The sequence below is a fragment of the Trachemys scripta genome, chromosome 8, assembly GCF_013100865.1.
Source record: "Trachemys scripta elegans isolate TJP31775 chromosome 8, CAS_Tse_1.0, whole genome shotgun sequence".
Taxonomy (NCBI): domain Eukaryota; kingdom Metazoa; phylum Chordata; order Testudines; family Emydidae; genus Trachemys; species Trachemys scripta.
The window spans coordinates 44,769,130-44,841,218 of NC_048305.1; the positions used below are offsets into that span (position 1 = coordinate 44,769,130).

At 45.9% G+C, this 72,089-nt stretch overlaps 1 protein-coding gene across 1 annotated transcript; it reads left to right on the top strand.

Annotated features, from left to right (window-relative positions):
- Positions 1-4,764: 4,764 nt before the first annotated feature.
- Positions 4,765-14,861, top strand: TNFSF4 (TNF superfamily member 4). The gene is made up of 3 exons (XM_034778985.1): positions 4,765-4,932; positions 13,162-13,198; positions 14,500-14,861. Exons 1-3 carry the CDS (start codon positions 4,765-4,767, stop codon positions 14,859-14,861), a joined length of 567 nt encoding a protein of 188 aa, XP_034634876.1.
- The last annotated feature ends 57,228 nt before the right edge of the window (positions 14,862-72,089 follow it).

Sequence of the window (72,089 nt, forward strand, 5' to 3'; positions counted from 1 at the left end):
CAAGACAAGGTGTGAGTCCCACCCCTCCACCCCCACCCCGCCATGCACTGCCTTCGTGACCCTGACCCTGCTGCCTGTAGCCACAAAGCCACTGGGAAAAGGGTTCCAACTGCTCCCCAGTAACAGCTCCCAGTTGCTGCCAGCTGTTGTTCTCCTCCTTGACTGCCAGGGCGGCTGCTGCTGAGTCAGTGTGCTGAGAGAGGCAGCTGTGGTCTGATCACAGACCTATGTGTCTGCAGTGTGAGGGATGGCTTCCCACCAGCTCAGGCATCGCAAACCATCTTCCGCACAGCAAGACACAGCTCTGGCACGGCCCTCTTGGGGAAGAAGGACTGACTGGGTCCTGTCCATCTCGGAGCCGCAGCAGTGGGAGCAGCAAATGCCCTGAAGTCCTCACCCACCACAGCATCTCCGCAGCCAGCACCTTCACACAGGCTGTGGTCAGCAACATGGCTGCATGTGGACAAATTTCTGTCTCTTCAAAATGCTCTTGCTAGTGTAACACACACACCTTATGGGTGTGGTGTTCTGTCCCGTCTAGTGGCACCGAGGCCACTTAAAGAGAGAGATAAAATGAATCTGCTGTACAACCTTAGGTAACAGCTATATGGCTTTTAGCTCATAGATTCATAGATTCTAGGACTGGAAGGGACCTCGAGAGGTCATCGAGTCCAGTCCCCTGCCCGCATGGCAGGACCAAATATTGTCTAGACCATCCCTGATAAACATTTATCTAACCTGCTCTTAAATATCTCCAGAGATGGAGATTCCACAACCTCCCTAGGCAATTTATTCCAGTGTTTAACCACTCTGACAGTTAGGAACTTTTTCCTAATGTCCAAGCTAGACCTCCCTTGCTGCAGTTTAAGCCCATTGCTTCTTGTTCTCTCCTTAGAGGCTGTGAACAAGTTTTCTCCCTCCTCCTTATGACACCCTTTTAGATACCTGAAAACTGCTATCATGTCCCCTCTCAGTCTTCTCTTTTCCAAACTAAACAAACCCTTTAAAGGTCTCAAGACCTTTAATCATTCTTGTTGCTCTTCTCTGGACCCTCTCCAATTTCTCCACATCTTTCTTGAAATGTGGTGCCCAGAACTGGACACAATACTCCAGCTGAGGCCTAACCAGCGCAGAGTAGAGAGGAAGAATGACTTCTCGTATCTTGCTCACAACACACCTGTTAATGCATCCCAGAATCATGTTTGCTTTTTTTGCAACAGCATCACACTGTTGACTCATATTTAGCTTGTGGTCCACTATAACCCCTAGATCCCTTTCTGCCATACTCCTTCCTAGACAGTCTCTTCCCATTCTGTATGTGTGAAACTGATTTTTTCCTCCTAAGTGGAGCACTTTGCATTTGTCTTTGTTAAACTTCATCCTGTTTACCTCAGACCATTTCTCCAATTTGTCCAGATCATTTTGAATTATGACCCTGTCCTCCAAAGCAGTTGCAATCCCTCCCAGTTTGGTATCATCCGCAAACTTAATAAGCGTACTTTCTATGCCAATATCTAAGTCGTTAATGAAGATATTGAACAGAGCCGGTCCCAAAACAGACCCCCGCGGAACCCCACTTGTTATGCCTTTCCAGCAGGATTGGGAACCATTAATAACAACTCTCTGAATACAAAAAGAACAGGAGTACTTGTGGCACCTTAGAGACTAACAAATTTATCCAGCCAGTTATGCACCCACCTTATAGTAGCCCCATCTAAATTGTATTTGCCTAGTTTATCAATAAGAAAATCATGTGAGACTGTATCAAATGCCTAACTAAGGTCTAGGTATACCACATCCACAGCTTCTCCCTTATCCACAGCTTCTCCCTTATCATGCAGTACAGGCACTGTGGGCACCCTGCCTGTGTCACAGACCTGGCTGAGTCCCCCTGGTGGACAGTCACCAGGTTGCTGTAATTGGGCCCAACTCTTAGACCCCATGAGCTTCCAACCCAGCTGGGTCTGGCATGAGTTCAGTCACGGCTTCTAGCACGACAGCACTATGGCACTCACCCAGGTCAGCGCTCTTGTCTGGTGCCCTTCCTGGGACGAGGGACTCTGCAGTCTAGCTGCCCTGGCCCCTGAAGCTGAAACCTCCTATATTTCCCCAGTCAGTTATGCACGTTCTCCAAAGATCAACCTTGCTCTGGAGGCTCTGGTCACAGGCACCAGCTTCTTCCTTTGACTAGGGGTGCTCAACCCCTGCTCAGCCTCAGACTCCACCCCCACTCCACCACTTCGCCCAAGGCCCCACCCCACTGCTTCCCGCCCTATCTTCACTCCTCCCCCTTTCTCCCCAGTGCTTCCTGCATGCCACAGAACAGCTTAGCACCCACTAATTTTTCTTCAGCATCGCAGACATAGCCTGCCTACTCAGGGGCCCGGTCTTGGTATACAACAGATGCTCTAATCCACGCTGAGGGTTACGATCATAACTTCTATGCACAAAACAAAACGGAATTTATAAATGGACACAGAGATCGTCCCCAAACTGTCCCACCATTTACCCAAAATACCTTCATAGCCAGGAGACTGTTTCTGTTTGCTTCCTGGGCTTGTTACCTGGACTCTGAACGAAAGACACTGCCAACCGTTTGCTTGGGCACCAGCATGCCCAGGGGAAGCATCACAGAATAAAGCAAAACATGAGAGACTGAAGCTTCACAGAACACAGCAAGCGAAAAGAACTAACTGCTGAAAACTGAAAATGTTCCACACTAGTGACATGGGTTCATATCATTTTTTTTTGTTTGTTTCTGAAAAACAGCTGTTTTGTTGTAGACTATTTTGCAGGAACAAAGTCTAACCACTTCCAGGAAAAGGATCACCATGTGAGTTTGCTTGACTGGTGGTCAAGTTGCCTCCCACCTGTGGTTATGCTTACGAGGAAGTGTCTTTGGCGAACTGGGAAAACACATGAATAGCTGCCTGATGTCTCTTTCTCCGCCTTTTTTGCAGCACACGTGCTCCTGGGCACATGGGGTTAGACAAAGGTGAACAGAGGCCATTCTGGGGGGAGCCCCTTGGCTGCTCATCCCTGAAACAGGCTCGTACAACAGTGTTAGGTCTGAATCCTGGGTTGTTGCAAATAGCCATGGGTTCCAGTGGAGTTACACTGATTTGATGGCTGAGAACCTGCCTGAAAATGCAGTGCCTCAAATGAAAACGAATATTGATGAGTTCGTTTGGAGGATCCCCCAAAAGGTGCTAAAATAGAATCATAGAATCATAGAATATCAGAGTTGGAAGGGACCTCAATAGGTCATCTAGTCCAACCCCCTGCTCAAAGCAGGACCAATTCCCAGCTAAATCATCCCAGCCAGGGCTTTGTCAAGCCGGGCCTTAAAAACCTCCAAGGAAGGAGACTCCACCACCTCCCTAGGTAACGCATTCCAGTGTTTCACCACCCTCCTAGTGAAATAGTTTTTCCTGATATCCAACCTGGACCTCCCCCACCGCAACTTGAGACCATTGCTCCTTGTTCTGTCATCTGCCACCACTGAGAACAGCCGAGCTCCATCCTCTTTGGAACCCCCCTTCAGGTAGTTGAAGGCTGCTATAAGCAAAAGAGACTGTCCCTGCCTCAGAAAGTTGGCGATCTAAACTGGAAGAGGGGAGATTAAACACACTCATTTGGGCACAGATACATAGGAACTGCATCAGACGTGGTCCAGCTAATGCAGCACCCTGGCTCCAGGCGTGGCCAGCTCCAGCTGCTGCAGAGGAGGGGTGAGAACCTTGCAGTAGGCAGTTATGGGATTGCCTGCACCCAAAGGAAACATCTTCACAACTCCCATTAGTTAGGATATGGCTACACTTAAAATATTTACAGCTGTGCTGCTGTAGTGGTTCAGCGATGGGAGGGATTCTTCTAGCGCTGTAGTTAATCCATCTCCCCGAGAGGCGGTAGCTTGGGCAACAGAAGAATGGCTACACTGGGGGTTAGGTCGACACAGCATAGCTATGCTGATGTAAGTTTTCAGTGTAGAGCAGCCCATAGTGGGTGATTTAGGCCTGAAGGAGGAGGCATCTATGCTGCTCCCAAGACTCTTGGTTATTTTTGTTACCTACTCTAACTCTGGATGTTCATATTATCCATAACATCCATTTATAATTCCACTAAGCTCCTGGGCTCTGTGGTATCTTGTGGCAGTGAGTTCCACAGGCTAATTGTGCAGTGTGTGTACAGAAAATATTTGCTTTGACCTGTCTCATGTTCCCTTTTATTCCTCTCCTCTCTGCAGCAGATGGGCTACACCAATGTTATATGTATTGCTAAGCAACAGGGATGCAAATCCTGCAAAACTACCATTGGCCCGAACGGGAGTTTTATCCGAAGAAGGCTGCAGGGGCTAGCTGAAGTTTGATGATCATTTGAATCATCACCTAGCAAAAGACATTGTAGATGTAGTGATTAAGGACATAAACACATGCGTTTTCACAGGTCCTTACTCAAAACTGAACTGGGATGCCACAAAATCAGCCCCCACATTCACCCAAAAAAAAAAAAGAAAGAAAAGAAAGAAAGAAAGAAAAGGGGAAATTCAGATTAGTCACAAAGAAGTCCCCCGCCTGCTGCTGCTGCTGTGTGTGTATAAAACCCTGAGCCACTCCTGAAGCCACTTTGTTCATTTCCTTTTGGGACAACACACCTACTGCTTCTGCTTCATTCCCTTCAAGAGATTTGCCCTTCGTGCAGAAGCAGGGGAGAGCTTTTTCTTTCATCCAGTTCTGCTGGCAGGTTGGTGGCAGGGAGGCTGGGATGGAAGGGATGCTGGAGATGGAGGCCCAAAGGCTGGAAGAGCAGCTGGAGCTGGAGAGGAGACAGGTCAGAAGGAACAGGCTGCAGCTGGTGTCTGCAGTGGCCCAGTGGATAGTATTGCTTTCCTGCTTGGTCTACTTTGGTCTTGGTTTCCTGCATCCCCCTACGGTAAGACCATATGATAAACCTCATTGCCTTCTTCCGCACTGTAAAGCTCTGTGTATAAAGAAAGCATTTAGGGCCATCACCTTGCAAAGTGGCAAGCAGAAAACCCAATTCTTAACCCTTTCCTAATGATGAGCCCTTTTTTCTGTGCCACCCACCGCAAAGTATGTTCTTACAGACTGCTGGGTTGGTGCTGTGTTATCAGGCAGTGGAACTGCGCATGCAAAATTGCTGGCCCAGTGACAGAGTCAATAAACTGGCCTCAGTGGGAGTTCTGCCTGAGTAATGACCGAACGACTTGGTCCCCCAGGTGAATTTTGGTCACATGAAAAAAATATATTGAATTATTACCTTGCTGATTGTTATGGGTCCAATTGTGCTAGCCTTACTCATGTTGAGTAAGTACACATGGGACTAGTTATAGTCGACTCCATTGTACTACTTGGGTGAGTAACTGCTGCTTAACAGGTGTAGCAGTGGGATAATCAGGTTCTGTATTATTTGTAAACGTCTCATGTACTGCTTTAATCTACTCTATATAGCTATATAAGAAAGAGAGAATGTTTGTTGCAACTTTTGCAAAAGCTGTAGAACACAATTCTGTGTTCCCAGGAGTCATCTAGCTAGTTCTTTATCTTAAGCCTTGGATGTAATTATAGATATAAATGAAAATGTGTGTTTAGAGAGTTTCATTTATTTTGAACTAAACTCCAGACTCAAAACAATAAGAACTAGCCTGCTGCTGGGACTGCTTTTGGGAGAGTTGTACCAAATATTTTCTTTGTTTCTCATTGCTAACAGTCTCTGGGTCCTCAGCACTCTTTTGTTGTTATTTCAGTGCAGATCATGCAGTAGCTGCTTCTCCTCCCACACGTTCCCCAGGTGCTTGTGTTCACTATGTTATGCTTCACCTTACAGTGTTCGTTCTTTCCTCCCACTTAACTTGGTAGGTAAAATGAACCAGATCTATAAACCACACTCTGGTTAAAATGGCTTTAATGCTCGATATCTCTTGCTGCTGAAGTGAAATCCATCTTTTCTATGTCAGGTGCATGTCAAAAACAGTTCCACTGAATTTATGAGTCATGTAACAGAGACCAGAGACTGTCAAAAATCTCTCCCAGCCCATTTCATCCTTTGCACACAGCAGATGCTATGTGTGAACTGAATCTTTGATTTCTCTCTCCTCTCGTCTCTATTCTCTCCCTCTCTCTTGAAGAGAGTCTTCCCACTTTTGGGCAATTGGGAAAGGCAATTTATTTTGTTCAGCTAATGAAACAGCATCACATTATACATTACAATACACGTCATTCTGGCAATGCCTCTTAGCGCCACTTAGTTCTGTAATATTTTAATTCAAAGCCTCTTCGCACTGAGAAAGTTGGTGCTGGTGGCACATGTGAGCTTTATGAAAACAAGAGAGCAGTGAATGTGCAGGAGACATAGTGCATGCCTGGACTTGCCATTCATCACCAGAACCTAGACTTGAATGGGTTGTTAAGGAGGCAGTTCCTTGGCAAAGTTGCTGGACGACCCTTTGAGTTTTAAATGCACACTTGCTAAGCACAATTTAAAAAAAAACACGTCCCATTATTTTAAATAATCATGGTCTCCTGTATAGACAGCACCATGCATTACCCAGGAACCCAGCAGGGCTTTTGAATTCTGTACAGGGGTCACTGCACTGAGCTGGAAGGCAACAGCTAGTTAAGAACACCCAGAAACACAACCCAGATGTCTAGAACAAGAGCCAACAGAGCTGCATTGATTTAATCTGCTGGGGAAAATTAGGAAGAAGATTATAATAGATTCTCACCCTGATAGGTGCACTAAGAACTGTGCTGTAGCCTAGCCAGGAAGCTGGGCCTTTTCTCAGGAAGAATGCATAATGTTTGCCAGTGCAGAGAGCCCAGATGTAACCTAATTGCAGGAAAGAGATCATGTGTTTCCGATAACCATAGTTTTGATTGCTATTTTATAGTTATTGTACAGTCACATACCCTTATATGAGATGAACCTGTTGTAGCCAATGTCCAAACAACTGCAAAATAACCTTACATGGATTAATGTGACACAGTCATGGAATATATTATGTCATCCACACAAACATTTTGACGGTGTTCACCAAAAGCTCTAGACGGCTTGCTTGTAAGAGCATACTGCTTTGTTTAAAGGAAATACGCACACCCTGTCCCTCCACCCCAGCCAAATGGTCCATGACCTATAGGATGGTTTGCTACTAAGAATGTTCCGTAACCCAAGAATACATCTATATTATGGGTCTGATCCAACACCTATTGAAATCAAAGGGAGTGTTCCCATTGACAATAGATCAAGCCCTACAGAAGGATGAAATATTGATTGTCCGGATTATCCTTGCAGTAGTTTAGTGCACACTCATTCACACGGTCCCCCTTTCAGCTGCGGTTGTACCAGTGCAGACGGGAATGCCCAAAGCACCTATCTCATAGTGCACTGCTCTGGTGCTTGAAGCACAAGCTTTGGGCGTAATTTCCAAATGATAAGCATGCTGCAGTCAAGCCGAATCTCTGTACCTGCAATGCTTGTGACTTCCCATCCTTGCTGGGGTTAGCCCCTGGAGACGGCACCAATTTGGCTAGACCTAATCCAAAGACCTGATCACAGGCATTGTGATCCATGCATCCAGCCAATGCTTGTGATGCTCGCAGGGTGGTTGATTTGGGCAGACAAATAGCCTTCACGGTGTTGCACATTAAAAGCCTGCTCATGAAGGTTTGTTGCAGCACTCTTGTGCTAATGTATATCAATACTGAGGGAGGTGTAAGTACCGTAAGTAGAGGCATTCCCCATGGGCTCAGCATAGCCAGGAACAGGACAAAGTTACAGAATAGCCATGATTCTGAGATGAAATGATGTGATCCAGTTCTAATTAGCTCTCACTCTAGCTCGACCACGTTATCGGGCTGTGTGCAGGAATCAGTGGGGGGACGGATGGTTCTATGGCTTGTTTTATGTAGGACGGCAGATTAGATTATCATAATGGTTCCTGCTTATTTTAAAATCAATGTGTTTATGATTTTGCTCACTGGGATTGCCTTGGCTGATACACACACCATTCCTAGGGGGACACCTGCCATGCAGTGCTACTCCATGAATACAATAAACAATACAAACATGACAACAATAAAAGGTCCATTGGAATCTGCTTACATAGCGTCTCATAGAAAGAGATATTTAGGGGACTCTAAACAGGCTTAAATTATTGTGTGAATACTGCATGGAATTCTTTAACTGCGGTGCATTGGTAACACAGCAACCTCTCAAGGTTCCTTCAGTGACCCTACTGGGTGCCAATAGTTATGGAGTGCTGCCTCCTTAAATCCTTTTCTGTACACAGTCATATGGGCAAAACAGAAAAAGAATGGGTCAGGAATTGCTAGCTTCTGCTTATTTATTTATTGCATCCCTACAGATTCTATAAATGGGCTCATGGATCCCCACTCCCCAACCTCTCAGAATTTAATGTTGGGTAATTAATGTTTGTAATGTGCTTTGAGAGCCTGAGATGAATGTGGCTATGCAGGTGTAAAATATTAATGTCACACCTAGTTTGTAAAACATAAAATAAGGTAGAATTAAAATAATATAGCGCCCAAGCTGAAAGCATCCCATCACATTTCAGTTTACATCAGCAACTGAGTGAAACCCTTTAAAATAATATGTTTGGGGCCCAATCCTTAAGTGTGTAACTGCTCATGTGAGTAGTCCCATTGAAGTTAATAAGGTGACTCATGCAAGTAAAACTATGCATGTACTTAAGTGTTTGTGGGATCGGGCCCTTAAATTTGAAACAATGAGAGACTGGTATTAAGTAACACTAGAGGGTGCCAGTGTTGCACCTGAACTCCCAAGGTTGGCTCAACAGACGTCTTCATATCTCCGAGAGTTGTGCTGCAGCATACAAGCTGACTGTACACACAGCTATAGGAAGCAATCTCTCCCACGCATTGATCCCTTTGGTTTTGTCACAGGCATGGAGTTCAAATTGAAATTTTAGTTGTGTATTTTCTTGTGTATTAAATTCTTTGGACAACTGTCCAAGTGCCTGGAGTGAGCAGAATGATTTGTTCCTATAACAAATCAATCAGATGCATACAAATCAATGAGTTCTCATGGTGCATCCTCCGTCTGGTCAGCCCATTCCTGTCATAGAAAACCCAAGGAAAGGGTAAAGTGGAAAAAAAAAATACAACCCTGAGCCTGCATTTTTTAACCAGGCAAAACTCCCAGGACTTGTAGCTGTGAGGAGACTGGGGGAGAACGAACGGGGCTGGGCTGGGCTGGGCTGCCATGATGCCTCCGCCCTGGGGCCGCTGCAGGATAGCACCAGCTGGGCAGCAGTCCAGACGCGACTGGCCAGGGGCTGGGCGCACGCAGCGTGTGCGCTGCTGGGTCCCTGCAACAGGCCCAGGCTCGGAGGGCTCGGGGGCGCCAGAACCGCAGCCGCCAAGCTTGGCCATCGGCCGCTTCCTCCCCCCGCGGCAGTGGGAGCTGCAGCAGCGGCTGCTCCCGAGTCCCGCTGCCCGGGGGGGAGAACAGCCACCGCCTGGCCCCGCGGGCCGCCCCCCTACTCTCCCTAGCGCCTGACTGAGTCCTGCCTGCACTCGGGGCCAGGCCGGACTCTCACTCACCCTGGCCCCACGCTTCCCCTGCGTCTCCCAGGCCTCCCTCCACAAGCGCCCGAGGGAGGAGGAATGGCGAGCCCGGGGAAGAGGCGGGGATTTGGGGAGGGAGCCAATGGGGGAAGGAGGGGACGGAGTCAGTGCGGGGAGGGGGGGGCGAGCACTTCCAGGCTCCGGAGTATTTGCTTGTTTGTCCAGTGTCCCGACCTAACATTGGTCGGGATGCGAGACAAACAAGGAAATATCGGGACAGTCCCGATAAAATCGGGATGTCTGGTCACCCTACCAGTTGCAGTGTAAAGTGGCTCCTCCTGGTGATAAAACACAAGGGAGGATGGCAACAATGTAGTGAGATAGTGCACGAGCCTTGTTCTGCCCTGAGCATGGAGTGAATTCCCCCTCATACGAACATACGCATGGCAATAAAGCTCTTTGATGCTCATGATTTGTTATTTACTATTCACCACCTGTATTTGTTATGCTCCCTTCTACAAAAGTTTCAGTGATCCAGGCAGGGAGCAGAACCATCGTGTGACTGAGGTGATGACTCGCATGCCACAAATAACAAATAGCAAATGAGTAATAGTTTGCAAGCCCCTCAGAGATTAAAAATTGTTAGGCTAAGCCATTTGGCAAATGCAGGGTCACAAATACATCTACTGAGTGAATAGGAGAAAGTGCTAAATTCATCACATAATTTCTTTACAATGCATAGTCTGACCAGCTCCAATAATGAGGAATGTTTCAAAGGATTTAAAAAATTATTATTTAAAATTCTGATGAAAACAGCTTTTTGTTTGGATTTATTTGGATTTAAACAGTCACCTACAATGTCTGAAATTTGCAACATTTCATCAGTGTGTGGAAAACCTCCCCAACTGAAATATCCTACAGAATTTAATAGGATGAAAGAAATGGGGATAGATAGGAATGGAACTGACATCTATAGAAAGAGCTCTAAAAACCTCAGTGAGTGTAAAGTGATGTAGTGCCATTGAAGATAATGGAGCTACACCAATTTACACTAGCTGGGGATCTGGCCCATATAATTTAATAGAAACTATCTGATAGTTGCCAACTCATGATTTTAGCATGAGTTCCATGATACTTGGTAATTTTCTTAAAGCCCTAGCTGCTGGAGTCAGGTGATCATGTGAGTAGTTCAGCTTTCTTTCTTTTTTTCAAATAAATTTCTAGCTCTCAGGATTGTGGAGAAAAGCTTAAAAATATGAACCCTAAAAGCTGAAAAACAGAAGGAAAATAAAAATTAATTCTTTTTAAAAATCTAATAATTTTCAGCCAATCTCATGATTTTTGGATGTTGGGGTTGGCATGCTGCTTCTTTTTTAACCATCTTATGGAATGTCATACCAGAAATAATAATTCACTATTCTATAGGCTAATTAAAAAAACTCCTATCACAAGGTTATCATTTTAAATTACAGTCTATAGAACCCGCCCATCAGAGCTGAAAGTAAAATTGGCTAGGAATCAACATGAAACTGTCTTGACTGAAAGACTTATCAAAAGCAAACAAATAGCACGAAAGGCTAACAATAAATTCAACCTTTAAACATGTTTTCCACTGTAGTAATCCATAGCTGCAGTAGTATGACAAGGACAGAATTTTTTTTTTTTACATTATTATTTTTAACCCACAGTGTCCTTTTAAAAGATTAACTAAATGATTTTTAAATTACAATAGTTGAAAGGTCCCAAACCATGGCTCATTGTCTTCAGTGAGGTTTGGATCAGAATAAAATGTGTAGTCTTAAAAATTACAATTCAAGGAGGAGATCCTGCGGTCTTTACTCCGGCACTGAAGAGATTTGCATGAGTGATAGCTAGAGGAATGGGGGCCACATTTTAAAAGCAAAAGCTCCTAAGAGCTGACATCAAATCTGTGTGTTCCCTGCCCTCACAAACAGCAGCGTCCAGTACTCCAGCTCTCTGCAGGCAGCCCAGCATGCCCTGGGATACAGCTGTTCAGGCAAGGGCTGCCCCACAACGGGAAAGAGGGCGAACAAGAGCGAGGAGGCGGTGGCTGGGAGGAGAGAGGCACAGGGAGCGAAGGACCAGGAAATGAAAATGAAAGTGAAAGACACTCACACTCACACCCACTGCTCCGGATGATGAAACCAGCAAGCACCAGTTGTATTTGCATGTGTCAGGGCACTGCTGCTTTCTAGATCGCAGCTGCAGACTCCGGTGGGTGCAGCATCACCAGAGCAGCAGGAAAACAAGGCTCCCTCACGCTGGCCCTGATTACAGGATAGCGCTGGGGGCCTGGCTGGAGCCTGGGCCACAATTAGGGTGACCAGATGCCCTGATTTTATAGGGACAGTCCCGATTTTTGGGTCTTTTTCTTATATAGGCTCCTATTACCCTCTCACCCCTGTCCTGATTTTTCACACTTGCTGTCTGGTCACCCTAGCAACAATGGGGAAATGGAGCTACCCAAGGGATAATCAGGCCTGTTAGCAAGAATGGAGCTGCTCCCTCCATAGCTGGAGACAAGGGCCTGCGGGCCCCAGCTACACCAGAAACAAGACCTGGCACTGCCAGTGGTTTTCAAACACAGCTCCTGGCTGGCCCCCTCCACAGCTGAACTCCACTGGGGTGAAATGGCCTGTTTAGTCCCGGCTGAGCTGTGAGGCCTGCTCGCCTCATGCTGTGCTGAGGTTTGTGTCTGTGGAAGGGGAGCTGAACGAACAAAGTTTTCAGGCACTGCATCAAACCCAGGTGCTCTTGGCAGGAAGAGCTTGTTGTTTCCCCAGTACCCCAGCCTCTGTGCTCCGGTGGGGCTGTGGGTGGAAATACTGGGGCCTGGGGAAGGAGAGAGTGTGCTAAATTTTTTGCAAATACTCCCAGTGTAGGGGGCAGTGTGGCCTAGTGGACAGAGCACTGGCCTGGGTTCTATTTCTGGCTCTGCCACTGGCTTGCTGGGTGACCTTGGCCCAAGTCACTTCCCTGCTCTGTGCCTCGGTTTCCCCATCTGTAAAATTGGGATAATGATGCTGACCTCCTTTGTAAAGCATTTTAAAATCCACTGATGAAGGAGTGGTCAATGAGGGTAGGCGTTATTAACGTAATTAAATCTGGTTCTATCCAGAAAACTCCCCAGCAGATCCAGCTATGAGCCAGAAGCCAAGGAGAGGCACAATGCCTGAGACTGCAATGCCCAGAGCTGCTTACATCTGCTGCAGAAAGGGTCAGCATGCACTCCGTCCCATTGCCTGATAGCAGGAGCATCAAAGGGGGCTGGGCTGGGGTCCTCCCAGCCTGACTGATCAGGCTTCCTTGGCTGCTGGTGGGAATGTCCCCTGCATCCTGGAGAGCTAGAAACTTAATCTTTTTTATAAAAAAACACAAAAGCTAAGGTTCTCATGTAATCACAGGATTCCAGGAGCTGGGGTTTAAGAGAAACATCAAATATCGTGAGACTTGCCATAAACAACAATGTGAAAAGCTCTTTCTCCCCTCACCGCACATCTGCAAGGAGAGATGGAAAGTTCTCCTTGAATTTGTAGAGATTATTAATCTGTTTTTTTGTTTTGTTGCTTTTTAGACTCCAAAATCCCAGTGGATCGAAGTTGCAGCCACAGGTGTGTATTTGTTCATTATAACTGATTTTTTTTTCAAGTTTCTATTTCATTTTTTCATTGAAACATCCCTCGCCCTGGAAAGAAATAAAATGGTGGGAAATTTCATCAAAAATAAATTGAAGAAAATGTGTGTGGGAAATAAATGATATTTTTCGCCGGCTCTGCCTCATGTTACCACATAAGTGGTAAGTGCCCAGAGACTCAGTCTCCTTGCTTTCTGTCACCCATCTGGCTCAGGTAAGACACAGCTTTAGATGGTAGGATGCTCAATGCTGAGTGCAGCATGTAAGTGTCCTGAACTGCTACCCTGGGTTTTCCTCTCCAGGGCAGTGCAGGGCCTGATCTAAAGCCCACTGATGTCAACGGGAGTCTTTCCATTGACCGTGGTGGAATGATGGTCCAGGGGCAGGTCTTTAATGGTGAACTCCGGGACTAGAATCCCAAAAGCCAGCAATGCCAATCCTCGGTCATGGAAGAGAGAAACAGGAGACAATAAAGCTGTGTGCTTTTATTGTCCTTTTAAATATTTATGCAAATGAATATGCAAATGAAGTAGTTTTCTTGGCTGTGGGGTTTGCACTCCTCTGTTTTACATTCCCTGGTCCTTCAAATATGTTGCATCCATCCCCACCCTTTCCAGCTCTCCCCCTCGCTCTTCTGCTCTTTCTAGCTCTCCCTGTCGCTTTTGCTCTCTCTAGACCAGGGATTTTTGAACATCAGGACAAGGCTTGTACAGGGCCCTACACACTGGGGCCCCAATCCCGACATGGCCCTCTGGATGTTACTGTAATATCCATATTCACTGCTGCTACTACATTTTCATAGTGTGAACCCCTCCTTCACAGAGAGGGGCTAAGATTCTCATTCACACTGAGGCCATTTTACACCCCTCTGGAAGGCTCCTTTACACTGCCAGAGCAAGAAAAGGGCCATCATGTTATTGAGAATCAAACCCAGAGCATCTTGTGGTCCTCTCCCATTACTTCCCTCCCATTCTAAGGCGCTTCATTTCATCTCTCCCCTTCATCAGATCTGTTCCTCTAACGTGGAAACAAGAAGAGCCAGTGCCAAGCCAGCTGTCTGTGTGCCACAGAGCAAAGCTGCGGAGCCTTTGCCCTAGATCTTCCTCCCTCTCTGCATCCCTCTTCATTCCATCCCATTTCTAGTTCTCCCTATTTCCTTTGAGATTTCTCTACTCTCTTTGTTTCTTCCAATGCCCAAGCCACATAAAATCATCCTCTTCCAAGAGGGTTTGAGGGACTCACATCTCCATGGGTTTCTGTTTGCTTCTTCCACTCCAGATTATGTCCCCAAGGAGAAACGCATCAATATCTCTTGGAATCGGGGAACCATGAACGTCAGAAACCTCTCCATCCCGATCTACTGTGATGGCTTCTACCTGGTCTCCCTGAAGGGAACTATCAGGGCAACGTCCCAGAGGAATGCCTCACTGAGCCTTAAGGTTTACAAGCGGTCCGATGCGTCCATCTTGTGTGTGAAGGTCACAGAGGAGGTAGTAGATTCGGTGACAGTGTCCGAGATGCGGTTTAAGGATGAAGTCTACTTGGAGGCCAACAGAGATGCCAACTACAAAGATTTGACACTGGGCCTCTTCTTACTGACTCCTCGCTCACACTGCTTACCAGACGCATATAAAATGTAAAGTAATGCCCCTGCGATCAAATAAAACTGGGAATTGGAACCCAGCACCTAAACTCATGGGAGGGTTATGTCCAATAGGCTGTACATGTTCAAAAAACCTACCCTGGCCTGGCCTCTCAGGGGCTTGTGGTATGTCTGAGTGAGAGAGTTCTCATGGCTAGTGCAAACAAGCCAATGTGCAAATGGTCTTTATACAGCACATGTCCTGTTCCTCTCTTTGGGGCTTACCACAGCTATTTTGTTAGCTGAAATGGGAGAAATGTACAGTGCCCTCAAGAAGAATGAAGAGGACGCCACTGAAAATTACCAATGCTTGTCTCAGAGTCAGAGGAATCCTGGATTCTCTATTTATTTGATAATATTTGTATATAATTGAAATGCTATGTACATTTGCTGAAAACAGTCACTTCAATCAAGAAGGGACCTGGTTTGTCTTGAAGCCACCTGGGCAAGTTGGAGACTCCAGGGACCCACCACACAACCTTTGCCTCATTGTGAAGGAAAAGATGAAGAGATGGCAGGCAAGGTGTCCCCTGCGGTGATCCAGATAAATGTGCTCTGAAAGACTCAGGAAATGAAAAAATAAAAGTGTTTGGAAGTGAGAGAAGAAGGCTGGAATGGACCCGTGAGAGACTGTTAGGAATGGCTTTTAAAAAAGAAAGAGACAAATTAAAATGCTGGCAGTGTCTAATAATCTGCAAACTCAGTGGCACCATATGTCATATGCACGCGTGTGCGTACGTGCGCAGACACACACACACACACATACACACCCCTGAAGCTCTTGGGTCAGGTGAGCCCATCTCTAATATGCACATTTACTCACAAATACACACAAAGATTTGGATATATGCCCTCAGTGACTCCGTCATTTATTCAGACACTCATGCAGAGCCTGATCCCATACCCACTGAAGGCAAGAAGCAGACTGCTGTTGACTTTAATAGGCCCACGGTCCCTAATCTCTTTAGAGGTAGTGAATTTGGAAGACAAGGACAATCTTTCCAGGGCTAAGTGTAGTATGTCAATTGGACACATACAGAAACCTGGCACAGAAATATAAAACAATTCCTTTATGGTGGGTTTGAAGTAACAATTTGTCTGCAGAGCAACTGACACAAAAGTGTGAAAAAAAAATACATATTCCAGGCTTGATTCACAGGCAGTGGGAAGGGGAAGAGGTAATCTGTACCTCCCAGGGACTGCTGTGCCAGAGGGGTGGAGCACAGTAATTTTAGATCTATTCAATGAGCACAGCATTATTTTAGACATGGAGTGGGATAGACTTTCAGAGGTGCAAGTGGAAGTTAGGTGCCTACTTGCTTCCAGTAGCTGCCATTTGTGCCTTTGAAAGTGTAAGTTTAAAGTGTAAGTTTAAAGAGCCTGTGTGTTTATACCCGAGGTATGAAACTGAGCTTTCTGCATTATGGTTCCAGCCCAGCAATCTCTGTATGTGCTCGGCATTAGGCATGCGAGTGGTCCAGTTGACATCAATGGGATACTCATGTTTGAGGTTAGGCATGTGCATAAGTGCTTTGCTTGTCAGGGTTTGTACAAGCTCTTGCTCCTGTGTGCCCAGAGGTTAGGAATGGCTGCTGCAAACCTGATAGGTGTGCACGAGGAAGCCCTCCTGGGATGCACCTTGGTGACTGTGCAAATCCTAGCATTCTTTGCTCACACGTCCTGTGTGCAAGAAGAGGTTTCCCTCCTGCAGATTTCCTAAGGTGTCGAGCAGGGCAGGGCATTCTCATGGTGTCTAGCCAAATATTTCCAGCTGTGGAATGAACACATGCTATTGCCTTAATTGCATGCCAGGAGAACTTTGAAGTCCTGTCAAGTGGAGCGCCTTCTCCCCCACCTTTCATCTTAATTAAAAAACAAACAAACAAACCCTAGGAAATTCCATTTAAGCAAGAACTGTTAAGAGAATGTTAAGACTGTATGGCAAATCACTGATATACAGTATCAGGGAATGCCACAGTTAATGTTACATGCACAACCTGAACCCAGCTCTCTTGCATGTATACCTATAACAATAAAGTCTTTAAACATCTGATCTCATACTATTTCTCAAATAATACTGCATATCATACACTTTTTCTACAACTTTAAATACATATTTGCAACATCTTCTAGTGCTTTGTGTACGCCAGACAACAGAGTTCGTGTAATTCATTTGCATGAAAAGTATATACTAGATGGGACTTACCCAATGTAAGTATAGCAATATGGAGCAAAAGTGAAAATGAACTAGGGTATGTGTAAATATATGCTAATTAAATTCACAGCTAAGTTAATTTCATCCCTTGAATGGAAGTTTGGGTTCCTGGTTGAAAAGATAGTATATAGATGCTGACAAAATTACTAAAATACATTCTGTAGGAAGAAAGGACTGCACCTTGTAAAATCCCTACATCAATAAAGATACAGGCTGGGTTTTCAAAGCTGCCTAATGGGAGCTGGACCAGATTTCCCAATAAGTGTACCGGGAACAGGGCCTCCAAATCATTAAATGGCATTCAAAAGCTTTGCTACATTTTAGGGGACTGGAATGACAAATGAGTAGTGTAAATATAAAAAGAATGATGCAAATATTATGAGTAGGTAACATATCTAAGTTTGTAGAAAAAACGTAGGATATATTGCATCATCTGAGAAACAGTATGTGATCTTTTAATTAGAGGAGGCATTATAATACAGTTGGGTTAGGGGGTAGAGTTATGATTGCATGTACAACTGACTGGAGTGCTTAGCAATGCAACCATAACATTTGCCTACCATTGCTTTTGTATGGGATGTGCTGTATATGCTGCACACAGGCACTGCAGTGAATGTAGAACTGACTCAGCCTAGGTCAATCCTCTCCTCCACTGACCCATCTCCTGCAAACCTCCCCCGGTGGGGCTTTCTGTCCCTCTTCCAATCATGAAAGGCCATATGGCTCTATGAACTGCTAAAGCTCCCAGCCACTACAGGGTGCTAACCAAATCCAAATCCTCAGGGCAGGTTCCTGTGTAGAAGAGTCAGTTTTTTCAGCTTGGGTTTACAATGCAGTTCTCACCACCTTTGTCCTACAGGTGACACTGGCTAGTAAGTACTAGGCCAGTACATACACTAGCAAAGCAGAATGACCTTTCTCATGCGCAGCTCTCGGGCAGGTTCAGCTGTGCTAACCTCTGTCAGCCGGCTAGCTAGACAGTCATTCAGTCCCCAGGGAGACTTTTCATTTGTTACCTGAGCAGGGGGACCTTCATGCCCCTGTTGAGCTGTGAGGAGTCTCCTACTCTCAGAACCCCCTTCAGCCCTCCTGCTGTCCAGACAAGCACCCCAGTGGAACCCCCAGGGAGGGGGTTCCTCCCTCCTCATCTCTCAGGACTTATAGCAGAGGCTAATGAGGGTCAGGACAGAGGGGTATCATTTCCTCGTTCTTTCACCTCACAGATACTGTACCAGTTGCACTGTGCCTGGAGTCAGCTGCCAGCCCAGTAGCCACCTGAGCATCTTATCTCATCTTGTCTCCTTCCTCAGAACTTGGGCCAAGTGAGAATGTGTTTCCATTACTGACAAATAATAAAACATTCTTCTGTCACCTGTTGGCTTGCATTTCCCTTTGTTGGGGGGAAGGGGGGATTAGAGGTGAATGGTCCTGGGTGGAGCAATGCTGGGGAGAATATACATTCTGCTGTATGTTTTCACACAGGGTCACACCTTGGGCCACACACGCTTTTTCACCAACCTGGCTCCCCAACTGTGTGCAAACCAGAGTTTCCACACCGATATGTGTGGGCACAGCTGCAGCCTGCACACACGGGCGGATTTGTGTGAACTAGGCATCAACAAACGTGCACAGGCCTGTATGTGAATTTGCACCCAAATAATTCATAGCTTCATAAACTTTAAGGCCCAAAGGATCATCTAATCTAACCTCCCGCATTGCACAGAGAATGTCACTCAGTAATTCCGACACTAAGCCCCATTCTTGCGGTTGAGCTAGAGTATATTTTGTAGAAAGAGACATCCAATCTTGAGTTAAAGATTTCACGATCCATCACGTCACTTGCTAAACTATTCAATGGGCTAATTCCCCTCACTATTAAAAACATGCACCCTATTTCTAGCTGTAATATAACTACCTCCAGATTCCAACCACTGGCTCTTGTTAGGCCTTTGTAAAATTAAAGAGTCCTGTACGATTAGAAATCATCTCCCGAAGCAGGTACTTCCAGACCACGATCAAGTGATCTCTTAACCATTTCTTTGGAAACATAAATAGCTTGTGCCTCTTGTGTCCCTCAGGGTACAGCAGACTTCCAGACCTCGCATCACTCTTGTAGATTGTTTCTGAACCTCTTCTGATTTGCCAACATCCTTTCTGAAGTGCAGACACCAGAACAGGACACAGTATTCCAGTAACAATCTCACCAGCACTATATATAGAGGTAGTATCACCTCTCAACTCCTACTTGATAGTCTCTTGCTTATGCATCCTCAGTAGCCATAGACCTCTTAGCCATAGCAATGCACTAGTAGTGTATGGTCAGCTGGTTATCTACTATCAGAGGGGTAGCCGTGTTAGTCTGAATCTGTAAAAAGCAACAGAGGGTCCTGTGGCACCTTTGAGACTAACAGGAGTACTGGGAGCATAAGCTTTCGTGGGTAAGAACCTCACTTCCTCACTTCTTCAGATGCATCTGAAGAAGTGAGGTTCTTACCCACGAAAGCTTATGCTCCCAGTACTCCTGTTAGTCTCAAAGGTGCCACAGGACCCTCTGTTGGTTATCTACTGTTACCCCAAGTCCTTTCCCGAGCCACTGCTTTCCAGGATACAGTCAACCAAGTAATAACTGTTGACTGGGCTGCTATATTCAAGCAGCATCAGCTTCTTCCATCACAGTTCCCACAATGGCCCTGGTTTACAGATCTACCCCAGCTGTATAGCTCAGCTGTCTTAGGGTCTGGCAGAGGCCCTGTAGTTGGGTGGCAGTTATGACTGAGAGACGAAAGATAGGGTTGTGATTAAGGCATTGGATTCGGATGGAGGAAATCTGGGTTTATTGCTGGCTCTACCATGGACTCCTCGATGACTTTGGACAGCGCTCTCTTTATCTTCCTTGTCTGTTTCAACTTTAAGCAGGGCAGGATCTATCTCTCACTCTGTGTTTGTACAGCACCTAGCACAATCTCAGTTGGGAGGGCCTCCAAGGCACTATGGTAATACAAATAATAATAAGTCATACTAATAATCAGAGGTTGTACCCTCTACCCCCTCCCCCGAGTGACTACAGTACATGGTCTGAGAGCGGCAAACTGATCTGTTCCCATTGTTCCTGAAATTAGCTTCTGAATTAATCTGCTATTGTACTGTCAGTCATTCCAAGCGACATTGCCAGGGCACAGAGCTCCTAACAGAGGAGATGTTAGTCACATTACTTAATGCACCACTGGAGATGCCCAAATACTACAGTGATGTGCACAGTATAAGAACCTATATAGAATAGAATAGAATAGAACAGAATAGAATAGAATAGAATAGGGCTTTTGCTTTGTGTAGGGGTTGATTAGCCAGCCATTTCTAATCTCCCCTTTAGATGGCCTTTGCCCTTTAAAAAGTCATTTCCTTTTCTACTAGAAACTATTACCAATCACCGTGGATGTGTTTGTGGTTTTCAAGGGCCACTTGTATTTCATCAGTGGTCATGAGTCATAGCCCTTGGGCAGCCCTTAGCAAAAGAGAGAGATAGCTGAAGACTATTTAGTAAAGTGTAATCAATCCAGCCAGTGTAAACAGAAGCCAATCAAGATAACACAGTCAAATGGCAACTAAAGACTATCCCTACTAACCATGTTCAGGCATCTGAAGGGAGAAGAATTGTTTAACGTGGTGTAAAAGGACATAACCCTGTGGTGGCTGCATTGGGGTGGATGGATGAAACAATTCATTACACCTTTTCCAACTCTGACTTCCGCGGTTCTGAAATGAACCACCCACAATATCCAGGCCGACATGGCAATTCTTTGAGTCACCAGCTTTCTCCAAATAATACAAATTATATTTGCGATAATTGATTCCAATGGCAGCAGGAATGGGCCTGGAAGGTGCTTGCTTTTAATCTGTCGTGGGAGTTATGGATTCCATGATTGAAAAGTAAATATCCCTGATGGTAGCTAGATTAACATTGAGTGCTGTTCAGTTAAACCTTGGGATGCAGAATAGAGGAGTTTAGCAATAACATAGCAAGGACCGATCTGTGAATTCCAGCATGAAAGAATTCTTGCAAGGATGATCAGGCATCTCTCTTCGCCAAAGAAGAATCTCAGAAGGGGGAAAATAAAGAGTGAGCATTTACTCCCATGAGTAACACTATTGACATTAGTGGGAGTAAGCGATGTTCAGCTCCAGCCGGCGGTACATTCAGACTTATTCACAAGCAGAGTGCTAAGAAGTGAGTAAGTAAGACTGATGCCCTTATTCACAAATCATAGTCCTTAACACTAGGCGTCAAGTATCAGGGGGTAGCCGTGTTAGTCTGTATCTACAAAAACAACAAGGAGTCTGGTGGCACCTTAAAGACTAACAGATTTATTTGGGCATAAGCTTTCGTGAGTAAAAACCTCACTTCTTCGGATGCATNCGAAGAAGTGAGGTTTTTACTCACGAAAGCTTATGCCCAAATAAATCTGTTAGTCTTTAAGGTGCCACCAGACTCCTTGTTGTTTATGTATCAAAACGAATATCTTGAATTAGGTCTGGAAACAAATGCGGAGCTTGTGCTTCCGAAGAAGTGAGGTTTTTACTCACGAAAGCTTATGCCCAAATAAATCTGTTAGTCTTTAAGGTGCCACCAGACTCCTTGTTGTTTATGTATCAAAACGAATATCTTGAATTAGGTCTGGAAACAAATGCGGAGCTTGTGCTTCCGAAGAAGTGAGGTTTTTACTCACGAAAGCTTATGCCCAAATAAATCTGTTAGTCTTTAAGGTGCCACCAGACTCCTTGTTGTTTATGTATCAAAACGAATATCTTGAATTAGGTCTGGAAACAAATGCGGAGCTTGTGCTTCCGAAGAAGTGAGGTTTTTACTCACGAAAGCTTATGCCCAAATAAATCTGTTAGTCTTTAAGGTGCCACCAGACTCCTTGTTGTTTATGTATCAAAACGAATATCTTGAATTAGGTCTGGAAACAAATGCGGAGCTTGTGCTTCCGAAGAAGTGAGGTTTTTACTCACGAAAGCTTATGCCCAAATAAATCTGTTAGTCTTTAAGGTGCCACCAGACTCCTTGTTGTTTATGTATCAAAACGAATATCTTGAATTAGGTCTGGAAACAAATGCGGAGCTTGTGCTTCCGAAGAAGTGAGGTTTTTACTCACGAAAGCTTATGCCCAAATAAATCTGTTAGTCTTTAAGGTGCCACCAGACTCCTTGTTGTTTATGTATCAAAACGAATATCTTGAATTAGGTCTGGAAACAAATGCGGAGCTTGTGCTTCCGAAGAAGTGAGGTTTTTACTCACGAAAGCTTATGCCCAAATAAATCTGTTAGTCTTTAAGGTGCCACCAGACTCCTTGTTGTTTATGTATCAAAACGAATATCTTGAATTAGGTCTGGAAACAAATGCGGAGCTTGTGCTTCCGAAGAAGTGAGGTTTTTACTCACGAAAGCTTATGCCCAAATAAATCTGTTAGTCTTTAAGGTGCCACCAGACTCCTTGTTGTTTATGTATCAAAACGAATATCTTGAATTAGGTCTGGAAACAAATGCGGAGCTTGTGCTTCCGAAGAAGTGAGGTTTTTACTCACGAAAGCTTATGCCCAAATAAATCTGTTAGTCTTTAAGGTGCCACCAGACTCCTTGTTGTTTATGTATCAAAACGAATATCTTGAATTAGGTCTGGAAACAAATGCGGAGCTTGTGCTTCCGAAGAAGTGAGGTTTTTACTCACGAAAGCTTATGCCCAAATAAATCTGTTAGTCTTTAAGGTGCCACCAGACTCCTTGTTGTTTATGTATCAAAACGAATATCTTGAATTAGGTCTGGAAACAAATGCGGAGCTTGTGCTTCCGAAGAAGTGAGGTTTTTACTCACGAAAGCTTATGCCCAAATAAATCTGTTAGTCTTTAAGGTGCCACCAGACTCCTTGTTGTTTATGTATCAAAACGAATATCTTGAATTAGGTCTGGAAACAAATGCGGAGCTTGTGCTTCCGAAGAAGTGAGGTTTTTACTCACGAAAGCTTATGCCCAAATAAATCTGTTAGTCTTTAAGGTGCCACCAGACTCCTTGTTGTTTATGTATCAAAACGAATATCTTGAATTAGGTCTGGAAACAAATGCGGAGCTTGTGCTTCCGAAGAAGTGAGGTTTTTACTCACGAAAGCTTATGCCCAAATAAATCTGTTAGTCTTTAAGGTGCCACCAGACTCCTTGTTGTTTATGTATCAAAACGAATATCTTGAATTAGGTCTGGAAACAAATGCGGAGCTTGTGCTTCCGAAGAAGTGAGGTTTTTACTCACGAAAGCTTATGCCCAAATAAATCTGTTAGTCTTTAAGGTGCCACCAGACTCCTTGTTGTTTATGTATCAAAACGAATATCTTGAATTAGGTCTGGAAACAAATGCGGAGCTTGTGCTTCCGAAGAAGTGAGGTTTTTACTCACGAAAGCTTATGCCCAAATAAATCTGTTAGTCTTTAAGGTGCCACCAGACTCCTTGTTGTTTATGTATCAAAACGAATATCTTGAATTAGGTCTGGAAACAAATGCGGAGCTTGTGCTTCCGAAGAAGTGAGGTTTTTACTCACGAAAGCTTATGCCCAAATAAATCTGTTAGTCTTTAAGGTGCCACCAGACTCCTTGTTGTTTATGTATCAAAACGAATATCTTGAATTAGGTCTGGAAACAAATGCGGAGCTTGTGCTTCCGAAGAAGTGAGGTTTTTACTCACGAAAGCTTATGCCCAAATAAATCTGTTAGTCTTTAAGGTGCCACCAGACTCCTTGTTGTTTATGTATCAAAACGAATATCTTGAATTAGGTCTGGAAACAAATGCGGAGCTTGTGCTTCCGAAGAAGTGAGGTTTTTACTCACGAAAGCTTATGCCCAAATAAATCTGTTAGTCTTTAAGGTGCCACCAGACTCCTTGTTGTTTATGTATCAAAACGAATATCTTGAATTAGGTCTGGAAACAAATGCGGAGCTTGTGCTTCCGAAGAAGTGAGGTTTTTACTCACGAAAGCTTATGCCCAAATAAATCTGTTAGTCTTTAAGGTGCCACCAGACTCCTTGTTGTTTATGTATCAAAACGAATATCTTGAATTAGGTCTGGAAACAAATGCGGAGCTTGTGCTTCCGAAGAAGTGAGGTTTTTACTCACGAAAGCTTATGCCCAAATAAATCTGTTAGTCTTTAAGGTGCCACCAGACTCCTTGTTGTTTATGTATCAAAACGAATATCTTGAATTAGGTCTGGAAACAAATGCGGAGCTTGTGCTTCCGAAGAAGTGAGGTTTTTACTCACGAAAGCTTATGCCCAAATAAATCTGTTAGTCTTTAAGGTGCCACCAGACTCCTTGTTGTTTATGTATCAAAACGAATATCTTGAATTAGGTCTGGAAACAAATGCGGAGCTTGTGCTTCCGAAGAAGTGAGGTTTTTACTCACGAAAGCTTATGCCCAAATAAATCTGTTAGTCTTTAAGGTGCCACCAGACTCCTTGTTGTTTATGTATCAAAACGAATATCTTGAATTAGGTCTGGAAACAAATGCGGAGCTTGTGCTTCCGAAGAAGTGAGGTTTTTACTCACGAAAGCTTATGCCCAAATAAATCTGTTAGTCTTTAAGGTGCCACCAGACTCCTTGTTGTTTATGTATCAAAACGAATATCTTGAATTAGGTCTGGAAACAAATGCGGAGCTTGTGCTTCCGAAGAAGTGAGGTTTTTACTCACGAAAGCTTATGCCCAAATAAATCTGTTAGTCTTTAAGGTGCCACCAGACTCCTTGTTGTTTATGTATCAAAACGAATATCTTGAATTAGGTCTGGAAACAAATGCGGAGCTTGTGCTTCCGAAGAAGTGAGGTTTTTACTCACGAAAGCTTATGCCCAAATAAATCTGTTAGTCTTTAAGGTGCCACCAGACTCCTTGTTGTTTATGTATCAAAACGAATATCTTGAATTAGGTCTGGAAACAAATGCGGAGCTTGTGCTTCCGAAGAAGTGAGGTTTTTACTCACGAAAGCTTATGCCCAAATAAATCTGTTAGTCTTTAAGGTGCCACCAGACTCCTTGTTGTTTATGTATCAAAACGAATATCTTGAATTAGGTCTGGAAACAAATGCGGAGCTTGTGCTTCCGAAGAAGTGAGGTTTTTACTCACGAAAGCTTATGCCCAAATAAATCTGTTAGTCTTTAAGGTGCCACCAGACTCCTTGTTGTTTATGTATCAAAACGAATATCTTGAATTAGGTCTGGAAACAAATGCGGAGCTTGTGCTTCCGAAGAAGTGAGGTTTTTACTCACGAAAGCTTATGCCCAAATAAATCTGTTAGTCTTTAAGGTGCCACCAGACTCCTTGTTGTTTATGTATCAAAACGAATATCTTGAATTAGGTCTGGAAACAAATGCGGAGCTTGTGCTTCCGAAGAAGTGAGGTTTTTACTCACGAAAGCTTATGCCCAAATAAATCTGTTAGTCTTTAAGGTGCCACCAGACTCCTTGTTGTTTATGTATCAAAACGAATATCTTGAATTAGGTCTGGAAACAAATGCGGAGCTTGTGCTTCCGAAGAAGTGAGGTTTTTACTCACGAAAGCTTATGCCCAAATAAATCTGTTAGTCTTTAAGGTGCCACCAGACTCCTTGTTGTTTATGTATCAAAACGAATATCTTGAATTAGGTCTGGAAACAAATGCGGAGCTTGTGCTTCCGAAGAAGTGAGGTTTTTACTCACGAAAGCTTATGCCCAAATAAATCTGTTAGTCTTTAAGGTGCCACCAGACTCCTTGTTGTTTATGTATCAAAACGAATATCTTGAATTAGGTCTGGAAACAAATGCGGAGCTTGTGCTTCCGAAGAAGTGAGGTTTTTACTCACGAAAGCTTATGCCCAAATAAATCTGTTAGTCTTTAAGGTGCCACCAGACTCCTTGTTGTTTATGTATCAAAACGAATATCTTGAATTAGGTCTGGAAACAAATGCGGAGCTTGTGCTTCCGAAGAAGTGAGGTTTTTACTCACGAAAGCTTATGCCCAAATAAATCTGTTAGTCTTTAAGGTGCCACCAGACTCCTTGTTGTTTATGTATCAAAACGAATATCTTGAATTAGGTCTGGAAACAAATGCGGAGCTTGTGCTTCCGAAGAAGTGAGGTTTTTACTCACGAAAGCTTATGCCCAAATAAATCTGTTAGTCTTTAAGGTGCCACCAGACTCCTTGTTGTTTATGTATCAAAACGAATATCTTGAATTAGGTCTGGAAACAAATGCGGAGCTTGTGCTTCCGAAGAAGTGAGGTTTTTACTCACGAAAGCTTATGCCCAAATAAATCTGTTAGTCTTTAAGGTGCCACCAGACTCCTTGTTGTTTATGTATCAAAACGAATATCTTGAATTAGGTCTGGAAACAAATGCGGAGCTTGTGCATCCGAAGAAGTGAGGTTTTTACTCACGAAAGCTTATGCCCAAATAAATCTGTTAGTCTTTAAGGTGCCACCAGACTCCTTGTTGTTCTTAACACTAGGCGTAATCCCACCGAAGTCACTGGAGCAGTGGCTATCCTGCAAGAGATGTGAGTGAATTGTAACCATTGGAAAGACACAGGAAAGTTAAGGGCCAGTTTGGCACAAGAACATATGACTATAAACTGGCCATCAATAAGTTTAGGCTTGAAATTCGACAAAGGGTTCTAACCATGACAGGAGTGATGTTCTGGAATAGTCTCCCTAGAGGGTAGTGGGGGCAAAAAATTGAACTTGTTTCAAGACCGGACTGGATAAGTTTATGGAGGGCCTACACTGGCATATGGCCCATCCATATCTGCTATTAGCAAGTATCACCAACAGCCGGAGATGGGACAGTAGATGGGGAGGACTCTGAGTTACTACAGAGAATTCTTCCCCAGGTGTCTGGTTGGTGGGTTTTGCCCACATGCTCAGGGTCTAAATGATCACCATATTTGGGGTTGGGAAGGAATTTTCCCAGGTCAGACTGGCAGAGACTACGGGGGGTTTTCACCTTCCTCTGCAGCATGGGGCACAGGTCACTTGCTCGTTTGAACTAGAGTAAATTGTGAATTCTCTGTAAATTGAAGCCTTTAAATCATGATTTGAGGACTTCAGTAACTCAGCCAGAGGTCAGGGGTCTATTACAAGAGTGGGTGGCCTGCCATGTGCAGGAGGTTAGACTAGATGATCACAATGATCCCTTCTGACCTTACAGTCTCAGAGTCTATGGGCTGGGTAGACTCAATGAATCACAAGTAATGCAATGGCTCCCAGCTCGTATGAGGTCATCACTCAGGAGGGAAAACTGCAGACATCTGTGAGCCAACAGACACAATGGGGAAAACAGGAAGCAATCCAGTGTGAGTCTGCTGAGGTGCCACGAGTGCCAGCGGGTGCAGAGACAAAGACTAATCCTGAGACCAACCCTGCAGGGGTGCAGGTTGCCAGAGGAAGAAATGGATGGTAGAGACATAGTAGTGAGATCCATGTCCAGTTACCTGATGAAGAAACCACATTATCTCTGCAATGACGTGTTTACTTGAGTTCATGATCGAGCTGTAGCTCTGACTAGGCTGAGTAACCAGAGGCTTTGTGGGGCCTGGGCAACAGTGAGTGGGGAGCCTCTCCCCACCCCTTTCGTCTGCAGTCCCGCCCTCATTTCACCCCTTCCCCCCACGGCCCCACCCCTTTCCACCCACAGTCTGCCCCATTCCACCACACACACACACACACACGGCGGCTCTGCATAGGTGCAGGAACTAGGGGTGCAGGGGTGCTGCAGCACCCCCAGGTTTTACATTAGGCTTTGCTCCTGGCCCCATATCCAGGGGCCCGGCTGCTGACCCCACACCCGGTACTCCACACTTGCCCCCAGCTGTGGCCTCATGCCCAGCCTCAGCCCCCTTACTCTTGTCCACGTCCCCCCCACAGAGCCATGGCCCTGCTCCTGGCCCCAGCTCTAGGGGGTGGCCAGAGCTCTGCCTGCCTGGTGCTCCTGCTGGGGAGCGGGGTTTGGGTGCGGGGGCTCCTCACTATTCAGCTCCGCCCACCTGGCATACCCGCTACGGAGCGAGGTCAGGGTATGGGGGGTGCCCATGTTTCCAGGGCCACCAATTGGCCGGAGCCCCTGAGCACTGGCACCGTTGGCCCAATGGCTAATCCGCCACTCTAGTAGCCTCTGGCATGTGGGTGCTTTGTGGCATTTGGAGTTAGTTCATTATTTGTTATTAATTTGTTTATAAAATGGGAGAGATGTAGTGTGATGAATGGAACTGGAGAGAAAGGGTCAGATGGGTCCCAGTTTGGTATGACACTCGGGCTGAGGCAAGCAAGCCTGGTCTAGGCTGCTCCCACTAAGCAGCGGATCCACAGATGTAACAGTGGCCTCTCAGCACATTTAGTATAGATCTCCTTCCTATAATGCTGCCTGTCTCCTGCATTTCTTGTTGCTTATGGCACAGGCAGCCTTAATAGAAGAAGGTGTGCCGCATGGGAGTAAGGGTGTCCGAATCTGGCCCCAAGTAACTGTGGCTCATTAATTTTGCCTCTGGAGACCCATACTGTACAGAGCTGCACCAGGCCTTTGGCTCAGGGCCAGAGGTTCTTTCCTAGGAGTGAAAAAGCCCTAGTGGTGTGCAGATGTCACCCACCCCAAGTATTCTAGGAACCAAGAGCATAAAAGGCTCAGCCCACCACCACCATCACTCAGCTCCTCTCCACCCGCATGGAAATGACTATTAACGTGTTCCAAAAAAAAAAAAAAAAGGCTGGGAGCGATCAGAGTGCATCTGCAGGGACTATGGCTGAGATTTTCAAAGCCATCCAGGGCATATAGACACAAACCTTCTATTCAAGTTAACACTACATTGAAATGAATGGGCGACATAACATGGGAGACACCTACATCCCCTAGATGGCTTTGAAAATTTCAACCAATATATTCCAGTAAATCCTATGACTTAGTAAGCAACCTTGCCTTGTCCTTCACCGACATCCTTCTGCAGATCCCCGCTGGATGACGACGAACTAGCAGGGACAGTCCCCAGAGGAAAGCTGAACTACATCATTTGAAGGTCTAAGAACTTCTCTCCTCAAGTGAATCTTCAACCTAGCCTCTAACTCAAGAGAATCGTGCTCAATAGGGATACAGATCCCAGTAGTGGCTCTGCAGAAATCATGAATAGATACAGGGCTGGACCATTGAAAGACTCCCACTGACTTCTATGGCTTTTGAGCAGGTTCATATTGCATACACATGTAAATACTGTAATCACTTTGCCCTTAGTGGTGTGAGCCTTTACTCCTTCTGGTTCCAAGATTCCCACTAAGCTGTAGCAGGTTGTAAAGCACAATTAGCTCCATTTCAATAATTTTTGTGCTAAAATGGCTTGATTTCTTTCTGAAGCTCCTGGATAATCTAGGAGAGTTTTGCAAAGGTTTATCTCTATGCAAGTAAAAATGAAGTGCTCTTTATACATCCAAGCCGTGCGACCTCCCCTCCCCTGGGAGGCCATGCAGCCCTCCGAAACATACTACCAATGAGCTGTGCGCTCTACGGTGAAATTCAGCAACCACCACTGGGAGGAATCTTAGATGAGTCACAGCAACACTAGGGCTCTGTTCGGCTAATCACTGCATTGAGCCTGGCTGCTTGGGGCGGGGGGGGGGGGGGGAGGGCGAGGAGGGTAGGCACAAACTTTGGGCAAGATGCCAGAAAACTTTACTGCTCTTGCACTGAGAGGAAGGAGGGTCCAGTGGCTGACGCTTTAGCCTGGGACCTAGCATGGGCTCAGCTCCCTGTTATGACACAGATTCCCTGTGTGACCCTGGACAAGCTTCTCTGTGCCTCAGTTACCCCTTTGTCAAGGGAGGATGCTAGTCCTGCCCTGCCTCCCAGGGGTGCTGTAAATACATCACAGAGTGGGAGGTGCTCACATACTATGAGAATGGAGGCCATTCAAGTACCTAAGCAAGATACATTGTTCCCTTGCAGTGCGGCTCAATACAACTGCAGCTGCTGCACTTCCCCAAATGACCACATCCTCCTACTGCCCCCTAGGGAACAAGACACCCACAGGGGATGGTGAGGAAATGGGGCCATAGCTCGGTCCTCTTACGCACCAGCGAGCCACTGCAGCTGGGTACACAGGGTGGGGTTTGCTGCTTCCCCTGTAGGGACTTACCAGCGGACACAATCTGTGGGCTGGGGATTCAGCAGAGCTCCCCCGGGCATGGCGTGGAGCCCGTTCATTTCCTGTATCTGCTCCTTCCTCTTCCACCCTCCCTCCTCCTCTAATGCAGCCACAGCCACAGCCACAGCATTGCATTGCACATAACGGCATTGCTTGGCTCTCTCAAGGCATTGGCCCTGATGCACAATCTGGAAGATTCCCTCCCCTACAGGAAGGCTCAGCGGCTGCAAATGGCAGACAAGCTCATGCTGGGCGTCCCTCTCCACCAATAGCAAAACCTCCAGCTAGCTCTCAGAGTGGACTGCCCCGGCTTCGGGGAATTTTATATCACCATCCTGTTTCAGTGAGTTTTTCATCCATGTCAAGTCTTGGAGCAAATGGAAAACCAGCAAGGGCGGAACTGGTTTCTTGTGTGTTCTTAGCAATCACTCACATTATTGACTTTAAATAAGCAACATTCCTGCTGCTTTACTGGCAGTGCAGAGGGATGGGTTTGCTTTACCTTTGAAAGAAGGTTTGAACAGTATTTCTGCTAACTCATTTGACACCATGACCAAGGCAGTATTAGCAAGGTGTTTCCCTCTCTCTGTGTGAGGAGCCAGCCTCAGCCAGCGCAAATCAGCACAGCTCCGTTTACACTGGTTGAGAACCTGACCCTGAACGTGCTAGTGTAAAGCTTGCCTACATCCAGACAGTCAGACTATTCAGTCTGCTGCAGTTCATCAGGGGCTGCTGGAAGGAGTGGAGTGAAAATGGTCCCCTCCTTATTTCTGTGCTTCTACTCACACAAGCACAGAGCGGTGTCCTGTGAGGTTCCTGCTGCTGGGTCACTGGGGGCGTATTCCAGGGATTTCCCTACATGTACATCTCCCCTGAATTTCCCCAACACCCCCACAGTGGTCAACTAGTTACATGCAGTGTTGCCAATGTAGTCACTGGCTGGAAATTTGAATTGAAATTGAAACATTAATACACACTTCAAAAGCATATATAGTATATGATAAAATATGTGTACCTGAAAAAGCGTAATAGGTTTGAAAAGTATGAACAAAGACTAGCTTCCTCACACAGCTGTTGTATTTTCTGACAATGTAAGTCCATTCATTTTGGCGATGTTGGCCAACCTAATAATTTCAAATTATGATTTGTAAACAAGGTCTGAATGAGCTCTCCCCGACAGCTAATGATCAGCTGGGGGGCTGCAGGGAAAGGCTTCAGGACCAAACTATATTTACGTGAACACACCTATTCTGCCCAGGCAGGACTGGCTCCAGGGTTTTTGCCGCCCCAAGCGGCGGAAAAAAAAAAAAAAAGCCGCTATCACAATTGCGATCGGCGGCACTCCAGCGGCAGCTCCACCACGCCGCTTTCTTCTTTGGCAGGAATTCAGCAGCAGGTGCTTCCCTCCAAGAGGAACTCCCCGCCGAATTGCCACCGAACAGCCCGATGTGCCGCCCCTTCCCCTTGGCTGCCCCAAGCACCTGCTTGCTGGGGTGGTGCCTGGAGCCGGCCCTGTGCCTAGGTATCCAGCAGACAGAGCTGTGTTGCCCAAGAGATCAATTTTGGCTGGTGTTGGGTTACAAATTACTTGAATGCAGGGATAATGAAATGGTGTTATCCTCATTGTATGAGTAAAGGGCAGCAGAACTGTGCTTAGCCTGTCCTGATTGAGCGGGTCACCCTCAGTGCTTAATTTTTGCCAAGTCTGAGCCCCGGCACCTCTGAGCTTGGCAATTCATAGCCCCGGGACCTCTGGGCTTGTCACATCAGTTACAAAAGTAAAAAACCTGCTTCGGCCCTGGCACTTCTTTCATTACAAATTAAGCATTGGTCACCCTCAGCTGAACTGCACTCGCTAAGCAAGGGGTTTGGATGGCAGATCCCAGTGGAGAGACAGAGAGAGAGGGTGAGAACAGGTGTTTTTGCTTGGTGGTGTGGGCTCTGCCTATGAGTCCCAGGCGCTATTTGACCTGCCCCCCTCCCCTGTTTAAAGAGGTTGAGAGGTTTATTTTGCTTTGTAGCTTATGCCCAAATAAATCTGTTAGTCTTTAAGGTGCCACCAGACTCCTTGTTGTTTTTGCTCGAGCTGAAATCACTGATAATCAGGTCTAAGTGCTTAGATCTGCTGCAAGACAGATTTTCTGTGGAAGACCCCGCCCAGCCTGTACTAGCAGTGAGGTTCCCCCACTGAGAGCTGGGTGGAACCTCAAGACACCAACTTTCAGATAGGGCCAGATTAACTTTTTGTGGGCCCGGCGCCAAACATATTTGTGGGCCTCCCTGGGGAATGAAGAGGCCGGGGGCAAGAGCACAGCAGGCAGGGTGGATTTGATTTAAATCATGATTTAAATCACTAGTTAGGAAGACTTGAATTAATCATGGGTTTCTACATAAAAGTCCATTCCTGTTGGCTGTTATAACCTTAAAACATATTCTTCACAACTCACAGATAGATATAGGTTTCATTTTTAGAAGGTACACACTATACATTTTTAAACTGTGATTTATTTTGAAAACTTTTCAGATGAGTTTTACAACTATATCAGAAAATGGATGATTGTTTGGTTATTTCGTTTACCAAAGATAATTGAAGCAGATATTTATGACACATATCCACAGTTTGAGAACTGCAAAACTAAGCATCTCTGATGGTATCCTCTAGAATGAGCACTGAGTCCCATTTGGTAGATAGAAAAATTAACCTAAATAATCTATACAGAAGTCTGTGGAATCCCATAAGATTGGGTCTCTAAGCCTGTAGAACTGATGAATGAAATTGTTGTTAATTGTTCACTTTATTAATGTAACTTCATAAGTAAAGTTTTATGAATGAAACAACATTCATTCATAAAACCGGTTACCCCAATAACTGGCTAATGGACAATTAAGATGCTTGTCAATCCAATTCCTGCTTAAATCACTGAGACTTAGGCTACATCTACAATTCTGGGGGGGGGGTCGATTTAAGATACACAAATTCAGCTACGCGAATAGCGTAGCTGAATTTGACATATCGCAGCCGACTTACCCCGCTGTAGGGACGGCGGCAAAATCGACCTCTGCGGCTTCCCGTCGATGGCGCTTACTCCCACCTCCGCTGGTGGAGTAAGAGCGTCGATTCCCGAGAGGTCGATTTCTACCCGCCGATTGAAGCGGGTAGTGTAGACCCAGCCTTGCACTGTTTCAGTATTGTAACTTCTGTTCATTGTTTGCCATTCATTACACTTGCCTACATTGTAACTTCTGTTCACTATTTGCCATTCACTACACTTGTCTACTTCTGTTCACTGTTTGCCATATTGTAATTCAAATTCCATTTTATAATGCTTACTCCATTTTGTAAAAGCTTGCTGCAACCTTCATTTTTGCAAAATCCTGCTGTAATCTTATCAGTTTAGTTTAGATGTGTGAATGAGTTATGTATGGATGATGGGACCCACAGGGAACTCCAGCGCCAGCCTGTCCTGATGAAACAGAGTTCAAACACCAATGGCTGAAGATGCAGACAACAGCCCTTAACAAAGTAAGAAGAGTCCACCCTAAAAAGAAAAGAACAAAGGTACAATAGAAGGAAGATCAAAGCCAGGTCCGAGGCCGAAAGTCACATCTGCAATTGATGGGTGATCAATCACACCAAACCCAGATTTCAGAGTAGCAGCCAGAGGCAGCATGACACAGCAAGACCTATAGACTCTGGATTCAAACTAAAGCCTACAAAAAGGATGGGTGAGATGCAAGACTTGGAAGATTAACGTTCTGCTGCCAACATGGGAGGGCAGATCCAGCCCTTCCTTGTGCCCGGCTTTCCTGGCCAGTTAGCCGCCACGAGCTACGAACCCAAACTGCGAAATCAAGCCACGGACTCAAGCTATGTTCAGGACTGATAACTATACAGCAGCTGCAGAACATCTGGTGTGTGTGTATGTGTGTGTGTGTGTGTGTGTGTGTGTATTAAAGTATTAGCTAGTGGTTATAGATCAAATTGTTATCATAATAAATGTGGCATCTTAGCCTTGCCCCGTGAAATGATCCTGTGTAGTTTTGTCTGCATAACAAGCCATGAACTATTAGAACTCATTTACAAAACTTTTCTTAAACATTACATGAATATATTGTCTCATACTATAGAATCAGAATTTATAATCCCTATTCCATGATATAATGTATCTTAATTAAAACTATCTTTAGAACAGATTTTTGAAGGGAAAAAACTATTTAAATTTAAATAAAATCTGATTTTTTTTAAAGTCATTGATTTTTATCCACCCTGACAGCTGGGCATGGTGTGTGTTTTGTGTGTGGGGAAGGATTGGTCCCCAGCTGGAGCGAGGGAGGGGCCAGGGGTGAGATGAGCACATTGGGGCATGGGGGAGGATTAGTCCCTGCTGACTGGAGCAAGGCAGGGGCTGGGGGCAAAAACACAGTGGGGTGGGAGCTAGGGTTGGTCATTGGAGCAAGGGAGGGGCCGGGAGTAAACTGTAAGAGCAGCAGGGCTGGGAGGGGTAAACAGGATCCTCCCCCTCACCCCTGCCCACATAGGTACCTACCTTCTCCCTGGTTCTAGCCCATTCTCTTTGCCTCTCTCTGCACCGAGCTGAGGGTGGGGGTGCAAGTCTGGGAGGGAGTCAGGGTGCAGGAGCAGGTTGGGGGTTGGGGTGTGGGTCTGGCCAGGAGCTAGAATGAGGGAGGGGGCTCAGGGTTGGGGCAGGAGGTTGGGGTGTGGAGCGCTTACCTGGTCCCCATTCGGTGCGAGGGGTGCAGGTGGGAATGTGGGGGGAGGGTGCAGGAGCTCCTGTTTGGTGCTCGGGGGGGGTGGGGATGTGTGGTGGTGCAGGAGTCAGGGCCTGGGGTGTGGGGGGGCTAGGTATGTGTGTGGAGGGGTGCAGGAGTCAGGACTGGGGGTTGGAAGTGTGTGAGGGGGTGCAGGAGTCAGGACATGGGGTGTGGGGGGCTGGGTATGTGTGGAGGTGCAGGAGTCAGGGCTGGGGTCGTGAGGGCATGCAGGAGTCAGAGCAGGGGGCTGGGAGTTTGTGAGGGGGTGCAGGGGTCAGGGCTGGGGAGGTGGGCTGGGGATGTGGGTGTGCTCCCAGCCCCCTGCCCTGAGCAGTTCATAGCAGGGGGCTGGATGGGGTATGCCCCGATTCCACCCCCTTTCCCAAGGCCCTGCCCCCGCCTCTTCTCCACTTCCTCCTCTCTCTCTTGAAAGTTATTAAATGTTCAACGCCAAGGAACAGATGGGGTAGAGGACTGAATTTTCCACGGCCTCCCTCACAAAATATATTACCACTTTGCCTTTAGTAATTATCCTTTTAAGGGGAAAACTGAGCACTTCTCTCTTTTTGCAAAGTCCTGTGACCTCTTTCAGCTAAAGAAAACTTGTAAGTGCTGGTGATGCAATAGCTCTTTACCGCTATCCCCTTTATAGCGGTGGGGGATGAGTAAAGGTGGGGGTGCAGTGTTAAGGCCCTCCTTACCCCCAATGCCTGCACACTTGATGGGACAGCAGTTGCTGTTGGAAGGGGCATTTCCCTCACTAGTTTTAAGCCGCCCAATGCTCCCAGGACTTGGAGAGACAGCGTGGCTGCTACTCTAGCCCAGGCTGGAGCTGGGAGGAAGGACATGGGTGCTGCTGTGCAAGGTCCCTCACCCCCGTTATGAGTTGGAGCAAGGACGGGACACCAGGGGCAAGGAGTGAGGAAGTGGGAGGAGGGAGCTGAGAGGGTGAGGGGGCCCTGGGCCAGGCAGGGTGTGCAGTGGGAGGAGGATGAGGAGGAAGATCTGGGAAAAGGGGGCAGCCAGTAAAAAAATCATTTCCTTCGGAGAAGCAGCTGTGGCGGGGCCTCATCCTGCCCGGGGTCCAGGTGGTGGCAGCTGCTGCTCCCCCCCTCCCCCGGCAACCAGCTGATTGGGAGCAGGGAGAGAGAATGAGAGGAGGAGGGGCAAGTACGCAACATGCTGGGGGAAGAGGTGGGGGAGGGGGAGCTTTGCTGCCAGCTGCCGTGCAACAGCAGGACAGAGTCCTAGGCACAGCAGCACCAAGCTTCTTGGAGAAGAGAGGCCGTGCCAGGGCCCCTTTGGAGCGTGGTCCCGGCGCTATGGCGCTAGTGGTGCTGTGGTAAATCAGGTATTGCTCTCAGAGGTCACAGTGGCAGCAAACGGTCATGGCGTAAGGCCATTGCTGATGGGGGGTGGAGTGAACGGTGTCATGACTAACAGCAGCAGCTGGTGCGAGTGGTGAGCAACTGCAGGAACAAGCAAGATGCCTTCTTCCCCCCTCTCCCCAGGGTGAGAGTATGACATTACCCTCTGGTGTTATCTGGACCGGTGATCTGCTAGGCCACTCCAATCTTTGACTCTGGGAGCCACCCTTACCCTGCTCTGCTGTGAGGACCCCCACTCCTGGGCTGTTCACACATAGCCTCTGGCATGTAAGCTGCTCCCAGCTACTTGCAACCGAATGATACTAGACAATATCGCCGGTCCCAGAAACAACCCTAGGAACCTCCATCTTGCAGTGTCCAGTGATGCCCGCTGGATGCTGCAAGCTTATATAAGTTCGTCAATTTAACAAAGAAATTGATATGTACCAGGCTTGTTATCCCAAGGGGAGTCTCTGACACACTGCAAACCAAACACACTGCTTCAGGTAGAATAAACACAAATGTATTAACTGTAAAGATAGATTTTAAGTGATTATAAGTCAAAGCACAACAAGTCAGATTTGGTCAAATGAAATAAAAGCAAAACACATTCTAAGCTGATCTTCACACTTTCAATCCCCTTACCAACTTAGATGTTTCTCACCACAGGCTGGCTGGTTGCTCTTCAGCCAGGCTCTCCCCTTTAATCAGCGCTCAGTCGCTTGGTGGTGGTGATGTCTGTAGATGTAGGTGGAAGAGAGAGGAAGAGCATGGCAAACGTCTCTTCCTTTTATCATGTCCTTTCCTCCCTCTTGGCTTTGCCTCCCTCCCCCGCCTTCAGAGTCAGGTGAGCATTACTGAGTTCTCCAAGCAAGGTTGAGCAATTCTCCCAGTGTGGCCTCATGCAGGTGAGTCATTGCATTGGAGCTCCCTTGCTGAACAATGGCTGTTGATGGGTTGTTTGACACCCCGCATGGGTGTTGGTTACTCTCCTTGCTTTGCCTCTGGGGAGCTAATCTGGCTGATTCCCCCAATTTACAGCATGCTTTAGTGACAACCATACTACACAATTATCATAACTACATATGCATTCATGATATACATATATGGATAGAGAAATGACTTTCAGCAGATCATAACCTTTCCCCTGATACCTTACAAGGCATGCTTTATATGTGAGATCAAGATTATATGGAAATGAGGTTACAGCATGCTCCCCCAAGGTATAGAATATCACAGAAAGGTGAACTCATGCAAAAACACCTCTGAACTCTGGGTCTCCACTGACCAAGGACAACAAGGATGAGTGGGGTGCAGTGGAGGAATAAGGGAGGGGCATGTTAAAGGAACATTTGTTTATTGGACTAAGTTTTAGTGACTTTGCTTCAGAATGCTAGATTTGTGACTGGGAAACATATATAAATATACATTCCTAATTGGCCAAGATTTTTAAAATGCATTATTTGCCAAGGTTGTTATCTTGAGAGGTCGTTATCTTGGGGAGTTTCTGTATTAAACATTTTTATAATATTATAATTACTTTTTACATAAGAACGGCCATACTGGGTCAGACCAGTGGTCCATCTAGCCCAGAATCCTGTCTTCTGATAGCGGCCAATGCCAGGTGCTTCAAGGGGATTGAACAGAACAGAGCAATTATCGAGTGATCCATCCCTTGTTGTCCACTCCCAGCTTCTGTCAAACAGACGCTAGGGACACTCAGACCATGGTGTTGCATCCCTGTCCATCCTGCTAATAGCCATTGATGGACCTATCCTCCATTAACTTATCTAGTTCTTTTTTGAACCCTGTTATAGTTTTGGCCTTCACAACATCCCTTGGTAAAAAGTTCCACAGATTGACTATGCACTGTGTGAAGAAATACTTCCTTTTGTTTGTTTTTAACCTGCTGTGTATAGGGTGACCAGACAGCAAATGTGAGAAAGTGGGACGGGGTTGGGGGGTAATGGGAGCCTATATAAGAAAAAGACCCCAAAATTGGGACTGTCCCTATAAAATCTGGACATCTGGTCACCCTAGCTGTGTATTAATTTCATTTGGTGACCCCTAGTCCTTGTGTTATGAGAAGGAGTAAATAACACTTCCTTATGTACTTTCTCCATACCAGTCATGATTTTATAGCCCTCCATCATATCCCCTCTTCGTCGTCTCTTTTCGAAGATGAAAAATCCCAGTCTTATTAATCTCTCCTCGTATGAAAGCTGTTCCAAACCCCTAATCATTTTAGTTGCCCTTCTCTGTACCTTTTCCACCTCCAATATATCTTTTTTTGAGATGGGGCAACCTGTACTGCATGTAGTATTCAAGATGTGAGCATACCATGGATTTATGTAGTAAAAGTGGAGGAGCTTGGTTTGCCAGACTGATCAGCAAACCAGTTCTGACAACTTATGTGAAAAGATGGCAAAATACCAAGCCTCTGGACTACATTAATATGCAGAAAACCTTATAAGCCAGTCACTGTCAAAGCCAATTTTAAAAGTACTTAATAAGGCTATTAATGCTGGAGAGACAATACAGTTTATGCCAGTGGTGGGCAACCTGCGGCCGGCAGGCTGCATGCGGCCCACCAAGGTAATCTGATTGTGGGCCGTGAGACATTTTGCTGATGTTGACTGTCCACAGGCATGGCCCCCCGCAGCTCCCAGTGGCCAATAGGCCAATGAGCTCTATTCCTGGCCAATCGGTGCTTTGGGAAACTTGACTTTGAAATGTTCCTCCTATTCCAGTGCTGAGCTTCTTCTGAACAGAGACTGCCCAAATGTACCAAACTGTGTGGGCTTCTTTAAAACGCGCTTCTCTTCTGAAAAAAGCGACACCTTCTTATTCAATAGATGTTCCTCCTGTGCGTATTCCGAGTCGGGACTGCCTCCTTTACTGACCAAAATGCATGGGAACTCTTGAGAAGAGTCAACACAGACCAAAATACATGTATGCCACTATTTACTTTACAACAGAGCCAACTCTGGTGACCTGGATTTGAGACTAGCGAATGTGTCATCGCCAGAATTGTTAAAAAGTACCAATAGCAGAGTCTTTAGTGTTTGTGTTGCATAAGCTAGAAAGAAGTTAGCGGGCAGGTAGGAAATAAATCTTACAGACTTGCAGCTTTGATCTGAAAGCATTCAGGGACCGTAGATATGGAGCCTCGCAATGCCCTCTTACAGTCACTTTTCAGAGCAGAATCTTTGGGTCTGATCCAAAGCTCATTGATGTCAATGGAAGACTCCTACTGACTTCACCAGGCACTGGATAAGCAACATGTGTATATGTCCACAGTTAAAGCTGCATATCCTCAGTGCCACTAAACCCATGGTGGGGGCGGGGGAGGGGGAGCTCCTGCTATACTGGCTCTCTCTCACCCACAGGGAACCTGAAGGAGTTGGAGAAATGCAAAAAGTCTCCAACACACACACCCCTTTTCTTTTCATGACCCACCTTCTAGTACCAACCCTTTCCTCCCACTGATAGGTGCTAGAAATCCCAATGGCACCTCTCCCCTTCTTTGGGGGTGGCTGAGAGGAGCCCATAGCAGCAAGTGCTCTACATGCATTGCTCCTATTGCTGCAGAAACTGAAGCACAGAGGAGTTAAGTGACTTGTCAAAGCCATCAAATGAACCAGTGGTAGCTGGGGATTTACTTGGGTTCCTGCCCCTGGGGATGTCCTGTAACCAATAGACCATGCTGCATCATCCTCTGGGAATGCCCAGAAGTTGCAGTGTTTGCAAGAAGTTGCAGAAGTTGCAGTATCCTAGAGAAACAACAAGGAGTCTGGTGGCACCTTAAAGACTAACAGATTTATTTGGGCATAAGCTTTCGTGAGTAAAAACCTCACTTTCCCCTTTCAGTTCCTTTAGTAACCTTGGATGGGTCTGGTTATTGAATGACCCTGCCTCGCTGGGGGTGGAACAGTCTCTGGTTAGAAGAGCACCAAGCCTGAGAAATAGTCTCTGGATCTGCAGTGGGGAAGAGTCCANTCTACAATATGGAATCGTGTGTGCTATGATTGATGCTCTGGGACTCAATGCAACCGTTCAGCACAGTACCTTTACAGTGCAATAAGTCCTCACTGGCAGGTGCCCCCGCTCCTTCACACAGCAATTCACACGTTTTGTCTTGTCCCAACTGATATCCATCGTCCTCCTCGTACTTGTCACATACTTGTACCTCGTCCAGTGCCCTAAATTCCCCAGTAACAATTATGTGGGCGAAACCAGACAATCGCTGTGCTCTCACATGAATCCACACAGAAACAAAACACTTTATCGCCTGGTCATGAACACTTTTCACAGAGTGACCCCTCTATAACTGACCTGCACAGCACTTTCAAAAGAGGAGGCTGGGAGCTGACATTCAAAACTTGCTAGACGCTAAAAATCATGGTCTTAATAAAAACACCGGATTTATGACTTATTACAACAATCTGTAACACGCTAACCTCCCTTTTTGTCCTATAACTACAGGGGTGTTAACAGGCCACTTCACCTTGAATGTCCTTTATAAGATACACAAACTACTTATGCTAAACTATCTGTTTGACCTGGTATTTAGCTGTGACACTCAGAGTACTTTTCCCAGACCTGAAGAAGAACTCTATGTAGCTGGAAAGCTTATCTCTCTCACTGACAGAAATTGGTTCAATAAAAGTTATTCCCTCTCCCACCTTGTCTCTGTAATATCCTAGGACCGACACAGCTACGACAACACGGCATACATAGATTTCAAGCAGGCAGGCTCCTTTGGCCATTGAATCTGTCTCCATGTGTTCAGTCTGATGTATGTGGCACAGCAGTTGGAAGGAAGGTGGACAGAGAATGTTAGCGACACCGGATTGGTTTACTTAGTTGTGAGACAAGATAAGCAGAGACCCTGACTAAAGAGTTCACCACATAGATAAAAATGATTATTAGTCATCTTCCTGTGTCAGAACATAGATACCCAGATTCACTGTTGTGCGACAGCCCACGGGGCAGACAAAAGACCTCCTAGAAAATACCCCAAGCTCAGGTACAAGATCACCCCTGCCACATCCACAGAAACCCTGGTGCAGGGGACGTTCTGAGGGCAAAACCAGAAGCAGGGGTGGGCAGATGAGGGGTGGAAGAGGTGTGGCTGGGGTGAGCCTGCATCCCAGGGATTCTGTACCCTACAGAGCACTTTAGGGATGACTGAAGCAAGGGCGCAACTTAGTCCCTGGGCTGCAAGGGCCTCCACAGTCCCTGAATAGAGATGCACAAACTGCTTCCCCAGTGTTCTTGTGCAGGGACGAATCTAGTTCGTATCTTTGGCACACACCAACCCCAACAATTTAACCAGAGCCCATATTCCTATCTGATGGGAAGAAGGGGAGAGAGAGAGAGAGACAGAGATTGATAGACTTGATGACTTTACTTCTTGGGAGGGGCTCAGGTTCTAAAGTGACAGGCACCATGTCCGATCTTATATGGACAGCTGTTTGAGGCCGGGTAGGATGAGTGGGAACTCCTCTTTGCGGTGAGTATGAGAAAGAAGTGCTAGTTCTGAAACAACCTGGGCCCCATATTGTAGAGTCTGAGCATCTCATCTTTTTTTTAAATGTATTTTCCATCGTCACACCTGTGTGAGGCAGGAAAGTACCAATATCCCCATTGTAGAGATGGAGAACCCACCTATGGAACAGCTCATCGTGTGGAAATAACAGCTACAAAGGGACAGTCAGGCCTGGGCTACACACAGTTTTTGTACCAGCATACCTATGTTGGTTAGGGGATGATTCCCTCCCCCCCTCCCTGAAAAAAAGTAGTTAATGTGGCACAACCCCTAGTGTGGAAGCAGGTATACTAATATGAAGGTGTCTTATACCAGTATATCTTATTCCCCTTCCCATCCAGGAATAACTGTTGATGATAGGCCAAATTTATTTTAGGCCTAAGGCCTGTTGGTAAACCAAACTCCCGAGAAGCTTTAAAAATGCTGTTAAATAATTGCAAGACACAAGAAATGTCAGTTTGTAAAAGATAACGTCTCACATGATGCCCTGTTGTTTAACTTAGTAAGCGATTTTTCACAGAACATACTGCCCACAAGACTAACAGATACTAAGCTGACAAATGTAACGTATTTATTGGAAATGTGTATCTCTATGTATAAACAATGAATAAGTGCCCGACACTGATCTTGCAGTTGGAAGTTTATGAAATACAATGAGAAGTTTGGAAATGTGCTAAAAATAAGGATAAGGCTGCATATGAAAAGAGGAACCAGCCTAAAGCAAAACTATAAACAAAGTACCTATAATAAAGTTCAGCAGAAGGCGAAGAGTTGAACCAGACAGCACTGTGAGATTTGTCATTGACTGCAAGCTTTGGTGCCCCATACTTGGTAACGTAAGTGCCTTTCTGTTATGTACTGTATAAATACCAATCAGACTTGGGTACTTGAGGTCTCTCTCTAATTACTAAAAAGCCCAATCTGTTTTGGTAACAGTATAGTGTTAGTATACTGGTATAAGGCACTTTTATGGCTATGTTTACGCTGCATAGTTAGACCAGGTGATTGGCACCTGGTTTGCCTATTCTGGGTGTGAGTGTCCCCACTGCAAAGCAGGACCAGGGTTACTGTGTCTTACTGCTTTTGCACTCAGCCATGAGTATCTGGGGGCATATCCCGGGGTTCTCTGTGCTGAGACACTCTGGGATTCTTTCCCAGTCAATCATGGGAGAACTTATCGGTACTTCAGGGGGAGTTGTGGGAAGGCTTTGGAGGACTATTGGCACTTGAGAGGGATTTTGCCTGTGTCCTCACTACAAAGTGGATTCCAGCCCAAGATACAGGAGAGCCAGGGCTCTAATCCACACCCTCATCTGAGTCAGCTAGTCTGGGTTTAAAGCACCTGCAAATCTGGAGCAGAGGTTTTCTATGTGCATGGTAGGGAGTTTGGACTAAAACCTGGGTAAGAACTCAGGTTAACTGTACAGTGTAGATGTACCCTGTACTGGTATAAGAGCATCCAACTTGGGGTTTTGTACTGCTTTAACTATGCCAGTATAGTTACAGTGGTACAACTTTTGTGTGTAGGGAGGACTTGAAAGATGTTTGGAATTTAGCTTGGTGGGCTGCCTAAACATTATTATTGTGTGTCATTTTCTACCACTCACAGCCAGACGAGGAGCTTTGCAGAAAACACAAGCAAAGGGGCCAGCTATTTTACGATCACACTAATAATGATATGTATTTCCAGGCAACCATTCCCATAGTATCCAGAGTTTTTATCCCAAGGGCTTGTTGATACACAGTTTTTACACTGGTGTAACTAAGTCGCTTAAAAAAATGGCAAAAACTAAACTGGTGTAACTCCCTCGTACGGATGATCATAAACTGGGTTAAGAGTGTCTTAAATCAGTTTTTATTGTTGGCTAGTAATTGGTGCAAAAACTATGAGTAAGCCAGTCCAAAGTGCAAAGGATTTTAAAGAGCTCCATTACAGCCTGCCAGCTCTTGTTAAAGAACTGCACCATGCATGTATTTTAGAGGTTGCAGATATAAGAAACACTGCTTTATGGACCCAGAAAAAAGGAGAGTTTATCTAGTGTTTGTGGGAGGAGAAAAGGCTTCAGCCATGGCTCCTTCCTCCAAAGGACCATGGGTTGGGCAGAGGGGAAAGAACAGTACAGGCAGGAGAGGAAGGAGCTAATGGCAGCATAGTTCCTATGGAAGGAATTCTGCCGGGGGAGGAGGGCTAAAGGAGGAGGGGCCAAGGGTACACCACCTGGACTTCAACAATTTCCACCTGTCCATCAACCTCAGCCTGGACCAGTCCACACAAGAGATCCACTTCTTGGACACTACAGTGCAAATAAGTGATGGTCACATAAACACCACCCTAAACCGGAAACCTACTGACCGCTATATGTACCTACAAGCCTCCAGCTTCCATCCAAGACACATCACACGATCCATTGTCTACAGACAAGCCCTAAGATACAACCAAATTTGCTCCAACCCCTCAGACAGAGACAAACACCTACAAGATCTTTATCAAGCATTTGTAAAACTACAATACCCACCTGGGGAAGTGAGGAAACAGATTGACAGAGCAAGACGTGTACCCAGAAATTACCTACTACAGGACAGGCTCAACAAGGACAATAACAGAACACCACTGACCATCATGTACAGCCCCCAGCTAAAACCTCTCTAGTGCATTATCCACGATCTACAACCTATCCTGGAAAATGATCCCTCACTCTTACAGGCCATCATGTGCCAGCAATGCCCCTCTGCCATGTACATTGGCTAAACCGGACAGTCCCTCCACAAAAGAATAAATGGACACAAATCGGACATCAGGAATGGTAACATACAAAAGCCAGTAAGTGAACACTTCAATCTCCCTGGTCATTCTTTACAGATTTAAAAGTCACTATCATTGAACAAAAAAACTTCAGAAACAGACTTCAAAGAGAAACAGCAGAACTAAAATTCATTTGCAAATTTAACACCATTAATCTGGGCTTTAATAGGGACTGGGAGTGGCTGGCTCATAACAGAAGCAGCTTTTCCTCTCCTGGAATTGACACCTCCACCCTGATTGAAATGGCCTGTCAACACTGGTTCTCCACTTGCAAAGTAACTCCCTTCTCTCCATGTGTCAGTATATAATGCCTGCATCTGTAATTTTCACTCTATGCATCTGAAGAAGTGAGGTTTTTACCCATGAAAGCTTATGCCCAAATAAATCTGTTAGTCTTTAAGGTGCCACCAGACTCCTTGTAGCTTTTGTAGATACAGACTAACATGGCTACCCCCTTATACTTTAGCAGCTAGTTACTCCCAAGATTCCATCTACATTGAGCATGCTCCCTCTCTTCACAGCTCCTACCTGTGCAATCTTAATTTGGCCCCTTTGTGTATATGCATTATGATACTGTGTTTAATTACAGCATCACATATTTTTTTCCACCAGATCCCTGTCACAGGATGGATAATGGTAGGGAATAAATCAGGGTTGTGTAGTGAAGGAGACTGTCTTCTACAGGAGCCCTGCTTCATTTGTTATAGAGTTTAGAAGGTATGTAGTGAATGATGATGCAGGGAATAGCAGGAAGAGAAAGGCTGGTCTCAGGGTTAAGGCAGCAGAATGCTGGCCTGGAGAATTTGATTCTGTCACTATCTCTGCCATAGAATTTGCATGTGATGCTTGGCAAGTCACTTCCCACATTGTTACAGCTGGCTGCTGTGTGTTCCTCATTTTCTGGGTCTGTAGCATGAGATCCTGGGATCTGATTTGCAGAAGTTCTGAGCACTCACAACTACCACTGAGGGCAATGGGAGCTGTGTTCTGAACATATAAAGTGCTATAAAATGTCTGGGCATGCACAATCAGTTCACCTTTGGCAATTCTGGCTTTAATCTCTGTGCTTCATTTCCCCACGTGTAAAACGGAGATAACACCAACTCACATTTATTAATGTTTGCAAAGAACTAAGACACTATTAAGAGAGGATGGTGGAAAAGTTGATGAGTAAATTAAAAATTCTGAATTCAGGACAGGATTTGGATGGTGTGCAGCAAGTAGTGCAAGAACCCATGCGTTGAATGAGGAGGATAAAATGAAACACTGAATAGCTACCCATACAGTGAGCAGTGCCTATCATGTGCACTGAATGAGGCAGGGATCCTGTGGAAAAAAAATAGTAGGTACTCATGTAATTAAAGACTGTAACATAATGAATACTTCCAGGGGGCCAAGTTAAGGTTGTATGGATTGATAGACCTGTGCTCCAAGAACTTCTCTAATTCTCATTTGAACCCTGTTATAGTCTTGGCTTCAGAACATCCCCTGGCAAGGAGTTCTACAGCTTGACTGTGTGTTGGGTGAAGAAGTACTTCCTGATATTTGATTTAAAGCTGCTGTCAGTTAATTCCACCAGGTGACCCCTGGTTCTTGTGTTAATAGGGAGCACAACACTGCTGTTTCCCCAAGCTCAGATTTCCCCTCGGCAGGCCAGGCCAGAACTCAGGCACTGGAGTTCAAACACTTGGAACTGTGCCACTCAAGTTCCATAGTTTCACTTTTACGCTAGAGAAGAGGCAGAGCAGGGCTTGCTGCCAGCTGCTGATGCAAGGGAGGATGCTGATTCAAGAGGCTTTGCAAAAGAGTAGATAAAAAAGGGTTTTGCTGAAAGGGAACTAGTGATGCAAGCGTATTGGATCCCTGCCAAGAGTTTCTACACTCCAGATATTCTTTTGATTCCTGCTAAGCTGGGAACTCTGCCAGCCATGGAAGAGGGAAGGAAGATACCAGAGTCTCAGTAAACACACAGCACTCTGCTTTCTTAAAGCAGCAGGGAGGGAGAGTGAAACAGCTTAACAAGATGAAATTAGAGTTGTTCCTTTTCCCTCTACTGATCTCTCTCTCACCGTTCTGTTGCATTGAGTTTTATGTGTTTTACTGGCATCAATCCAAATGCCTCCAGAAAGGCTACGTGTACTATGATTTCACATTAAAAAGGAATTTTGGTGTTGGTCTTTGCTAAATTAAAAAAAGCGAACTACATAGTTTCATGATCGTTCCATACATAGATGTCTAACATCTACACTTGGTTCACAAGGTTTACTTTTATTATTAGAGGGGTAGCCGTGTTAGTCTGTATCCACAAAAACAACGAGGAGTCCGGTGGCACCTTAAAGACTAACAGATTTATTTGGACATAAGCTTTTGTGGGTAAAAACCAACTTCTTCAGATGCATGGAGTGAAAATTACAGTATATAGATATACTGGCCCATGAAGAGGAGGAACTTACCTTACAAGTGGAGAACCAGTGATAAGAAGGCCAATTCAGTCAGGGTGGATGTGGTCCACTCTCAATAATTGATGAAGAGGTGTCAATATCAAGAGTGGGAAAATTGCTTTTGTAGTGAGCCATCCACTCCCAGTCCCTGTTGAAGCCCAAATTAATGGTGTTAAGTTTGCAAATTAATTGTAGTTCTGCAGTTTCTCTTTGAAGTCTGTTTTTGAAGTTTTTTTGTTGAAGGATGGCTACTTTTAAATCTGTTCTTGAATGTCCAGGGAGTTTGAAGGGTTCTCCTACTGGCTTTTGTATGTTACCATTCCTGATGTCTGATTTGTGTCCATTTATTCTTTTACATAGAGACTGTCCCATTTGGCCAATGTACATGGCTGAGGGGCATTGCTGGCACATGATGGCATATATCACATTAGTAGATGTGCAGGTAAGCGACCCCCTGATGGTGTGGCTGATGTGGTTGGGTCCTATGATGGTGTCACTAGAGTAGCTATGGGAACAGAGTAGGCAGCGGGGTTTGTTACAGGGATTGGTTCCTGAGTTAGTGTTTCTGTGGTGAGGTGTGGTGTGTAGTTGCTGATGAGTATTTGCTTGAGGTTGGGGGGCTGTCTGTAAGCGAGGACTGGCCTGCCTCCCAAGGCCTGTAAGAGTGAGGGATCATTTTCCCAGATAAAAACAACAAGGAGTCTGGTGGCACCTTAAAGACTAACAGATTTATTTGGGCATAAGCTTTCGTGGGTAAAAACCTCACTTCTTCAGATGCATAGCATCTGAAGTGAGGTTTTTACCCACGAAAGCTTATGCCCAATAAATCTGTTAGTCTTTATGCCCAAATAAATCTGTTAGTCTTTAAGGTGCCACCAGACTCCTTGTTGTTTTTGTGGATACAGACTAACATGGCTACCCCCTGATACTTTTTTCCCAGATAGGTTGTAGATTGTTGATGATGTGCTGGAGCACATCAAGCATTCTTAAAACTACAATACCCACCCGGGGAAGTGAGGAAACAGATTGACAGAGCGAGATGGGTACCCAGAAATCACCTACTACAGGACAGGCCCAACAAGGAAAATTACAGAACACCACTGGCCATCATGTACAGCTCCCAGCTAAAATCTCTTCAGCACATCATTAACGATCTACAACCTGTCCTGGAAAACGATCCCTCACTCTCACAGACCTTGGGAGGCAGGCCAGTCTTCACTTCCTCTCTCTCAACCTTCTGCATCTCTTGGTCCAGCAGTCTTATTTTCACCTGCTAGGACACACGCTCAATGCCGCTATGATTTAGCCTGAAATGCTGGGAGTCCATTCTCATGGGACAGAATTTAGGACACTAATTAGGGAGCTTTGTATTACTTGAATGAGTTTTGTGGTCTTACCGGGTGCTGTCCAAGAGCTGAAATTGCAGAGCTCACCACATACCTGAGCTCTCTGACTGAAGTTCATTGGCTAGCCAAGCTGCCTTCATCGGTCATTACTCTATGGTTCAGATAGTGAACTCCCACTTGGTTGAGTGCGGAGGTTTCAATGTGGTCTCATGCGAAATTCTTCAAAGTAGCGTTCCACACAAGTAAAATGCCTGTTGGGTATTCTGAGTTCAAGGGGAAAGTTCACAGCAAAGGTGCATTGTAGTCAAGATTTTCTAAAGCACCCAGAGATTTAGGGAACTTTCTGAATATCAGGCCCAGATTGGCCACCCAAAACCACTAGGCACTTGTGAAAATCTTATCCTGGGGAAGTGGGGGTGATTTCAATGGCATTATACTGACATAAAACTGGAGCAAAGCAGGGGTGAATCAGGCCCTGAGTGCATGATGTCATGCAAAGCATGAAATGCCTGATACCTCCCAGCACTCCTGTAACCATGAGCCCCTGGTGTGTAAACCCATCCTAGGGGACAGCTATCCCAGCCAATGTCCCAGCACCATTGCAATATTTCAGCAGCCCACTCCCCTGCTTCACTCAGCCTCAGTCAGACACTCCCAGGTCTGGTTCCTCCAAGGGAGAGAGGCAGCCAGCAGGGGAGCGGTGGCTGATGAGCAGCTGGAGAAGACTTGCTGGTATGCAGACAAAACCACAGAGGTCAGTTTTGTTGGGTAGAAGAGAGGTAAAGTGGAAGAGAAGGAAAACACGACTGGGGGAGATGGAAAGGGGTCATCCCATGGGGGACCCATTGGGACAGATAGAGCAAAGGGGTGTCATGGTGGGAGAAGGTAGAGGGACAATTTTTCTTCAGGGGTATTTCAAATAAGTGAGGGGCCCAGGGGGGGCACTGGAGGGTGTAATGTGCCTTTGGAGAAAGGGCTGAGGTTGCATAGATGACCCTTTGGTGCCTATTGCAGCTTTCGTTTGATGAGAATGTGGTGGGTTGGGATTAGTCAGTGTCAGGGAGAGGTGAAGTATAAGTTTTAGGAAGGTGGGGGAGAAAGCTTCGAGCCATAGAGCTGGCCAGTTTCTCTTCAGCAGGAGAGAGAAGAGGGGAAAAAAGGCACTTCGCCCTTTCCTGCATGTTCGGTTCTCTTTTGCCTCCCATTTGCTGGAGCAGACTGTGACTGGTAAGTGCTATTTAAGCACTTTCTTTTCTGTGTCCTTTTCTCACCTCTTCCCTTTTCTGCCATGATGATGTCAACGAACAGGAGCCAAGTTGCAAGTGATCAGAAACCATAACAGGAAGAAGTCTCACCAAAACAACAGCACAAAGACAGAATCAGTGGCATGTGGTTGGGATGTGGCCATGTTGTGATGGAGCCTGGGAACATGGCTGTCTCGGTAAGATAGACAGTAATCCAATCTTGGGGGTGGGGGGACCACCTAGGCCTCTTCTAAGTGCTCTACGTCTTTCTTTATGATCTGGTGATGTTTCCCGAATGGTCAGAGATGGGCCTGATCTATATTCGGATCAGGGTAGGATCCATGTTTGCTGGGGTCCACTTTACACCTTGTCAAGTGAGAGGCTGGCACTGAGATAGTCAGATCCAAGCTTCTCAAAGTAGTGGGGGCTTTCTGAGGGAGGGGAGAGGGTAGGGAACGTTAGATCAGAGGGTCTGGTTTGGACCGATTATTGCTTTTTGAATTGATCTGAGTCCATTGGCCATATAACACTCATGCTGGAGCTCATTCCAGTGACCCCACGCGATGAGAAAGCTGTTGCTCTGTCAGCTTTCCCAAAAGAAAATGGTGACCTATCAGTTTAAAAGGGTAGCGTCTGGAGAGGGCTTTGCCCCTTCCCCTGTCTCCTGTGTGGGAGGAGAAAGGTTGGTGTGGGACTTCCTCCTGTCCTGCAGTGCATAGTGCTGCAACATGAGGTAGTTAGCAGAACCAGGAACAGATGGGGAAAGGTCAGGCTGAGTGGGATGGAAAGCTCTTCTAAAATGGCCAAATAAGGCAGTGTCTGGCCCCATCTTCTCTCTGCCCCCAGGATGCACAAGTGATCTCAGGCCACTGGAAAATCCCAGTCGTTGCCCCAAACCCTTGTAAAAATGTGCTCCCTTAAATTGGTTTGGCCGGCGAGCAGGTGAGAGGCCAAGTTGGCAGGTGGCACCCACAACACATGGCTGAGTGATGAGGCCTGTGCCAGAGAATCACAGAGCCACGGCTCACACTCAGGGCTAGTCGTATGCCTTGGCAGTTCTCATAGTGCCCTTCTGGATTCCCCTCCCTCCATTTCAAACTATTCTGAATTTCCTAGTGCTGAAGCAGTTCTGCTACATGTCTTGTACATATGTAGCCTGAGAGAGCATGGGACAGGGAGGAGAGGCTCACAGGAGGAAGAAGGTGGCTGCAATCAAGGAAGGCAGGTAACCATGTGCTTAAGCCCATGAGCAGTCCCATTGATTTTATTGGGACTACTCATGGACCTGACTCAAAGCCTACTAAAGTCAATGGGAATCTTCTAGTTGACTTCAATGGCCTTGGGATCAGGCCTCCTGTGCACAAAGTTATGCTAGATTGGGGCCCAAGGCCTTTACTGTCATGCTCTTTAAAATGTAAAGGTTTTAGGATTGACGAGCTGATGGAGCAGCTGGTTCCTCTGGCGATTTGACATAACTGTTAGATGCTCCAGGTTTGGTGGAAATGGTGCACCATGTGTTTTTGGAAAATGCATAACTGCAGGTGGACCTCCTGCCTCCATACTAATAAAATGAAATTATTGTCAGAGAAATAAATACATAGCAGCCACCTTAGCAAGGCCAAGATGTTAGCAGCTCTGTATGGACCAAAAGCCTTCTCTTAGACTCTCATAACCACGATTAAGATGGCCTCCACATTGAACTGGAGCTACCATACCTGTCACTCCCAACCAGGGTTACCTGGAATTATGTCAGCCAGGAAACTGCATAACTTTAAGCACATGCTTAAGTCCCATTGAGTTCAGTGGAGCTACACCAGTTTATATGAGCTGAAGATCTGGCCCATTGACTTCAGTGGAACAGAGATTTACACCAGCCAAGGATCTGGCTCACTGATGATTTCTTCTCTGTTTATTTTTGGCCTAGGTGACAATAATAAAAGTAACGAGGAATAATGTGCAGCTGGGTGGGCCTAGCAGCAATCAGTTCTGCAAACAGACAGGCTAAAGCAAGGTGGCATGATATGTGCCTCTCTGTTTTTAGGGAGCAGCCTGTTTTGTCTCTCTCTGTTTTGGGGTTCTTGTATGTTATCATTCTGAATTCTAAGAAATAAAGTTGTGTTACATTGCAACCTTCCAGCAAAAGTATTTGATGTTTTTATCTAACGTCTCTATTTGTATACCGTGAACATAACAGTCCACTATGCAGACATAAGAACATAAGAAAGGCCATACTGGGTCCATCAAGCCCAATATCCTGTCTTTCGACAGTGGCCAATGCCAGGTGCCCAAGAGGGAATGAACAGAACACGTAATCATCAAGTGATCCATCTCCTGCTGCCCATTCCCAGCTTCTCGCAAACAGAGGGTAGGGACACCATCCCTGCCCATCCTGGCTAATAGCCATTGATGGACCTATCCTCTATGAATGTATCTAGTTCTTTTTTGAACCCTGTTATAGTCTTGGCCTTCATAACATCCTCTGGATAATACTTCCAGAGATCGTACAGCCCTGGTCCAAAAACCATAAAAGAACTCTGAATTTAGTGTGATAAAGTCTCTGTTTATTTTTAAAAAATATGTTACGATTGAAAATGACACAGAGGAGCAGGAATGGCCTGCCAATACAAACACATACTGTGACGCTCTGTACCTGGGGGGAACACCCTACACCCCCATGTTCATCTTTATAAAATAATTGTGTGGTATCCAATGCAAAGTTTGTCATGTTGGGTGTCTTCAGAAGGCTCATAATGCACTGAGCATGGTTGTTATAGTGATGTTATAGTAATTGTTACAGTAATGTTATAGTGAGGTTATAGGTTATAATTTCACGTATTTGGTTATGAGGCTGAAAATGTATCCATATGGCTTAAAGCAAGCTCAGGCAAAAACTCTCCAAGAACAGAGAGGCAGTTCACACCTCGTCAGGGCATGGATGGGACAAACCCAACCCAGCCTCACAGGGACATGGACACTGGCTTAGGCAGCAACAAAATAATCTGTTAGACCCTCAAGGGAGTCACCCCCTTCCTTTGGTCAGTTTGGGACTGCGATGAGGTAATGCTCACCTGACTCTGAAGGGGTGGGGGCAAAGCCAAGAGGAAAGAAAGAATATGATAAAAGGGAAAGACGTTTGCCATGCTGTGTCTCTCTTTTCCAACTACATCTACAGACACACCACCATCAAGCAACTGAAATGCTGATCAAAGGGGAGAGCCTGACTGAAAAGTAACCAGCCAGCCTGTGATGAGAAACATCTAAGTTTTTAAGGAAGTGTTAAGATCAGCTTAGAATGTGTTTTGCTTTTATTTCATTTGACCAAATCCGACTTGTTATGCTTTGACTTATAATCACTTAAAATCTATCTTTATAGCTAATAAATCTGTTTGTTTATTCTACCTGAAGCAGTGCGTTTGGATTGAAGTGTGTCAGAGACTCCACTTGGGATAACAAGCCTGGTACATATCAATTTCTTTGTTAAATTGAAGAATTCAATTTAAGCTTGCAGCGTCCAGCGGGCATAACTGGACACTGCAAGATGGAGGTTCCTGGGGTTGTGTCTGGGACCGGAGATATTGGCTAGTGTCATTCACTTGCAAGTAACTGGGAGCACCTTACATGCCAGAGGCTGTGTGTGAACAGCCCAGGAGTGGGGGTTCTCACAGCAGAGCGGGGTAAGGCTGGCTCCCAGAGTCAAGGATTGGAGTGACCTAGCAGATCACCGATCTAGATTACACCAGAGGGGAACATCACACATAACACTGAGTCAAAGTATTGTCTGTCTCTCCGAGACATGCATACACCATCTAGCCAAAACTGTGTTTACTGGAGAATTATATTTGTCATAAATCTGCACTGCTCAGAACAGACTAGACAGCTCAAGGAAGACAGACAAAACAGACTGGACAGTTTCATCCTGTTAATGCTTATTTTGTACCAGGGATGAAAAACAATGCAAAGCAAACCCATTCCCTCTTAAGAACTTGCCTTTTAGCCACATGACACCCCCATAGCAAGAGTGTGGCTAGCAGTGTGAAATTTATACACCGGTGCCATCCCCAGTTTCAGTATGCTCAGAATCTACCAGGTAACCAGCACTTACATAAACTGATTATTAACAGGGTGCAGTTAGACTGTGCTGCAGGTGATTATTAGCAATCATGTTTATTACAGTAATGCCTGTGGACCATCGTGCTAGGCGCTGCAGCCCCCCTCCAGCCCCCACTAGACAAAATCCCCCAATGCTTGCCCCTTCTTCCTAAATTGAGAAGGACCTGAGCTGAAGTGGGCTGGTTTGCTAGGAGCCGTCATGCTGCCTGCCCCTTGCTCCTCATGCTGCTGCTTCATGCACATGTCAAGAGCTGTGCATAATTTAATCTATCTTTGTCAAGTTCCTTTTCAGCTCTGTGAAAGTCGCTGCACTTCTGGGCAGTGTTAAACTGAGGCTTGGGGGCTGGAATAGAGGAGAGTGCGGAGAATTTTGATCCAGACTTGGGCAGGGAACTCAGGACAGACTGAGTAGGTTTTGCATAAACTGGTTGAACTGAGGCCACGTCTACACTACAGAGCAGACGCCAGCACAGCCCCCTAGTGCAGACACAGAGTGTGCCTCCAAAAGGAGTTTTTCTGTCGGCTTAGCTACACCACTTCCCTGAATGACATTAGCTATGCCAACAGAAGAGCCCCTTCTATAGGAATAGCTGTGTTTACACCAGGGCTTTTGCTGACAAAGCTATGTCAGGGAGGGGATCAGACTGAGTTCCCATGTCTAGCTGACCTAACTATGCTGACATCGCTTTGTAGTGTATCCCAGCCCTTAGACACAGGATATAATCTTTGCTCACCGCTGGATGAAATTCTTCTCTATGAAAAATGCCAGCACAAGCCCTAGGTACCACTTATGTCCCACTTAAACCAGTGTAGGTCTGTTGTCTGAGTTTGCACCACTCTGCTGCGTGAATCAGCAGCGCTGTGTTGGCTTCAATGGAGCTACACCCATTGACACCAGCTGAGCATCTGGGCCTTAGAATTTTAAGATATAGGATCACAGAGGGCAAACACTTGGAAAAAGAGTCGGGAGCACTGGGTTTGTGGAGGAAGGAGAAGATGATATGGTGTACTGGAAAGCAGAGGGGGAGCATCAAGTGATGATTCGCTCTTTTACATCTGCTATCACCACCCTAGTGGGCATCAGGAAAGGAAGATGGTGTGGAAAGACAGAGGAGGAAGGTGACTATCAGCTGTGCGATTACAGTGCTTTGGGGCAGCGGGGAAGGTGGGGGGAAGGAAAAGGGGGAGGAGTAGGATTATCTGACTAAATTGATATATCTGTAGTGTTAAGAGGTGGCAGCAGCAGAGGGAAGAACTCTAACAGGACTAGTCTGTTCTGCAGCCTGGAACCGCTAACCCTTCAGCACCATAAGCACAGCCAGTGTATGAAATGCTCCTGAGAAAGGCAACTGAGGGGGTTTGAGTTTGAGGCCAGACTCGCGCAGACTAGTAGTAGAGCTGAGATCTACTTCACACAGGAGAAAGCAGGAGGGGCCGTTATGGCTTCCTGATTCCTCAGCTGCTGCTACGGGATCACTCACCAACTAAGAACCAGAGCAGTGCAGCTGCACCCCACCCCACCACACCAGCAGCAGCACCCCTGCCTCCCTCAGTATGCCCCCATGTTTGGGCAGTGGTGGGTGTCTGAGCTGGCTCTGCCAGGGTTATGCTAGCTGAGGGTTCCCTGACCCCAGGGAAATTGGGCAGCTATGAACAGATTTTGGCTCCTCTGGGCTGCCTGGGTGACGCAAAGGGGAGAAAATCCAGCTCACTATAAATGCAGTTATGAAAGGCCATTCAGCCCTGGTGCTGTCCAGGAGATGCCATTGAAGACATGGCTAGAGATGGTAAGAACTAGGATTATTTATCCGGAGCCCAGCAGAATCTAGGAGTTTGTGAAAGTCTCAAATGTTTTATTTGGCCAGATCCTCACCTGGTGTAAATCAACCTAGCCCTACTGGAATCAATAGAGTGTCACCAATTTAAACCAGCTGAGCCTCTGGTCCAGTGGCGGATTAATAATTTTGCCGCCCATAGGCCGGGAAATAATTGCTGCCCTGGCCCCGCCCGACTCCGCCCTTTCCCCGCCCCCATTCCAACCCCCTCTCCAAAGTCCCCGCCCCGACTCCGCCCCCTCCCTTCTCCTATTGGATCCCTTCCACAAATCCCCGCCCCCGGCCACGCCTCTTCCCCCAGCGCGCGGCATTCCCCTTCCTCCCTGCCCCACGAAACAGCTGTTTTGTGGCGCAAGTGCTGGGAGGGGAGAGAAACAGGACGTGGCGGCGCGCTTGCGGAGGTGAGCTGGAGCAGGGGGTCGGGGCGTGGGGAGAGCTTCCACCCCTGCAAATTTGCCACCCTAGGCCTAGGCCTTGTTGGCCTAGGCAATAATACGGCGCTGCTCTGGCCCATTGAAAATTTTATAAAACACCTGGAGAGACAGCAGCCACAGAAGAGGAGTGTGACTGGGGCTCCTCATCACCCCACAGCAGCGGAGTTCTGGTGGAGTGTCCCTGTTCCCCAGCAGCAGAAAGCAGATAAGCACTGCTGGATTCAAACACCTTCCTTGTAGCGGCAGGGAGAGGAAAGGTAGTCTAGCAGTTAGGGCACTAGTCTAGGTCTTTAAAGTTCTGGATTTAACTCCCTGCTTCACCACAGACTCCCTGGGAGACCTTGGGTAAATCACTTATGCTCTCTGGGCCTCAGGGTCCCACCTGTTCAATGGGGATAATAGCACTGCCCTGCCTCCCAGAGGGACTGTGAGGACAAATACAATACAAAGATTGTGAGGTGCTCAGTGTGATGGGTTCCCCCATGGGTGCCACCTGGAACTGGGATACCACTGCACCCTGGCAGGAGGGATACCTCAGTGGTTTGAGCATTGGCCTACTAAGCCCAGGATTGTGAGCTCAATCCTTGAGGGGTCCACCTAGGGATCTGGGGCAAAATTAGTACTTGATCCTGCCTAGTGAAGGCAGTGGGCTGGACTCGATGACCTTTTGGGGTCCCTTCCAGTTCTATGAGATAGGTGTGTCTCCCTCTGACTCACCAGCCTGGGCTCCCTCTCACACTATGATGCTGTGACAAGTTGCAAAGCCCTCTAGCCTGCACTTCCACCAGCATTCACACAGGTAGGGATGCACCCAGCTGCAGTCACATGCAGGCTTTCTAACCACCAGCTTCCCAGCCTAGGACCCCAGAGCAGCACTGTCCTGCCCTGGTCAGTATATGGGTTTAATACCCAGTCCTCAATGTGAAGAGGACCATGCACACTTCAAGCTGGGATTTTCCCCAGACACCTTAGTCAAACGCACACTGGTTTGGATTAAAACATAAAATACATTTATTAATTACAAAAAGATAGATTTTAAGTGATACCAAACAGATCAAAACAGATTACCTAGTAAATAAACAAAACCGCAAACTGAGCTTAACATACTAGATAGGCAGGATATGAATTAGCAAATTCTCACCCTGAGTAATAAATGGGCTGGCTGATTCTTAAGGCACAAGCTGCCTTGGCTTTGCAGCTTCGGTTTCCCAGGTTTTCATAAACAGGCTAGAAATCCCTTTACCCTCGGACCATCACTTACCTCTGTTCAGTCTTTATTCCTCAGGTGTTTTCAGGTGTGTTGTTGTAGGAAGAGTGAGGTCCCCACATGATGTCATTTTCCCTCTTTTATATCTTCTTCCCACTTACTGGAAAGCTCTTTTGCTGTGACACAGTTGCCATTGTGTAGTGCTATCTCCAAGAGGTTTCTATTGTACACAGTTCCTGGGGTAATCCTTGTGCTTGTGTGCATTTCCTCAATAAGCCATTAACATTGTTTGACCTTTTTACTGTTGTACCTGAAAAGCTGCTTGTGGGTGTTTTCAACCTCACATGTTTCAGTAACACACATATAGCCAAACTTCATAACTTCACATACAATGATAGCACATACAATCCAATGAGATATTACTGTCTAGCAGATCAAGACTTTCAGAATGATACCTCACAAGGCATACTTTTTGCAAAACATATCCTAATTACATGACAGTGGTGTATATTGGGGTGCCGGGTTGTCACACTCAGATACTATGGGACTGTGAGTATCAAAGGTATTGAGATAGCTAGAGAGAAGAGGGTGGCTGCTGGGGTTCTTGCACGTAGCAGAAGGAGAAAAGGCTCACCCATGAGGCTCTATCCCACCTTCCCCATGCCTGCTTGGGGGCAGGGAACAGAAATAACAGTGAGTTTCACATCCCCCTAAGCAGTGGGAAGCCTGGCAGAAGCAGAAATAGCCACATTTGAGTCCTAATTACAAACCCATGATCTTCAAGTCTCACAGCGTGTGGACAAAGGGACACTCAATGAAATTGAAAGGCAGGGAATTAAGAACCAAAGGAAATACTTCTCTCCACAGTGCATAGGCTGCTGGGGCCTGAGGCTGGAATTTTAAAGGGCATAACTTTAAGATCACTAATGAACATTTACAGTGATCAAGTTGATTAGGGTAACCAAAGCTCATGTTTCAGGACATAAACCTATCATCTGCAGGAAGGAATTTTGCATGACTCTACCAGTGTACAACTGGTAAAGCGCACCATGGGAGCCTTCAAGCACCATTTATTGCTTGCTACTAGAGGGAGGATACAGGATTTGATGGACTAGATCTGAGTCAAGAGAGCAGATAGTATGTTGCTATTATGAAAAGGGCAAATTCAGAAGTGATGTGCTTATGCTCAAAACTGAATCCACTGACCGCTCACAAAAGGTGTGTAAATTAAACGGTTTTGTAAACTAAAAGTACAGAAACATCTTGTGATGCACTGGAATAAAATTCCTACACATTTCCAAAGCAATTACATTTGTGACTATAAAAATGTCTTCGGCTAGGAGATTCTGTTGGTTATAAATATGTGCTTACTGTTTTGCTGGATCAGGGCCTAAGTCATTCATGCTGCATAACAACAACCTTTGCCATCTTTATCACCTAGTACCTTTCAGGTACCTTTCAGCCCAAATGCTCCCAAAGCATTTTACAAATGTGAAGTAATACATTTTATTAATTATACAAGGATTCTCCACCCCGAAATGCAGCCACTTCGGAAGCCACCTCTGATCTACTCCAGGCATAACAAGATCCAATTTCTAGAAGTCGAAGCTAGGAAATTCAAAATGGAAGTAAGATGCAAGTGTTTAACACGCAGGGTAATTTACCATTGGGGCAGCTCATCTAGGGACATGGAGGATTCTCCATCACTTGAAAGCTTTAAATGGAGACTGAACATCTTTCTAAAAGAGAGATTCTAGTCCAATCACAAGTTTTCGGGTTTGATTCAGGAATCATTGGGTGGGCTCTGGACTGGGCTATGCAGAAAGTCAGACCAGATAATCATAACAGTCCCTTCTTGTCTTCAAATCTATGAATATATGAAACAGAGCTGCTCTGCCAACAGTAGCATATAGTGAAACCACATAACAGTTTAGAACGGGCAGCAAAGAATGCTTTATCCACGTGAAACTGCAAAGGGGAATTTAGGGAGTCAGAATTTACTCAGATTGGAATTTGGCCATTACACTGAGGTTAGCACTCAGCTCTTGCAAAAATTACCATGGGAATTTTAATGACCACAAATGCTCAGGATATCAGTTTTAATCTATCATCTGAAAGTCAGTAAAGTGGTCCAGAACTGACTCAGAGGCAGGAGTACCACCTATTGTAGCACCAGTCCCACTTCCTGTGATGTCCATGAGCTCATTAGCCCTGATGCAAATCTGGTAGAATTTCCCTCTTTTACATGGCCCTATCCAAACCACATGGAAGGCAATGGTAACATTCCCATTGATTTCAGTGGGTTTTCGTTCAGGCCTTACATACATAGCAATAAAGCCAAAACAGTTTTCATATCTGGATGTCTAAAATTATGCATCTATATCAATATGTAGACACCTACACAAATGTGGCGTGATGTCCAGAGGCATTAAATACTAGCAGCTCCTATTCATTTTAGGTGCTTAACTATATATGCTCACATTTGAAAATATTGTCCTAAATATCCCGGGACTGCGTGAATGAACGTATGGCGTTGGGGCTAATTAGTAACATATTTTGACAGAAACAAAGATCGATGAAGCCATTAAAGCCAGGAATTCTTTTTAGTGTGACTATGACGCTCACCAGCAGGCCAATGAAAGAACCAAATACTCTGGCTGGCTGGGAAAAAAATCTCTGATTATCTCCTTTTCTTTCTATTGCAGGGAAGTCCCTCTTCTCAGTGATTCATTATGGAGACTCCAACTCCTGCTTCTTTCCAACCCTTCCAGCAGGAGGGGAGGCTCCAAAGTTTATTATAGGCTTCACATGAGCACAGGGGCTATGAACATTGGTTTGTTATTGTAGGGGAGTTCATGAGGGCTGGGCAGTTGGCATTATTTTTTAGAGAAATTTCGTTTGAGAAAAAGAAAAAACACACACATAGAAACGACATGGACTTTGCAAGCAGATTAGATTTGAATGGGAGAAGTTCTGGGTCTCTCTAAGGAACCTTAGCAACAAATCACTTCTCTCCCTTTACTGCTTCAGGTTGGGGTTGAAACCCCCGCAGGGTTTTCAAGATTCTTCCATCCCCTCAAACCTACAGACACTTGTAGCATTTGAAAATATGTCAACACATTCCCACCCCTCCCCCAAGCAAACATTCTGCAAAAGGGACAAAGTTACAAGATCTGAAAGTGAAATGCCCTGGGCTCAGTTGCCTAGAAACTAAGCTGGAGTGTGAAGAGCTGCACTCAGACGCGGAGCCCTGTCAAGTCATCTCCACTGTGGCCCATATACATTCAGCTCGGGTGAAATTCACACCTGTGCAGATGGCCAGCTCAAGGCCTACGCAACATTTAAGTCCAGCTTACTCCCATAATACAATATACTTTTACCAGATGGACCAATCATATAGCAGATGAGAAGCTTTATCATTATTTCTCTAGAAAAGTGAAGTTGGGTGAGACCTGGGGCATACGGGTGGTAATACAAACAAGTGCATCTGTGATGATGTGGCCTGAACAACATGACCAGCACAAAGGCATAGAAAAAACAATAGGTTTGGCTAAGAGTTACTTTTGTTGGCCAGATTTAGACCAGTTTGCTGTAGAAAGGGAAGTTACTGAGAGCTATGCAGCAGTGACGCTAAACATGCCAGCAACTATGCCCGCAACATGTCATCTGTAGTAGTGAGTCACTAGGATCTGGTAAAACATGCACGCTGATTATGTGGAATGGAATAGGCAAATCATGGCTGATGCTTGTTCTAGCTGGCCACAAAAGAAAATCACTTCTGCTCCTAAGACTCTTTTACAAAGAGGCTGTCTGAAGAGATGGCTGCAAATAACAGTCTGCAACAGTGCCTGAGGAATTGCACATATTCCAACAGAAAACTTCAGTAAAATGGCTTAATTCTCCTGTTTGTTACCTTGCATCAAGTGGGGTTAGGAGAATGCTGCATGCAGAGGCCACCTGCTGTTCACTAGGCATGTGTCCCCCATCTGTGCCTGATCCACAGAGGAGGAGATGAGACCAGTTAAAGGACATAGGTGGAGGGTAAATGAGAATCAGGCCCTAGCAGGGTGCAGCAGAGTACATAAAGTTCCCATCCTGATTTAATTATCATAAAAAAAAGTCTGCATATATTGGAAAATTAGAAAAGAGGCAAAACGCTGGATCTATCCATACACCATTAAAACACTAGGAATTTGAATTCTCAATCTGAATTTTGCAGCTTGATGCCATCGCTTTTAAAATTGGAACATTTGGTTGAAACTTGTGATTGACAGAGACACTGGGCCTAATCCGATTTATACTGAGGCCATGGCAGTGTGAAGAGGCCCTTGAGAGAGCGTTAATTGCAGTTATGTTCACTTTAAAGACCCTTTGCACTGCCAGAGTAATGCAAATGAGCCTTAGGCTACATCTACACTACAGGGGGGGGTCGATTTAAGATACGCAAATTCAGCTACGCGAATAGTGTAGCTGAATTCAACGTATCGCAGCCGACTTACCCCGCTGTAGGGACGGCGGCAAAATTGACCTCTGCGGCTTCCCGTCGACGGCGCTTACTCCCACCTCCGCTGGTGGAGTAAGAGCGTCGATTCGGGGATTGATTGTCGCGTCCCAACGGGATTCGATAAATTGGTTCCTGGGAGGTCGATTTCTACCCACCGATTCAGGCGGGTAGTGTAGACCCAGCCTGAGTGTAAATGAGAATCAGCCTATAGAATTTAAGGCCATAAGGATCATTATGACAGTTAGTCTGACCTCCTGCACAGCACAGGCCAGGAAATTTCACCCAGGGATTCCTACATCTAGCCCAATATCTTGGGGTTGAATTACAGCATCTCTTTTAGAAGACTCCAAGTGGTGAGGAAATTACCTCATGCCTTGGTGAGTTGTTCCAACGGGTATTACCATCTCTGTTAAAAAAATGCATCTTATTTCCAGTTTGAATTTTTCAAGTTTCAGTTTCCAACTATTGTTCTCCTTTTACATAAGAACATAACATAAGAACATAAGAAAGGCCGTACCGGGTCAGACCAAAGGTCCATCGAGCCCAGTATCCTGTCTACCGACAGTGGCCAATGCCAGGTGCCCCAGAGGGAATGGACCAACAGGCAATGATCAAGTGATCTCTCTTCTGCCATCCATCTCCATCCCCTGACAAACAGAGGCTAGGGACACCATTCCTTACCCATCCTGGCTAATAGCCATTAATGGACTTAACCACCATGAATTTATCCAGTTCTCTTTTAAACTCTGTTATAGTCCTAGCCTTCACAACCTCCTCAGGTAAGGAGTTCCACAAGTTGACTGTGCGCTGTGTGAAGAAGAACTTCCTCGTATTTGTTTTAAACCTGCTGCCTATTAATTTCATTTGGTGACCTCTAGTTCTTGTATTATGGGAATAAGTAAATAACTTTTCCTTATCCACTTTCTCCACATCACTCATGATTTTATATACCTCTATCATATTTCCCCTTAGTCTCCTCTTTTCCAAGCTGAAGAGTCCTAGCCTCTTTAATCTCTCCTCATATGGGACCCGTTCCAAACCCCTCATCATTTTAGTTGCCCTTTTCTGAACCTTTTCTAGTGCCAGTATATCTTTTTTCAGATGTACGAGGTATTCGAGATGTGGGCGTACCATCATAAGGGCAATAATATATTCTCAGTCTTATTCTCTATCCCCTTTTTAATGATCCCTAACATCCTGTTTACTTTTTTGACCACCTCTGCACACTGCGTGGACATCTTCAGAGAACTATCCATGATGACTCCAAGACCTTTTTCCTGACTTGTTGTAGCTAAATTAGCCCCCATCATATTGTATGTATAGTTGGGGTTATTTTTTCCAATGTGCATTACTTTACATTTATCCACATTAAATTTCATTTGCCATTTTGTTGCCCAATCACTTAGTTTTGTGAGATCTTTTTGAAGTTCATCACAGTCTGCTTTGGTCTTAACTATCTTGAGCAGTTTAGTATCATCTGCAAACTTTGCCACCTCACTGTTTACCCCTTTCTCCAGATCGTTTATAAATAAGTTGAATAGGATTGGTCCGAGCACTGACCCTTGGGGAACACCACTAGTTACCCCTCTCCATTCTGAGAATTTACCATTAATTCCTACCCTTTGTTCCCGGTCTTTTAACCAGTTCTCAATCCATGAAAGGACCTTCCCTTTTATCCCATGACAACTTAATTTACGTAAGAGCCTTTGGTGAGGGACCTTGTCAAAGGCTTTCTGGAAATCTAAGTACACTATGTCCACTGGATCCCCCTTGTCCACATGTTTGTTGACCCCTTCAAAGAACTCTAATAGATTAGTAAGACACGATTTCCCTTTACAGAACCCATGTTGACTATTGCTCAACAGTTTATGTTTTTCTATGTGTCTGACAATTTTATTCTTAACTATTGTTTCGTCTAATTTGCCCGGTACCGACGTTAGACTTACTGGTCTGTAATTGCCGGGATCACCTCTAGAGCCCTTTTTAAATATTGGTGTTACATTAGCTAACTTCCAGTCATTGGGTATGGAAGCCGATTTAAAGGACAGGTTACAAACCTTAGTTAATAGTTCCGCATCTTCACATTTGAGTTCTTTCAGAACTCTTGGGTGAATGCCATCTGGTCCCGGTGACTTGTTAATGTTAAGTTTATCAATTAATTCCAAAACCTCCTCTAGTGACACTTCAATCTGTGACAGTTCCTCAGATTTGTCACCTTCAAAAACCGGCTCAGGTTTGGGAATCTCCCTAACATCGTCAGCCATGAAGACTGAAGCAAAGAATCCATTTAGTTTCTCCGCAATGACTTTATCATCTTTAAGCGCTCCTTTTGTATCTCGATCATCAAGGGGCCCCACTGGTTGTTTAGCAGGCTTCCTGCTTCTGATATACTTAAAAAACATTTTGTTATTACCTTTGGAGTTTCTGGCTAGCCGTTCTTCAAACTCCTCTTTGGCTTTTCTTATTACATTCTTGCACTTAATTTGGCAGCGTTTATGCTCCTTTCTATTTGCCTCACTAGGATTTGACTTCCACTTTTTAAAGGAAGTCTTTTTATCTCTTACTGCTTCTTTTACATGGTTGTTAAGCCACGGTGGCTCTTTTTTTAGTTCTTTTACTGTGTTTCTTAATTTGGGGTATACATTGAAGTTGGGCCTCTATTATGGTGTCTTTAAAAAGCGCCCATGCAGCTTGCAGGGATTTCACTTTAGTCACTGTACTTTTTAACTTCTGTTTAACTAACCCCCTCATTTTTGCATAGTTCCCCCTTTTGAAATTAAATGCCACAGTGTTGGGCTGTTGAGATGTTCTTCCCACCACAGGGATGTTGAATGCTATTGTATTATGGTCACTATTTCCAAGTGGTCCTGTTATAGTTACCTCTTGAACCAGCTCCTGCACTCCACTCAGGACTAAATCTAGAGTTGCCTCTCCCCTTGTGGGTTCCCGTACCAGCTGCTCCATGAAGCAGTCATTTAAAGTATCGAGAAATTTTATCTCTGCATTTCGTCCTGAAGTGAAATGTTCCCTTTTGCTAGATTAGAGAGCTCTCTATTATCAGCCATCTTCTCCCCATGTAGGTAATTGTATACCATCATCTAGTTGTCTCCGAACCTTCTATTAGACACGCTAAATAGATTAAGCAACTTTTAAATCTCCTATAAGGTGTGTTTTCCACACACTACATTGTAAGGCATTTACATAAGTGAAGAAGATACGCGTGAAGACAGGTTTTGCAAGATTGCTTTGCAGTCTATTATGCTGACTTCCCATCCAGCCATTTTCACACATCACCTTTATCCTGCAAGGGTACTTTGACTAGCAAGATGGCAGGTTCCAGTCAATGGTTCAGAAATATCAAATATACCTTGTTTTAAGATACATTTCAGGCTCCTGTTTCTTCCGAGATGTTTCAGAGAAATCATAGTGTCTCTTTGAGCAGAACTGGATAGATATTTATAGATAAATTCTGGGGAGTCTTGCTTTTCAGGATCCATTGCCAATGCTGGGATAGCGGTGGACGATGTCAAACTGCAGATGGACCTGAACCAATCCCGACTCCACTCCCATCGGAATATCCCTGGACTTGGGATCTAGATCTCTATCCAAAATTTATCACATGGACTCATTGTGACAGACTGACACTAGCCTGCCATACCCTGGACAAACCTTATGGAATTAAGATAAATTGTTTGAATTAAATTAAACCTTATTGAATTTGGCTTAATATCTTTGGGGTCCATTGTATTATAAATGGAATTGTGTACCTGTTATTGTGGAATTGCTTGTCACTCCTCTAGGAGGAGGCAGATGCTAATGTAATTCCTCTGGTTCTCAGCCCTTTGAAGCCACCCCTGGAGATGCTCACATATATTAGTTCAAATTGAATTCTCCAGGAACCAACAGACAAAGAAAGGTTATTTGGATAAATAGCCTGGGTTTAAACTGGCTCAGGGCCTTCCTCTTGATCCAGCCAATGGACAGGAGGGCCCAATCCTTAGGGAAGGTTTGGAAGGGCCACGCCTACTGAGGCCCATAAAACTGTGTTAGTTTCTGCGCTGAGGCTGTTGTGAACTTGTGACCACAAAAAGAGATCCCTTTTGGGAGTTTGAAGGGCTCACCTGTCAAAGCCCATGTTGGAGACAGTTGAGGGAATCTCTGGTAAGACTGTTCGCATGAGTGTAGGTTCATTTATTGTTTTAAATATGTTTTCTCTGTAGTGCTTTCACCTTAAGAATAGACTAGGATTGCATAGGAAGTGCTGTGTGGGTAATTTATAACTAGCAAAGGGCTGGATTAACTTTTTGTGGGCCCGGCGCCAAACATATTTGTGGGCCCCCATGGGGCAAGGTGCAGGGGGGCGGGATGGTCAGTCTCCAGAATGAAGAGTGGGCTGGGGGCAATGAGGCACAGTGTGGCCCAGCTCTGCACAGCCCAGTAGGAGAGCACTGTTAACAAACCTGCAGCTGCCAGATGCACACTAGCCTGCCTAGCCCTGTGCTGCCAGCATGCCCCTTCCCCTTGAGGGAATATTGCCATACCGCCCCCCCCCCCCGTGCCCCACCCTTATGCCCAGCACCCTCCACCTCCACCACAGATCTCTATGCGCAGCCCCCACCCCTCCCAGAGACCTCCCCCACTGGCCTCCCACCACAACTGAACAGCACCCTGCACACCACACTGCTCGCCCAGAGCCCGCCGCCCATAGACCTCCCCACTGCCCACCACCTTCCTCTCAGTTCCACCATCACAGCTGCATATTCCTGAGGGGATTCTGAACCAAAAAATTAAAAATTCTGTGCACAATATTTTAAAATTCTGCAAATTTTATTTGTAATAAATAAATGTGGAGGCTCCACCATGGCAGTGGGGAGCACAGGACACAGGTTGCATGGAGGTGGGAGATTACCCTGCAGCCTCCCCACACCCCACTGCAGGACAGGGACTCGACAGTGAGGCTGCACCCAACCCTGACACAGTACAAGGGCCAGGCCCGACACAGAAACACCCTGGGGCCCTGCCCCCCTCTGCCAGGCACACCAGGTGTGGGTGAGCAGGCTCAGCCCGGCAGCAGGATCCAAGTGCAGACGGACTTAGTGTGGGGGGATCCCGGTGGGGGTAAGAAAGTTCTCTGTGGGGCAATCTGGGTGCAGGTGGCTCAGTGGGAGATCTGGATGCACAGAACCTCATTGGGGGGTTCCAGGTGCAGGGGCAAAGGGACTCTACAGGGGATCCAGGTGAAGGTGTTTGGGGCTCAGGAGGGGGCGGGTCTAGGTGCAGGAGAGGTGGGGTTCATTTGGGTGGGGGTCCAGGTGCAGGTGGTTGGGGCTCAGTGGAGAGGGTGTCTGGGGGGACTCATGGGGGTGGTACAGATGCAGGGGAGGTGGGGCTCGTCAGAGTGAGGGTTCAATGGGCCTGCTTAACAGGGGAGCCCCAGCTTCTGCCAAGGGGATGCCGCATGCTGGGCTCCAGCTTCCCCCCTGCTCCTGCTTCCCCCATTCCTTTCTCTTCCCCATCCCATGCCCCTTCTCCACCGCTCCATCTCCTCCCCAGGCTTGGGGGACATGGGGGAAAACGCACCCCCAGCACTCACTGGTGAAGTGGAGTAGGTTGGGGCCAGGTCATCCCACTTCCTGCTGCCCGGTGATTGCAGGGTGGGCCCGACCCTGCACTCAAGGGGCACCAGCAAACAGCTGTTCTGTGGTGGGGGAAGTGCTGGGAGGGAGGGGGAGGAGGAGGGGCGGGAATGTGGCACGCTCGGGGGAAGAGGCGTGGGGGGGGAGGTGCCAGTGGGGGCGGAGCCTGCAGCAGGAGCTGGCAGGACCAAGCTTCTGCCCCCGCCGCTGTCCAGCCCTGGGGCCTCCTGTCATTGGGGGGCCCCATGCCAGGGCACCCCGTGTTTCACTGTAAATCCGCCTCTGGGGGGAACCGCCCACCAGCACTCACTGGCAGTGAGGCTGGGAGTCGGAGGAGCTCAGCGGGCAGGGAGACAGTGGAGCTGAGTGGGCTGGGGTTGGGTCACTCCACTTCCCGCTGCCCGGTAAGTGCAGGGTGGGCCCGACCCCTGCTGCAGTCCCCCAGGACATAGCTCAGGGGAGGAGACTTGGGGGGGAAGGGGTGGAGTGGTGGCGGGGCTTGGGTGGAACAGGGGTGAGAAGAGGCAGGGCAGGGGCGGAGCAGGATTGGGGGGCAGCTTTTCTGGCTGGCTCAGCCAGCCGGGGAATCGGGCTGGCCGGGGCCCCTTCTGACTCTGGGCCTGGCACCATGGTGCCACCAGTACTGAGCAACAGCACTGTTCTAAATCTCTGAAGAGAAAACAAATGGGTCTGTGTAAGCAGACTGCCTGTGCAGAGAATAACACAGTGAAGGCAGGGAATTGTTCAGCCTGGAAATACTCTGGTCAGGAGGGAGGGAGATGCAAGTCTCCAACTAAGACAGACAACGGCTTGGTACCCGGAAGCCTGAGAGCGGGTGCTCTCATGGTACCACAGAGGAGAAATACAGGTGCAGTTGCCCTGAACTGTGACATTCATCCCTACCCAACCTTCTCCTTCTAGGAGCTGAAACACTTGCAATGACATAGAAGAACAACTTCTAAACATGGGCAGAGACTGGGAGGGGGGGTGAGTCTTGGGGAGGCACTGCCCCCCCAGACTGTATATATTGATAAAAAATTGCTAACATTTTCTACGCACTCACCATTCCTTACATGAGGGCCACCAATGGCTAATAAACATGTACGGTCTTCTCTTCCTTTGTGCTGTTTGCATGCTGCTATATATTTCAGTACTGAGCTCACAACCATTTTTCAATACACACCTCGCCATATGCCACCTCCACTTTGCTGCTTTCATTGAAAACCAGTTCTCAGGATCATACGCCCCAAAGCATTACATGATACCAGTCTTTTCTACATTCCACGCCTCTTGCCCTCTCACAGTTCTCTTCTGCATGGGTCTCAGGAATGGTTCCAGTATAAATAACATCTAATTTCATCTGGGACTGGCTAATCAAATCAACTGTGAGCTAATAAGAAAGGTTTTTAACTATGAACTAACTTAGCTTGGACTGACCTAAAAAGTAATATTTTTCCACTGTGCTCTTTCAGATAAAATAAAATAAGGCGAGTTTTGTCATTTGGTAACAATGTAAAAAAACCTCTATTAGTAAAAAATATATTTCCATTTCACCAACACCCGTTTGTCCTGTGCTGAGTCTTAGTCATTAAGATCTTTGTGGGTTTGAACCTGTTATTCCTAAACTGTCATCTGTGTTCGATGTCAGCATTTCTGAATTGAGGATGGGTAGGTGGGTAGGGATATAGAGATAGCAAGTGTGCAGATGTAAGCAGAGTCAGGATGAGCTGTACCCTGACATCTGGTGGTGAATTGTGGCAAGTTGTGGAAAAGAACTTCAGGGGCTGATCTTGTTTGCATAGGCACACCCACCCCGCCTAGCATGAGCTCAAATGGTCACTTTGGCTGCTGTGGGATGCCCAGTTTCTCTGTTATTGTGGCAGGAAGAATAAAATGTTGTTACTGTGATTATGTGAATCAAGGACAATGAAACTGTTTTATGACAGAGGGACTCGCCATCAACTAAGTAGCACTCGCTAGACAAGGGACATGAGTTCCAAAATCCAGTGAATTGATAGAGGCTATGGATAGATATTTGTATCTGATAGTATGGGTTCCTTTTGAGAACCTGAAATACCAATTGTACTATTTCTTCTCTCTACACTGTGGAATATCAGAGCTAACTTTAACTCCATTAGGGGTCTAGTTACAGGCTACTGAGCTGAATTCACTTTGGGCCAGTGGTGCACCAGCTGCAATCACTGAGTGCTGTGGGGAGGCCTGAAGATATGTTGCTGAGCAGCTGATGAAGCAGAGCAGGTGTGGGGATGACTGGAATGGCTTGCAGGACAGCTGGTAGAGCAGAGCAGTTTGCAGAATGACTGGAGCAGCTCGTGGGACAGCTGGTGGAGTGGAGCGGAGCGGCTGGCAGAGCGGAGCAGCTCGCGGAACGGCTGGAGCGGCTCACGGTGAAGGCTGCAGCAGAACCCTATGGAGAGGCAGGGCAGTCGTCCTTGGACTACGTAAGGTGCCCCTTAACACCTCCCCCTGCCCCCCCCCCCAGGCTGGGAGGTAAAACTCTGCAGATAAACTTTTGAACTCTGGGGCTGCACTGACCAGGGACAGAGACTTTTGGGTTGTTGGACTTTTGGGTGATTTTTGGGTTGCTGGACTCAAGAGACTTTTGGGATGTTGGACTTTTGGGACTTTGGGTGATTTTTTGGGTTGCTGGACTTAAGACCCTGAGGGGAAAAGGATATTGCCAAACTGGGGCAGGGGGAGTCTTTTGCTCATGGTTTGTGTTATGAATCCTGTTTGTGGTGTTTCCCTAACATAATGCTGCATTGTTTCCCTCCTCTATTAAAAGGATTTTGCTACACTCAGACTCTGTGCTTGCGGGAGGGGAAGTATTGCCTCTTAGAGGCACCCGGGGTGGTGGTATAAATTGTCCCAGGTCACTGGGTGGGGGCTCGAGCTGGTTTTGCATTGTGTTATTGAAATGTAACCTCTAGATACTGAACCCGGCCCTTGTTGTTGCCAACTTACACATGGAAAAACTGATCAATTGAAATTCCTCCCATATAGACATGCATTCATTACCATATTTTCCAAGTATTAAAGACTGCAGGAAAAAGTAAATCAGCTTATTCAGATAGAAAACAATTCCTCACTGGCTTGACAGGAAAAAGTTCCCCTTCAAAGAAAGGCATCTCACTGGAGAACATTTTGTGAATAGTTTTCTGTAGGGGTGGCAGGCGTGGAGTATTACTTCTGTTACATAACTACTAACTAGAGACATGTTTAGGGAGTAGCAGGCATTTACTTCAGGGGGGTTACTTCTGTAAGAAAGGTTGAGCTACTCCTGGCCCTAACCAAAGGGAAAGAAGATTGCATCTACATTAAGGTAAATACAGTATTTCTATAATAAGACACCTTTTATGTATCTCTAAAACCAGGGAGATGTGATTCACAATTACATGGAAACTCTCGATTTTTTTTTTTTTTTTTTTTTTTGGTGGTAGCTGCAAAAAGTGTCAAATAATTAAATTAAAACAAAAAATGAAGGCTGATTAAATAATACATGTAAACTGTATTTGTGATTTCAAGTACACTGTAATTTAAGTACCACTAATAACTGGCAAACTCAAAAGTCAGAGCTATATTTATTAAGCCCTCTGCCTGCCCAAAGACACAAGTCAAACTCTGCCTAGGTATCTAAAAATCTGTGATGCTGCTTAACAGAAATCTCATCTTATGCCTCCTTCCTTCCCAGGCTGACTCAGGTGGGTTCCAACCTTTCTCCTTTAATAGGAGTGTTTTGCATTAATTCATTTCCCTCCCTTGGGAACAGACAAGGAATGAAAGGGGAAAGGCCTAGCTAGCACAGCTAAAGCATCCAGTCACTGGCGGTCACATTCTTCATCTCACAATCACATTCCCAGAGCTGGAGTCATTTAGCTTTCTGAGCTATTTTGAGAAGTGCCAAGAAATGAGGAAGAAAACAAACGGAAAATGAAGCTACAGTTACTTTTTGTTTACATGAGAAAAACCTGATCCAGTCTTTGACACTAAGTTTTAACTCAGTGCTGCTAGGGAGTCTTCATTATTCACAAGTTTCAAAATCAATCCCCAGTAAAACAAAACAACACCACTGCCTCTGGAGCAACTCACTACTACACGCAGACCCATGGATCAATGGGGGAGAAGTGGGAATAACAATGGAGTTTATGAACGTGCAATCAAAACTACGCAGCAGCCTTTACTGACTGTGAAAGTTACATAGCTATATTTACGGCTGGTGTTTTCTGAGGTACAAAGTGCCAAGCTCCCCATTGTGTCGTCATTGTGTTTATCGGGCACTGACATGAGGCCAGCCCACACAGAACTCCTCCTCTGCAGGCTGACACATTCCCGCGCCCACATGCAAATCTTCCCTTCCCAACCTGCTTTCCCAAGCTTCTTCCACCCTCATCTGCATTTCGCAGCACACCTCCACTCCTATATCCACTCCCTCCACTTTCTCGAGCACACCTGCTTCCTCGACATGCACATCCACTCCCCCACTTCCCCCAGAACTCCCCCACCCACTTTCCCCAGTACATGAGCAATCCCCTAACATTCACATGCCCACC

Coding starts and splice junctions, on each gene's coding strand:
- TNFSF4 (XM_034778985.1), top strand. CDS start 4,765: ATGGAAGGGATGCTGGAGATGGAGGCCCAAAGGCTGGAAGAGCAGCTG. Junction 4,933..13,161: donor GTTTCCTGCATCCCCCTACG/GTAAGACCATAT, acceptor GTTGCTTTTTAG/ACTCCAAAATCCCAGTGGAT. Junction 13,199..14,499: donor GATCGAAGTTGCAGCCACAG/GTGTGTATTTGT, acceptor CTTCCACTCCAG/ATTATGTCCCCAAGGAGAAA.